The sequence below is a fragment of the Gambusia affinis genome, linkage group LG17 (assembly GCF_019740435.1).
Source record: "Gambusia affinis linkage group LG17, SWU_Gaff_1.0, whole genome shotgun sequence".
Lineage (NCBI taxonomy): Eukaryota > Metazoa > Chordata > Actinopteri > Cyprinodontiformes > Poeciliidae > Gambusia > Gambusia affinis.
The window spans coordinates 26,107,397-26,176,650 of NC_057884.1; the positions used below are offsets into that span (position 1 = coordinate 26,107,397).

Here is a 69,254-nt window from a genome sequence, read left to right on the forward strand (position 1 = left end):
TAAAAAAAAAAAATAAAAAAAAATAAAAATAAACTGTTCTGTTCAGGAGCTGACTGGAGTGAAGATGCTGCGGAGGAAACCGACCCGATTGGAGCTGAAGATCGATGACACCGAGGAATTCGAGAGCATTAAAAAGGAGCTGGAGGTTCAGTCAACCCCTTATCTGTTCCGACCCGTCTGGTTCCGACCCGGTCAGCATGTCTGTTCTCTCTTCAGGCCAGGAAACGACAGAGAGAGGAAGCGGGGCCAGGAGCTGGAGTGGGCGGGCCTTCGGTCATTGGTGTTGATATGATAGGGGGCGGAGCCTCTGCATCCTCCACAGCTGCTTCGAGGGCGGAGCTTATCAACGAGCGAATCGGCTACAAGCCCCACCCCAAGCCGGCGACGCTGCCGACCTTATTTGGAAGTTTACAGTTTTAATAAAGTTTGGACAGATTGAAGAGGCTGTTGGTGTATTTGTTAACAGATAAATGAAGTCAGCAGCTTTTAGTTCACTGAAAGACACTACAGTAAGATAGACCAATCAGAGACGGCGCTGTAGACACCTGCATCCAGGAAGTGCGATAACTCGGCCTGCCCCTGCAGTCCACCTGGCTGCAGCAAACAGGAAGGGGCGGGACGGCCTGCTGTCAGTCTCAGACCTTATATGGGAATGGGACCATTGCACTCCGAAAGTGAAGGGGGCGCTATTTCCTATATTATCTGTGGTCTCCCGTTTTTATTTTCTTTTGAAATCTGTGTTATATATTCACCTTTATGAAGGATTTTCACTCTCAGCATGTATTTGAACTTCTCTCTTATTTTCTTCAGCTCACAGTTTTTAACAAATTCTGTACATTTCTGTGAACTTCTAAATCTGCTCCTTAGTTGCATCTTTTTGGGCCTGATACTGCCTCTAGTGGCCTGGGGGTGGTAGCACAACTAATATAATTACATTACTAAATCAGAATACCACAAAGTCCCTATTTATTATTAATTCTGGCATTACATACAATACATGCTGAGAGTGAAAATCCTTCCTAAAGATATATCACAGATTTCAAAAGAAAATAAAATTCCTCCTACTATAATTCAGCTAATTAAAGATGCTACACTTTTTTTCTGCTCCTGGGGGTCTTTTTGTGGGCTCTAGTGTCCCTTATTCCAAAGGAGGCTGACAGGAAAGGGGGAAGGAGAGGGGAGAAGACAAGCGGCAAACGTCTGCCGAGTCCGGGAATCGAACCCGCGACCACAACGTCGAGGACTGAAGGCCTCCAAATGTGGGTTGTGCTATCCCCTACGCCAGTGGTCCCCAACCACCGGGCCAATTGGTACCGGGCTGCGCAAGAAATCATTAAATATGTCCGTTCTCTGTGTTGAGTCTGGAGGAGCTTTTATTTTGAAAATCCTAAATCGGATGCTGTCTGTAACATCTATGTCTTGCGCGCCAACATGCAGCAGAATGAGTAAGATACAACTGCATCGGTTCCGATCCCCCTGTAGAAAATTTACGAAGAGTTGACCGGTCCGCTGTACTATAACGGTTGGGGGCTACTGCCCTACGCCACCACAGCACGCCCAAAGATACTACACTTTAATCTGTATTTTTGACAGATCATAAAAACCCCCCGCTATCTTGGAAATACAGCAGTGTTCACTGAGCAAATAAAAAACAAATCAACTTTCAAGTGTAAAGTATCAAAATCATTTTTGTTTCTCTGAACATGTGATTACATCAAATTTTACTCTGAACCCAACTAGTCACAGGAAAATATCTGAACAGCCAAATATCTCCAGGTTAAGGTTAGGGTACCCGGGGCCAGGGCCTTCTTGGGGGCGTGGCCTACCGGGTTCTGCTCTGGGTTCTGCAGCCGGTTCTGGGTTTACTGGACCAGAAGAGTTTCTTTCCTGCTCTCAAACTAGCAGATGTTTCATTGTTGTCTTCAGGGTTAGTATTGTTTACTATTATTTTATTATTTCTCTACACCATTTATGGTTTCATGTTGCTGAGCCATACACACAGGAGGTCAAAGGTCAGAGCTCTTTCACCTTCATTAAACCAGACAAACTTATGAAGTCTTATGATTTATTTTCATTATAAATGATACAAATGTTTTATAACAAGTTTATAAAGGAAACGATTAGTGCTGAAAACAACAAAACACTGGAGTTCATTTACTGTGACAGTAGGTGGCGCTCAGTTCTCACAAAGCCCAGAAAATGATGCCAACCAATCAGGAGTCATGGTTTATTACCATGACAACTAAGCGATGCCATTTAGAGGGAAAGTTTAGTGGAAGGCAGACTGGGCGGGGCCTGAGGCGACTGACTGCTGGCTTCTGGAAATAAAAACAAATTAAAAAATAAATAAAGGAGAAAAACAGGAGTTTTAACATGGAAACTTCCGTCACCATGGTTACAGTCCAGGAAGCGTTCTGGGGGAGGGGCTAAGTGGCACATCTTCACATTGTGTCTATAAAAAATGGCTGAATTGTTTATTTAGGCACCGTTTGTTTACGTTTTGTTGTAACCCAGGCCCCGCCCCCTTTGGGCGTGGCCTCACCTCACTTCCTCTTGATGGCCACCAGGTCTCTTTGCAGCTCGGAGAACTTGGGCCGGTCCTCTGGGCTGTACTGCCAGCAGCGCTGCATCACTTTGTACACGTCGTCAGGGCAACGCTGAGGACACGACATCCTGTAGCCTGGCAACCAAAAAACATCTCTGCGGTCACCGTTAATCCTTTGATGGTGGTGACAGGCAGCGGCGCCCGTTTACCTTTCTCCACCTGCTCCCTGGCCTGCTGATTGGTCATCCCCGGGTACGGACACACCCCCAGGCTGAAGGTCTCCCACAGCAGGATGCCGTAGCTCCACACGTCGCTCTCTGAGCTGTAGCGACCTGCGGAGGACAGTCCGTCAGCAGCCAGTCACCGAAGGGTTCAAGTGTGGGCGTGGCCAGGTGTTACCGTAGTTCAGGGCTTCGGGTGCCGTCCACTTGATGGGAATCTGCTTGAGTCCAGAAGAAGAATAAACGCCGTCATCTTCCTGCCGGCTCATCCCGAAGTCGCTGATCTTCAACACGTTGCTTTCTCCGACCAGACAGTTCCTGGCGGCCAGGTCCCTGGGGGTCAAAGGTCACGGTCACACAGCGCTCCACCACGCCTACGGTGGTGGAGCGCTCGCCTGAGCCGTACTCACCTGTGGATGCAGTTTTTACTCTCCAGGTACGCCATGCCGGCAGCAGCGTCCACAGCGAAGCGAACCAGCTGCTTCGTCTTCAGCTCGTCTTTCTTCTTCCTCAGGAAGGACAGGAAGTCCCCGCCTGGTGGAGAAGAAGCATCAAAGGAACTCCTCGGTTACTGCCAATAGGAAGCCAACAGCAGATGGCTGGCCAGTAGGAAGTGGAGGCTCCACCCACCTGAAACCAGCTCCATGACGATGTAGATGGGTTGCCTCTGAGTGCAGACGCCGATCAGCTTCACGATGTTGGGATGGTCGTATTGCTTGAGGATTCTGCAGCCAATCAGGTGAGAGCTTTAGCGGTTTTCTTCTGTGATTGGTGGTTTGAACCGACCTGAGAGCTCACCTGGCCTCAGACAGGAAGCGGATCTTCAGCTCCGGAGGTAAATCCTCTTTACATGTTTTGACAGCAACAGGCACTTTGTCTCGCTGCAAAGTTCCTTTGAAGACCTCGCCAAAGTTACCCTGGCAACAGGCAAAGGCATTATGGGACACGGGAACAGATGGGTGCATCTAGGTATGGCATGAGGTGACAGATGGTGGGTGGAAACAGGAAGTGAGGTCACCTTTCCTAGTAGCTCTCCCAGCACGACGTCTTCATGGTTCAGGATCCACTTCTTGTCCTGAAGAGGAAACCAGACATTCAAGATGGCGGCTCGGGGCAGCTGCCGTGTTCGTTCCCGTTGGTTCTTCATCGCTGCCCAAAGTCCCAGATGTGTAACCAGAGTTCACGCATTGAACTCGGTCTGAAGCCGGAGTGCGGACCAATCACACGCTGGCGCAGCTGGATCTTTAAAGTTTACCTGCTGCTTTCACTCAAACTGGGCATAGACTCACCTGTATGGGTATTTATATCAACCACCTGAATTCATCGAGTTTAAAACCCACTGCATTAGCTCAGCTCACGCAGCCCAATGTGAGCCGTTACTATAGGAGAGCGTTGAGAATAATTTATCTTTGTGAACAAAGAATTATGTGCAGCATTTCCATCTCAACACGCTGCCAGCGCCCGGCTCTGTCTGTGGTTCCGGTTGGCCGAAGTGTTTTATTTCTTTTCTTTTTTCTTTTTCCCACCAGGGGGTCTTTTTGTGGGCTCTAGTTAATCAATCAAATCAATCAAATTTTATTAGCATATCATTTCAGCATCAAGGCATCTCAAAGTGCTCAAATCAAACACAGAAACACAATGCAACATAGAATCAACAATCAAAACACAACATTAAATCAGATTCCGTCAATAAATTAGCAATTGATTACATTTCAAATAAAACTAAACAAGTGGGTTTTTAGTTGAGATTTAAAGGAAGTCAGCGTTTCAGCTGTTTTACAGTTTTCTGGAAGTTTGTTCCAGATTTGTGGTGCATAGATGCTGAATGCTGCTTCTCCTCGTTTGGTTCTGGTTCTGGTTCTGGTTACCAGACTGGAAGGAGTCAAAGCAGTTGGTTATCGTTAGGAAGCTATTTGACGGTTTAAACAGCTTTTTCAATAATTTTACTGATGAATGGGAGGTCAGAGGTCAGAGGTCGGCCTGTAATTCTGCAGTAGTGATTTATCTAGATTGTTCTTTTTATCAGTGGTTTGATTACTGCTGTTTTCAAAACCTGATGAGAAACGATGAGTTACTATTTGGATCAGATCAATAGCAACAACAGGCAGAACTTTCTTAAAGAAATGTTCTAGAGTTATAGATCTAGAACATCCAGACAGCAGGAACTGGAGCTTAATTGACTTATAATTTCCTCTAGGGTTTTATAATTAACTAGTTGAAATTGGGTCATTTTTCCTGTATTTGTTTTGTTTGGGTTCAGTGTTGGTTCTGACTTTATAGTGGATGTGCAGATTAATCCTCTGATTTTTTGAATTTTCTCTGAAAAGAAACTGGAAAACTGGTTGCAGGCGGCAATAGACTGAAATTCAGGTAACGTGATAGGAGGATTTGTGAGCCTGTCAACTGTTGCTAATAAAACTGGAGCATTGTTAATGTTTTTGTTTATGACATCTGCAAAGAAAGCCTGTCTTGCATGTTTGAGTGTTAAATGATAGTAACGTAGATTTTATTTATAGATGTCATAATGAACGTGAAGTTGAGTTTTATGACATTTCGTTGTCTTGCAGATCGAACTGTTTGTGCATTTCTCCATGGAGATTTCTTCTTACCAGACACAACCTTCATTTTAATGGAATCAATGAAATCTGAAACTTTAGACTGAAAATCATTTACCAACTTATCTACATCATTACAGCTTAAGAGTGAGGAAGAAGAGTAGATTTGCTTAAATGTTTCTGCTGTGTTTTCTGTGAGAGAACGTTTTGTGATGGTTGCTGTTTGTCCAAGTGGATTAAAGGATAAAGAACTTTCAAAGATAACAGGAAGTGATGCGACAGGGCGCCATCAGTTACAGAGACATTGGAAATATTCACACCCTGACTGATAATCAGGTCCAGTGTGTGTCCTTGAGTGTGTTGCTTGTTTGACATGTTGTGTTCGACCAAAAGTCTCTAAGATATTAGAGAGATTTTTATCCCCTCTGTCTTGGGGTTTGTCAACATGAACGTTAAAATCACCAACAATTATTAAACAATCATAATTAATACATATGAGAGATAGAAGTTCATTCAACTCAGTAAAGAAATTTTCCACATATGTTGGAGTTTTGTATAAAGTTAGTGTTAAAGTCCGTTTGAGGCCTTTAATCTCAATTCCAAGATACTCAAAAGAGGTGAAGTGACCCAAAGAAATTTTACTACTATTTACGGTTTTCTTAAATATTGAAGCCACGCCTCCTCCTTTTTTATGTTTTCTATTCTCACTTAAGAAACTATAGTTAGGAGGCGCAGATTCAATTAGTACGATCGATTCATTATTGTAATTCAACCATGTTTCTGTCAGGAACATAACATCGATATTATGTTCAGTGATGAAATCATTGATTAATAGAGATTTAGCACAGAGAGATCTGGGATTTAAAAGAGTTTAAGTTTTAGTGACTTGGAGGCCAAACGTTCTTCAGTCTGAGGTTTGAATTAGGTCCAAAGTATTTTATGTTTCTGTTTTTTGTAACTTTTCTTGTAGTAATCCGGACAGGTAATGTCCTGTTTTACAGTGCCGGGGGGCCAGACACATTCTGGGGGAAGACGGGTGTAAAAATAATATCTGGACCCTCAGAAACACAGAGTGATGGATCCTCTGGGAAATCAGAGGCAGGTGGCTTAAATGAAGTGCTAAGGAGAGACGTCCCAAGTAGAACCTGTTGATTCATCCCATCTGTAAATGTAAGAAACTCCGGTCCAAAAGACATAAGTGTCCCTTATTCGAAAGTAGGCTGACAGGAAGGGGGAAGCAGAGGGGGGAAGACATGCGGCAAACATCGGCCGGGTCTGGGAATCGAACCCGCGACCGCCGTATCGAGGACTGATGGCCTCCAAATGTGGGTCGCGCTGTCCCCTAGGTCACCACAGCACGCCCGAAGTGTTTTATTTCTGTCAGTATTACTTTTTATTACTTTTTAGCTGCAATCCAATACTGAGTTTAATTTCTAGGTTTTAGCTGTTTGCTCTAAATATTTCTACTTATATCACTTATTGCTCAGACAATTAAAACACTCCCCCCTTCCAGATTTCACTAAGTCCATGTTGAAAAGCTGTTAGAGCTGCTGATGTTTTAGCAGCAAAAGGGGCCCCTAAGTCAGATTCTGCCCCAGGCCTCATGCAGCCTTGGACCGGCCCTGCAGGATCAGTTCAATCTGCTGCTCTGAGCAGAGATGAGCAACAAACTGAGATTTAATTCAATGTGGCTTCAGCAGCTCTAACATTTCTGTCTATTGAGTTTTAATAAAAGTCAGAAACTTTTGGTTGCCAGAGTTTTGCAGAGTTTTTCATGTTTTAACTCTCGACGTGAACAAAGCTCCTGATATGGTTTGATGTTTCATGTAAATGGAAAAATACTACTACTACTAATAATAAAATAATATAAAACCAGCTGAACCTGCATGAAGAGGTTAGCGCTTGTTGTTAGCCGACCAATCAGAACACAGGCATGAAGTTTACAGGGCCGACGGCGCCACACGCTGGGCAGCGAGTTGAGAGCCTTCCACCTTGTCCCCTGTGGGCTCTGGAGGTGCTGCTGCCTTTGGAGATGGAAACGACCCACATAACACTTTGTTCATGATTCACACTGAGGTACTGAAGAGATGAAGCATCTGCAGGAATAGAAAATACTCCAGATTTCAGGATTAAATCTGTGCGGCCAGAGAAACGCTCGGCGCAGCAGAGACACTTGGTGTCCGGCTTATTTAAATAAAAAAAACAAAAAAAATTAAGCAATGTTTTTTTATTTATTTAATTATTTTTCTAAAAACAAAAATAAGCAACTCCTTTAATACAGTGGCGAAAACCCTGATTTATGGCCCCTGAAGTTCTGCTGACTGAATTTGGGTTAACAGAAGAGCAAATTATTAACAATTTTAATCAGATTTTTTGTTGTTTTTAAGACTGAAGTTGTGGGTTTAAAAATTGTTCTCCAGTCACACATATCCACCCAGTAATATTTGACATTTCCTGTCATCTTAACATCTTTTGATACAACCCTATGACAGACGGCCGCGGCCCGCCGGGTTTACTGGAGGTACCGATCCTCACAGAGCCGGACCCGACCTGGGCGGGGCTAACGGTCAGTCGGGTCGGTGATTTGATTGGCTTGCTGTCAGTAAAATTTGGCCCATTTATCACACACCTGTGCAGGTGTGTGATGGCGGGTTACCTTGACGACCGGGTTGAGCAGGACGACGCCAGACTTCTTGGTGATGACCTGCTTGGAGGAGAAGTGATGCTCGATGAGCTGAGGGATGGTGGGGAAGCCCGTCCCTTCAAACCGGTACTGACTCTACCAGAGAGAGAGCGAGAGAGAGGAGCCGGCGGTGGGTTCAGTGACCTCTGACCCCACCTGCTCCGGTGGGCCCAGCGTGAGAATACGTACATCGGCGAACTGGATGATGAAGTGCCGCCTCTGGTCGTCGGAGAACACCGACAGGACGTACTCGCCCGGCTTCCCGTGGCTCTCCCTCACCAGGAAGTCCCCCTGTTGCCGTAGCAACTCCTGAGCCTCGGTGCGAGGGATGGCTCCGTGGTACCACTCCTGCTCCGCCAGGGGACGCTCCGACGTGGGAATCACATCAAAGAACTGCTGCTCAAGCGAAGGCCAGAAGAAGAAGACGTGACCAGCGAGACCAAAGGACAGACAGAAAACGCTGTGGAAGGACAACCCACCGAAGTGGAGGAGCCCAGCATGGCTTTGGGCGAGCGCATCATGCCAGCCAGCGAGTGGCGCAGCGTGTCAAAGCGAGAGCTCTTCTCCTTCTTGTCCTACAGGGCACAGAGGTCAGAGGTCAGGAGGAGAGCCGGCTGCCATCGCTGGGAAACGGCAGCTTCACCCACCGTCGACGACACCGAGCGCGTGTCGTCCTCATACTGCAGCGCTGGCGGTGGGGAGGCGACCGCGGCGGCCATCTTGGCGTCCAGCAAGGCCTTCTGGGAGAGGAGGCAGGCCTCTGAGCTGCGCAGCGATTGGACGGCCTGACGCAGCTCCAGCAGGGACAGCTTCTGGCTCAGCAGCAGGACGCAGCTGCAGGTGAGACAGACAGGTGAGGCCTGGCCTCGCCCACTTCGCCCAGCCAGGTGAGGCCTGGCCCCGCCCACTTCGCCCAGCCAGGTGAGGCCTGGCCCCGCCCCCTTCACTCACTCGCTCTTCCTGTCGGCGTTCTGCTGGCTGGTCTGGATCCGGGCCTCCAGGTCGTCTGCCAGCGTCTCCTTCTCCTGCAGGTTCTTCTGGGTCAGCGCCAACTCCTCCGTCTTCCACGATAACCTGGACAGGAGGTCAGAGCAGGCTTTTACTCTGGAAGGTCACAGGAAATGCTTTAATGCAGTAGGCGCTCACGTGTTCTGCAAGCTGTCTGCGGTCAGCGTGTTCCACAGGATCTCGTTGGCCGGGATGTTTTCCGTCTCGTCCAATAGGGAAGCGTCGAACTCCACGTTCGCCTCCGGTGGCACCGGCGACCTGACCACGGGACGAATGGGCGGTTACTACGGCGACCGGGCATCACCACAGCCACCGCCAGCCAGGGCCGGACTAACCTGTAGGCGTCGATGAAATGCTGGTACTCGGCCAGCGGGTCGATCTGCTGGACGGACGCCGAGATCTCTCGATGGACGCCGACGACTTCCTCCGTCAGCAGACTGCTGATCTCACAGTACTCCTCCAGGATACTTTTACTAGAGGACACAGAGGCACCTGACAGTACTGCAGGGTAGGGTCGGTGAGTTTTTCTATTTATAATGGTTAAACTGGTTTTATCAACCATCCAGTGTAAATTCAGAAATAGTTTTCAGCATCTAATTCAGTGCGAGGGTGCTTTATCCCAGCGGTGGGGGGCGGGGCAGTCATGTGACCCCCCCTCTCATGTGTGTGGGGGGGTCACATGAGGCTTGTTGGCTCTGCTAAAGCCCAGGTCACTTGGCCCAATTTTAAACAAATCCTAACCCTCATCCTGCCTGTGAGGTTCCTTACGTTGGAACATCGGACCGCTCACATCTAAAAATCAACATATTCAACTTGGTCTTGGCCAGATTATTGCAGCCTGTTGGATGTGACAGGCAGCCAATCAGAGCGCGGTGACCTAAGAACGGAGGGAATCCCAAACTGTTGTCATGACAACTGAGAGTCCGGTTTAGTACATAGAGCAGCAAATAGAGCTGCTGCTCCCGCCTCTTTTATCAAACGGTTTTTCTTTTTGTTTCGTCTTTTATAGATTAAAATGAACCTCTAACTTTCACTACTGCTTGATTATTCTAGATTCATGTTTGGTCTGCTGGGGGTTTTACTGGATTTTCTTTTAGAACTGGGATATTCTGAATGGACCCGGTTCTTGTGTGGTGTGTTGCTCCTGCCGTGTGTCTGGACTCTGGAACCGACCAGAACCTGTTGGACTTTTATCTGACTTTTCTAACTCAAAAACATCCATGCTTTTTTCTACGTTACACGCAGACTGGTTGGCATAGCAACTGACATCATAAAACACTCAGACATTTCCCACACAAAGAACAGAACATTCAGTCCGTCAGTTTCATGTAGTGGGTTAGCTCCCGCTGCTATCAGTTATCCCGAAACTGGCGTTGCTAGATTAGCTAATTTTAACACCTGCTGGTGTTTAGGTCACCATTTTTTATACCGTAACTGAACCCAAACGCAGCATATCTACTTGTGATGGTTGTAAAGTCAAGCTAGCAAAACTGAACTACTTTCCTCTCCCTCACTATTTTTCTCTTAATTAAAACTTTTGTCATAGTGACTATTACTAGCTTCATCATTTTTGTTTTTATACATCACTGTATATTTAAGATTTAGCTTGATGGTTGCCAGCTTTTTGCTCTGCAGCAGGGCGATGGGAACGTCGTGCTGAAAAGGTTTTATAGTTTAAAATAGCATCCGAGATTATTGAAACATATTGTGAAATGTGTCGTGTATCATGAAATATCAATAAATGTTAGAATATTAGCTGTTCCTCATATCGCCCAGCCCTCTCTGTGGGTGGGGTCATGTGACTCACAGTGCCAGCGTCATGTCCTCCTGCATCCTCTGCAGCGCATCAAGCAGTGCTGGCGCCGCCCGCTCGCGGTGGTTCTCCTGCTGCGTTCGGGCGCCGCACACCGCCAACACGTAGTTATTGTGGAGGTTATGGAGCTTCGCTGTAGCTTTGTCGTAACGTTCGCGAGCCCGCTCTGCTTCCCGGCCTGTGATTGGGAGAGTAAGGGACGTGGCGGTCAGGGCAACAGGAAGCGCAGTCCGCGGCAGGTTGCATCCGAACCAGGACCGACCTTTGGATAACGCCTCTCGGTACTTCTCCTTGGCGTTGTTGGCGTCGCGGCTCAGCTGACGGTAGGAGGCCTTCAACTTCTCCAGGTCATTTTTGGTTACCTAGCAATAACAGACAAGCTTGTGTCTGATTCGAGAGCCGAGCCGCCCCGACCTGAACGAATCCCGGGTTACCTTGTGGTTGTGGCTCTCCAGCTGCTGATGAAGACTCTGGTAGCTCTTCTTCACCTGCTGCTTGTCCCGAATCAGCGTGGCGAGGCGGTGCAGCGGGCCAGAGTTCAGGTCGTCAGCGTGGCTCCTCATGATGTGACCCAACGCCTCCGTCTGACGGATCACCTGAGACCACGACTGACAGAGCCACCGTACTGAGAGGGGCTGGCCCACAAGCCCCGCCCTCTGGGCAACAGGTGAGCACCTTACCTTGCTGACTGTGCTCACGTAGTCGGCGGCTTCCTGCTTCTCTGTTTGCTGAGTCATGCTGAGCAGCAGGGCGGCATACTCCTTATCACTCTTCACCCGCAGCGTCATGAAGCGCTTCACCGTCTCCAGCAGCTAGAGGGCGCCAGAGCACACAGGTTCAGCTACAGCTGACGGGTCAGAACCGGTCTGCTCCTCACCGATTCCTGATGCCAAAAGTCAGGTGAGACACAGACCTGTAGTGACCCGTTCCCCTACGCCACACATGGCTGACTGTGGCATTTGTCGAGGGCACACGGCACCAGTTAGCTCGTGTCCGGACCGGACTGGACCGGACTGGACCGGACCGGTCGGCCTGCATCAGGTCCGATAGCGAGGCGCCAGGCGGGTCACAGATGCCACATAAGACTGAAGGAATGTCAACACTTGTGGTTGTTTTATCACAGTGTTGAAACTAGAAATGTATTGATCGTAGTGGTCTGCCGATCGATCGGCTGATTTTCATGGAAAAGTATTTGATTGGTGATCGCTGATCACCTCAAACGTAGCGGCCTGCAGCACCAGAGATGCCATCTCTCTGGTGTGTCATCACTGGATGCACCCTGCCCTCACCAACATGGCGGACCAACACAGGAACAGCTGAGATGCTTCTTCCCACAATGCTCTGCTCTGTAGCAGTGGAAATGCTCTTCAACAGTTCTGCCTGTTCAAAGCTTTAAATTCTCTCGTGTTTATTTCCATTTCAGAGTTTTAAGGCCATTTTAATGTTCATATAAAATTAAGTTTAGGTCACACATGAAGCAGCAGACTGTTTGTATTCATTTGTTTAATAAATTATTCTTAAAAATAGGTAAATTATTTTATCCTTTGCACAACATAGGTTGCTAAAGCACCAGACAGCTAGCCATGCTATGATGAAATCAATTTTGCATTTGTCTTTGAATGTTAACTTTAGTATTTCTTTATTTTTAATGTTCAGTATTTTTTTACTTCATTTAAAGCAGGGGTCTCAAACTCCAGTCCTCCAGTCGCAGTCCTGCAGTTTTTAGATGAGCCTCAAGTACAAAACACTGGAATGAATCGACTTAATTACCTCCACCTTGTGTAGATCAGTTCTCCAGAACCTTAATTACTCTATTCAGGTGCAGCAGAGGCTCATCTAAAAGTTGCAGGACTGCGGCCCTCGAGGCCTGGAGTTTGAGACCCCTGATTTAAAGCCTTCTCATGTTCCAGCATGATGTCATCACTGGTTGCAGTACCGGCTATGGCCTGCAGGTGCTTATGATTAAAGAAGAACATTTGCAGCCAATCCATGTGATCAATATCGGCAGTAAAATACCTGATTGGATCAATGATAGATATTGATTATTGTGATTAGTAAATATGGGCTGGATAAGGTTTATCAGAGAATCGATAAAACAAACGGTTCCTGAGCGATCATCCAGTCCAAATCAGTTCAGGACCCAACCGGTTCCGACTGCTGGTTCTTATCGGGTCTGATCTGAAGACCCCAGACGTCTCGGTCCAGTTCATCGGAACAGGCTGTGGCCAGTGGGGATCCTGACCAGAACCGGCTCCATCTTACCTTCAGCTCCCAGTCCTGCAGCTTCAGCAATCCCTCGTGGGAGTTGATGAGATCCCGACCAAATCCCATCCCGGATCGGCAGTTCCGTCTCTAGAAGTGCAGCACAGAAAAACCCGAGGGCATCGTCCTGTGGAGAGGGGCACGGGTCAGAACCAGAACCACTAGGTCCAGTTGAGGTCGCAACCTCATGGTTCTGTTCACGGAATCTGGACCCACACTTCCCAAGCCTCCCACTGCTCCAGACCCACTGGTGAGCAGATCGGGTCTCACCTCCCAGTGGGACCCGATCTGCTCAACAAAGAAAGGTCCATTCCGACCGGGCGTCTGTCCATCACCGTCTCCTTTCGGTGTGGAGGAGCAGCGGGCCCCACTGATGGGCGATCTTGTGTCTCTGAGAGCCCAGGGCCCCTAAAAGGAAACTCCTTCCAGCAGGTTGTTTCTGTGACCTCCTTCTTTGGGTCGTGGTGGCCTTAATGAGGGCAGGAGGCTGATTGATGATAAATCGAGAGCTTCACGCCAATCCGCCGCGGCGGTCAATCGGTCCAGAGACATCTGAAGGTTCTGGTCTGATGAACCCAACAGAACCACTGGAAACTGCAGAGCCCAGATCCTGAGGTCACCAGAACGGATCAACACCTGCCCTATACAGGAAGGTACTGGACAGAACCAGTGTCCAACTTTCACCAGCAACAAGTTCGACTCACTTGCAGCAATGAGGACCAAATTCTGGCGCTGGTGTTTCTGGATCCCCTTGGCCCGTGCTATGGGGCCTGGTACCGGGCCCTCCTGACCCCCGAGGGCATTCCTGAGGAGGACTTGAACTTGGCCTCACCTGCTGCTTCTCTCCAGCTTTGCTAAGATGAACTGAGACCCGGTCCAATGAATAGGCTCGGTGTCGTCTCCAGGATGGGTCAGAACCCGTCCTCCTGGGATGGAGCTGATCAACCATCTCTGGGTCCAGCCTGGACTTCCAGGCCACCAGCTGGAGGGACGCCGAGGCTACGCTAGCCTTAGCTCCTGAACCCCATTCAAACTAATGGAGGATGAGCTATCATGCTACTGCTAGGAGATAGCTGCCACTGCTCCAGTTGAAGTCCGTCACCTTTGAACTCACAACACGCTCAGAACCTGAATAAATCGGGTCCATTCTAGTAGAACGTGTCCCCGCTGCTGTCCTCGATTCGGTCCCCAGAAGCCCGCAGAACGCGGAGCGAGCAGCCGGAGAAGGAATGGCAATCCGGGACCGCCACAGTTCGGGAGTGGGATCGCTGTTTTCCCTGAGCTTTCTGTTACGTTTACTGACCTGAAAACTGGATAATGCGGCGGCAGAGTCTCCGTCTGGTCACCGTGCTTCCCTCTGGTCCTCCCCGGGACTCATGTCGTCCTCTGCACCGGGTTTATCTGCTCCGTTGCCGTATTTTTGCTCTGCTGTCCGGGATGCAGAGCAAAAAGCTAACGGCTAACAGGGAGGGGCTTCCGCCGGAAACGGAAAACCGGGAAGAAGTGGGAGAGGGAGACGGGATGAAGTGGGAGGAGCCAGTAAAAAGAAAAAAAAACAGTCACGTGAGGAAAACAACAAGAGACAAAAAGAAAAAGGACATATGTTTCATTCCGCCATGTTTTATTCCCAAACCAGAAACAAATCCTCACAACCGAGAAATCAGAACCTCCGGCTCCTCCTGGTTAAGAAACACTCTGAAGTCCGGAACAACAAAGAACACCAAACACTAAACCATAGATAAAGACATAAACATTACCTGCATAAACTCTAAACAGAAATAAAATCCATCTAAACATTTAAACAGGAAGCAATTAAACAGTTTAATAAGTTAATCTTTATAAAACGACCACAGGGGGCGGTATGGAGCGCAGAATGATGGGCATTAGATAAAACCGCTTTACTGGAAAATGATTTCTATATCTTTATCACCATCATCACTAAAATCTAATTGATGGCTGTAAATTAGTTTTAATACTGCGAGTTTTATTATTGATTAAAGTTTCAATAAAGAAAAACAGATCAGATCAAGCTAGGGGGGGAGGGTTGTTAATGGAACCAGTGAGACCAGTAAGCCCCCACCCTGGGCGGAGCTCTGAGCTGGAAAGGAAAGGAATGAAGGAACAATCAAAGTTTCTGTCCAACTGGTTCCAGAAACATGAGGCGTTCACTGCCCTTCGTTCAACACAGCTTCAACACCTTTTTGTTTTACTGCTCTGGGGTCACATGACCTCCAAACAGGAAACACGCTTCGCTCGGCACAAAGGGAAACATTTATGAACAATAAATCAAAGTCAATCATTCAATTCAGAATAAAATAAAAACAATTCATTTTTTAATAACTTTGACTCTAAAAAATATAAAAGAATCAAATTGGATAAACTAATAAAATATATTAAGTGATAAAAAAAATGCCAACAGAAAATAATACCAGAGGAAATGAAAGATTCAGAAAAAATTACAAGAGGTTAGAGAAAATTCTAAAATAAGAAACAACATACTTCAATAAATATAAAATAAATTTATCAACATTGAGAGGAAATCAAACTAGAATATTTGATTATAACATATTTAAAATCAATACAAGAACATTTTATACAAAACAACAAATTAACAATATTCCAACAAACATGTAAAACAATTAATTTAAATAATTACAAATATTTACAGCTCTCTTTCACCCAGATTTCATGAGATTTGTATCCTGTTTCCATAACTTTATATCTTAATGTTTCTATATTTACTCCTTGGTGATGATATTTGTGTTGTTCTTCCATAAAATGTCTGATTTCATAAATGTGTTCATTAATGTCTGGTTCTGAACCTGGTTGCATAGCAACAAAAGGGTTAAAGTTCATTCATTCCGTCTCTGAGCTCCACCAGGTCCGTTTACCAGAACCCGACCAGAACCCCTCAGCGTAAATTACCTTGAGAAATCATGAGATTTGGTAATACAAAAAACAGGCTTTAATTCTGAAAAATGATCAAATGTTACAAGCAGTACATGTCATAGAACCGGATCAGAACCAGAGTGACATTCACCGTCCGGCGCCGGCCCACTGGGCTCAACTGATGGACGGAACCAGGTGAGGAAAAGATTAGAGTTTAGTTTTTATTCTCCTCAATCTGTTTAATCAGATTCAGTCTGACTGCCAGCAGACGCACAACATGGTTATGTAAGCTGCAGCGTGTGTGTGTGAGCAGTTAGAGGCTAAAAGAGGAAAAGACAGAATCCATAACCAAAGCAAACCTGAAATATTTATGAAATACCAACACATTAACCAAATCCTAGTGACTTTATAAACAGGAATAAAATATAAAATATTTTTCACTAATAAAAAACTGTGTTAAATTCTTTAAACAGAAATCTGAAACCAAAGGAAATCTGCATTTAGATATTCAGACATTAAGAGGTCAAACCTCCCAGAGGAGTTGTGTGGGCGAGCTACATAGAGAATGAATAGAGAGAGAGAGAGGGAGAGAGGGAGTGCCGGCAGGTAAAACAGGTTAGGGCGAGGCGATCAAGAGACTCAGCAGAGAGAGAGAGAGAGAGAGAGACGAGTCAGATTTATTGTTTCGGTCAAATAAAACTTTATTTTTTCTCCAGATACGAAGGACCTGAATCTGTTCCAGACAGAAGAAGAAGCTGCCAGAAGAGTTGGACTGTTTTTCAAGAGACAGAAGACGGCAAAGGTGGACACACCTGAGGACAGGTGAGTCGTCTCAAACTAGAAAACAAACCTGAAACTGGAAACCTTAAAACCAGAACCACAGACTGTTCAGGTAATAATCGATGGATAGATAGATAGATGTTGGCAGGTTGCCTCTGAACTGATGATTTGGGTCGGATGTTCTGGTTTCCTCCTATTGCTCCACAGCGGTTTGCTCGGTTCTGACCCATTCCTCTTAACTTGTGGTTCCTACCGTCGCTCAGATCCTTAAATGAAGAGAAATTATTGTCAAACGAGTCGTGATCCTTTAAAACCAAGGTCGTGTTTTGTGATGGATCCGGATCGTCAGAACTTGGTATCAGCAGAGTTCTGATGGATCATGAGACGTTTTAGATATGAATGTGCTGTCAGGTTTGGACTAGGCCGCAGCGTCTCATCGTTTCCTGTAGGAGAAACCATCACTTGATGATCCTGGTTTCTAAAACTGTGCTGCAGCTGATTTAAACTCCCTGCTGCAGCAACCTGTTGGTGCCGTTCTTTGTGCTGCTGCAGCATTTTCTGCTGCAGGTTCTTGGCGTTGGACAGAGAAAGAGAAGAATCTGTAGATGTTTTAGTTTGTTTAGTTTTGTGTAACCAGGTTGTTGCTGCTGCAGATTTCTGCCTCAGAGGGTTTTACCAGATTAATAAAATAAATTAAATTTGCCCAGTTCAGATTATTAAACTTTTAGTTCAGATTATTAAACTCGTTAAGGTTTAACTTGCAGAGCTGATTGGTTGTTTCTACTGGAAGCATAAACTTGACCCGATTGGTTAAAATGTGGAGGAAGTGACATCATAGATGTTTGTTATGTATTAATGAAACTTCATTCAGATCAATCTCTCTTTCTTCTAGATTGGCTGTTCCACCTCCCCTCCCCCACTGACCCCCGCTGTGACATCATCAATATGTCATCAAAAATCAACATTTCTTTGGAGAACCCGTACGGTCAGGTGACCATCCCTCGAGCTAAGCTCCGCCCCTCAGATGATGCAACAGTGATAGCCAATCCGGTGGCTCTGAACAGCGAGAACCCGTACGCCCAGAAGGGCTCGGACCCGCCCCCCTACACGGTGACGGAGGAAGAGGAGGAGGAAGAGGCGGGGCGGTGTCCAGCGTGCTGCTACCGCTGCCGCAGGAGGAAGTGATGTCACCGTGGAAAGAGGACTGTGATTGGCTCATTAGCAGATATTCTATTTCAGGGCTGACCACACGTTGATACATCTGCAAAACCAGAACCAGAACCAACAGAACCAGAACCGGGCCGCAGATCCGAAGCTTAGTGACTTCAGAGGAAACGGTTCAAACCGACTTTGGACCGTCGATCCTGGTTCTGGAAGACAGGACAGAACCCAGACAGAACCAAGACAGAACCAGGACATGAACAGCTTCAGGATATCAAAGATTGTTAAAACTCTGAGAAACAAGAGATTTAAATGTTTGGTTTTTATATTTTTTAGATTTATTTAGATTTTTTATTTCTTCAAAAAGACAAAATGGCTGCCTTTCTGCCGTTGCCATGACAACTCCACCTGAAGACAGAAGACTGTCTTACAGCTTTAAATCATTTTCACATAAACAATATAAATGAGATCCCGTTTAATGATTTGATATTTAATCCAAGTTCAGAAAAACATTTAGAATTTTATATTAAACAAAAAGATTTTGATCAGATTTTTGTTCCATCAGCAGGAAAACGAACCGAATCATGTTCAGGTCCATAACCAAGCAGAGACTATGGCTGTGAAACAAAGGGATTTTATAAATGGTAGATAATTATTTTGTTGCTGAGATGTTTTATTTCTGCATTCAGAAAAAATGTTTCTCCATAAAGTATTTCTGTTTTCTGCACCATAATTTTCAATATGAAGGATTTTTCAAAGTCTATCTGAAGCAGAATGAAGTCGCAGCAAGTTGTAGATGAAGAACAAAATAAAAACATTATTTACTTTGCTTTTTATGTCCTGTTTATATCTAACTAGAAAATTTCTGAAGAAATTTAAATGGGGCCTGCCAAAGCGCGACCGTCGGTCTGGACCAGCGTTCCGACGCCATAGAAAGCTGCAGCGCGATCGACAGCATGAGGGGAATTGCGAGAACGTCAACTGACATGGACTTGTGCCATTCAGCGTGTTAAAATGAGCGTATAAGCTAAAATTAGCCAAAATGCTAATGTTAGCATGAATGCTGTCAGTAGCATGTGGTGCATGACTTGCATGTTGTCTGTACTTTACTTACTCATTTCAGCATACTAAACATGGCAAATAAGTCAGAAATATAGCTATTAGCTTATTTAAGCCAAAAGACTAATGCTAATTGTTATTGGCCTCGCTAGATACTCGCACTAGCTATCCGAACAGCTAAACAATCTTGAACGATGAAGAAACTCCGGACAGCGATGACTGGTTAATGAAGTTTACTTCAGTGGTAGTTCAATTTGTGAAACTGTAACATACAGAAATGCAATGTATTACAATCTAGGCTTTATAGAATTATATAAATAAAATAAAGGACCAACATGGCATTGACTTTCAATGAAATGAGAATGTTAGCTAGCGATTAGCAACAAAAAATTAGCATATGAAAACGGACTCATTAGCATAATAATAACGGGCTATAAACATACAACTTTGCACAATACCATCATATCATGTAACATTACAGGTGTCTCAATGTTTTAACCAAGTAATACTCACAGACAATGCTTTAACAAACACCAAGAAAGAACAAGGAAGAGTGTGGAGCAGCCATTCGATTCTGGGCAAAGCACTTCCTGTCCATATTCTTCTTCTACTATTAACTTAAACAATAACTTAAAGTGACCACAAGGTGGCGTATTTCAACTAATAATAACACTAGCAATATTATACACAATAAACATAACACTAATGAACTGCCTAAACTTAGCTAAATAGTAGTCAATAGTGTGTGGGAAGTCACAAGCATCTTCACTAACATGGATTTATACCATTCAGTATGATAAAGTAAGTGTATCAGCTAAAAATAGCCAAAATGCTAATGTTAGCATGAATGCTGTCAGCAGCATGTGGGGCATGACTTGCATGTTTTCTGTATTTTACTTACTCCTTTCAGCATACTTAGCTTAGGTCAAAACTCGTCAGGACTACTTCCGTCTAGCTCCTCTGGTCCCGACCAAGCTCTTCCAACGTCTCCTGAATTTCCTCCTCCTCCGTACTTTTGTCCAGTTTTTAACTCCTTTGAGTGTTTTCTTAACTTCTTGTCCGCTCGTCTCACCCTCCGTTCTCTACCGTCACAGTGTGCTGTCCTTCTTCCTCCCGCCTCCTTCTCTCTCAACCAATCACGAGTCACGCACCAGACTGACTGTCTGAGCTGTGAGTGCTGATCGTTCCGTTGCTATGGTATTTAATTGTCAGTCATGAACTGGCAGCTATGATGACTCGTCCAATCTGTCCCCATACACAACAATGGCAAAAAGAGTTTTTTGCTCTTTTTGTCGCCATATTATCTCAGAATCCCACCAGAAGTAAAAGCTCCAATGCTGTGATCAAGCCGCACGTTTTGATACCACTTTTGTAGGGGTCCATTCAGCGGTTCGAGCCGCATTAACGGTAATAGGTGCATAACTAGAAAATTCCTGAAGAAATTTAACTGGGGCCTGCCAAAGTGTGCCCGTCGGTTTGGACCCAGCGTTCTGATGCTAAGAATTTGCATCAATGCGAAGCTAAGTTCAAAAATTCCAAAGAACTATGTGGAGAATCACAAGAATATTGACTAACATGGACTTGCACCATTCAGCATGATAAACTAAATGAATCAGCTAAAATTAGCCAAAATGCTAATGTTAGCATGAATGCTGTCAGTAGCATGTGGGGCATCGCTAGCATGTTTTCTATACCTGACTTACACCATTCAGTATACTAAACATGGCTAATAAGTAAGAAAAATAGCTAATAGCTTATTTAAGACAAAATGCTAATGCTAATGAACTGCCTTGCTGCGCAAGGCAGTTCCCTAACCTGAGAGAAAAAGATAATGCAGAATGATATCATTGCACCGCCTGCGGCGGTGCATTATTCACAGGGGCATATTGAGGCTTTTATTTTGAAATTTTCAGTAAGCTTAATAATAAATGCCCACACTAATCCAATGTGTAAGAGTGGTTTGGAGAAACCAGTCACATAAAGCCTAAAAGAGCAATTACATAATGTAAAAATTGTCAAGGCTTTTATTTTGAAATTCTTTTTAATCTTCATATCAAAGGGCCACACTCATCCAATGTTTAAGAGTTATTGGATTAAATCAGTAATATGCTCATGAAAGCAATTACTTGATTCAAAAATATTCAAGGTAATAGAAAAATAGGTAATAGCTTATTTAAGGTAAAAGGCTAATGCTAATGAACTGCTTTGCTGCACAAGGCAGTTCCCTAACCTGAGAGAAAAATATAAAGCATTCTAATATTATTGCATCGCCTTACGGCGATGCATTAACCTGAGGGCAATATGAAGGCTTTTATTTTGAAATTTGCAGAAAGCTTCATATTAAATGCCCACACTAATCCAATGTGTAAGAGTGCTTTGGATAAACCAGTCACATAAAGCCAAAAAGAGCAATTACATGATGTAAAAATTGCCAAAGCTTTTATTTTGAAATTTTTGTTAAGCTTCATTTGAAAGGGTCAAAGTCATCCCATGTGTAACAGTCATTGGATTAAATCAGTCATATAACGCTCAAAAAAGCAATGACCTGATGTAAAAATTTTCAAGGGCTTTTATTTTGAAATTTTCAGTAAGCTTCATTTCAAAGGGCTAGACTCATCCCATGTGTAACAGTGGCAGGGTTAAATTAGTTATATACAGCCCATAGCAGCAAGTTTTTCTAAAGGCCAGCTCAGTCCTCCTCTGTTTTAACTGAACTAGTAGTTCGAACTACAGTGATGCGTATTTGTAGTCTTCAGCAGCTCTCCCTGCTCTGGGTTCCGTTGCCATGGTAAATAATCCTCTCTGCCAGCTGTGAGTGAGACATCCAGGGGGAGACAATTCTCTGTTTGAGCCAGCCAGTTTGACTAAAAAAAGCATTGCAAAAACTGTTTCCGTTCGGGAACCGTAATACATATTCGAAAACCGTTTGAAGCATATGAGAGGGCTATTTGTCGTCTCACATAGTCCCGCCATTCATATCTCTACCTCACTCACAGTATTAACAGCGATGAGATAAAAAAAGTGTGTGCCAAGGTCTGTAATTTTCAGAAATACATGGAAGTGAATCAGTGAGATCTGTCTGCTACCCTGGCGCATGACTTTGCTCTGAAGCACCTGGAGAGAAAACTGTAAGCGCTAGATAATTTTGAAAACATTTGTCCGGAGCAGGCACGCGTATCAATGTCATGACCAAGTTTGATACCAATCATGCAATATTTGTGAGCGTGAGGGCGAGTTAAAAAATGATTTGGGGTCAAAATGTCGCTCTGACTCTCACTCTAGCAGAGCGGCCTTCACACTCTGATTTTTCCAAAAATCAAAAACTTTGGTCGCTTAGAGAAAGAAGTTGTGGACAAACCATAATACATATTGACGTGCTGTCTTCACTTTAAAAGAGATCACGGACGTATCTACAAAATGAAGTTTGAATGGCGTTTCTACATAAAGTTATGACACAGAAAATCCTCAAAAATAGGGTATTTTCAGGATTTACTGGTTGCCTCATCCCTTAATGACGAGAGAGATGCAGCTGGTGAGCTCGTTAGTGATTTTGGGGTCGTTTTTTTTGTTTTTACGTCGCCATGGTAACTCCAAATCCCACCAAAAGTAATAGCTCCAATGCCGGGTTCGAGCCGCACGTTTTGATACCACTTTTATGGGTGGGCTCGCAGCGGTACGAGCCGCATTAACGGTAACGGAAGAATAAAATATAATATATATACTAGAAAATTCCTGAAGAAATTTAACTGGGGCCTGCCAAAGTGTGCCCGTCGGTTTGGACCCAGCGTTGTGATGCTAAGAATTAGCATCAATGCTAAAGAAAGCTGCAATGTAATCAATAGCATGTGGAGAATCACAAGAATGTTAAGTAAGCTGGACATGCAACATTCAGTATGATAAAGTAAGTGTATTAGCTAAAATGAGCAAATATGCTAATATAAGCATAAATACTGTCAGTAAACATTCTAATGATACTCCACATGCTACTGTCATTTACTTACTCCATTAAGTATACTAAACATGGCTAATAAGTCTGAAAAATAGAAAATAGCTTATTTAAGCTAAAAGGCTAATGCTAATCAACTGCCTTGCTGCGCAAGGCAGTTCCCTAATCCCTAATAAACAGATAATGCAGAATGATATCATTGCACCGCCTCCGGCGGTGCACTGTCCAGAGCGGCATTTTGAGGCTTTTATTTTGAAATTTGCAGTAAGCTTCATATTAAATGCCCACACTAATCCAATGTGTAAGAGTGCTTTGGATAAACCAGTCACATAAAGCCAAAAAGAGCAATTACATGATGTAAAAATTCCCAAGGCTTTTATTTTGAAATTTTTGTTAAGCTTCATTTGAAAGGGTCAAAGTCATCCCATGTGTAACAGTCATTGGATTAAATCAGTCATATAACGCTCAAAAAAGCAATGACCTGATGTAAAAATTTTCAAGGGCTTTTATTTTGAAATTTTCAGTAAGCTTCATTTCAAAGGGCTAGACTCATCCCATGTGTAACAGTGACAGGGTTAAATGAGTTATATACAGCCCATAGCAGCAAGTTGTTCTAAAGGCCAGCTCAGTCCTCCTCTGTTTTAACTGAACTAGTAGTTAGAACTACAGTGATGCGTATTTGTAGTCCTCAGCAGCTCTCCCTGCTCTGGGTTCCGTTGCCATGGTAAATAATCCTCTCTGCCAGCTGTGAGTGAGACATCCAGGGGGAGACAATTCTCTGTTTGAGCCAGCCAGTTTGACTAAAAAAAGTATTGCAAAAAACAGTTTCCGTTAAGAACCGTAATACATATTCGAAAACCGTTTGAAGCATATGAGAGGGCTATTTAGTCTCACATAGTCCGCCATTCATATCTCTACCTCACTCACAGTATTAACAGCGATGAGATAAAAAAGTGTGTGCCAAGGTCTGAAATTTTTCAGAAATACATGGAAGTGAATCAGTGAGATCTGTCTGCTACCCTGGCGCATGACTTTGCTCTGAAGTACCTGGAGAGAAAACTGTAAGCTAGATAATTTTGAAAACATTTGACCGGAGCAGGCACGCAGCGTATCAATGTCATGACCAAGTTTGATACCAATCATGCAATATTTGTGAGCGTGAGGCGAGTTAAAAATGATTTGGGGTCAAAATGTCACTCTGACTCTCACTCTAGCGGAGCGACCTTCACCTCTGATTTTTCCAAAATCAAAAACTTTGGGTCGCTTAGAAAGAAGTTGTGGACAAACCATAATACATATTGACGTGCTGTCTTCACTTTAAAAGAGATCACGGACGTATCTACAAAATGAAGTTTGAATGGCGTTTCTACATAAAGTTATGACACAGAAAATCCTCAAAAATAGGGTATTTTCAGGATTTACTGGTTGCCTCGTCCCCTTGACGACGAGACTTGCACCTGGTGAGCTCGTTAGTGATTTTGGGGTCGTTTTTTGCTTTTTACGTCGCCATGGTAACTCCAAATCCCACCAAAAGTAATAGCTCCTTCCGGGGAGCAGCCGCATACGTTTGATACCACTTTTGTGGGTGGGCTCATAGCGTACGAGCCGCATTAACGGTAACGGAAGAATAATAAATAATACGTATTAAAGAAACATTCTATTGGGTGTAGAACAATAGGTGCCTGCCATGCAATGCATGGAGGCAGTGACTGACTTGCTTCGCAAGTCAGTCACTGCTCTCCTTATGCATTGCTATGGGCAGGCCCCAATAAATAAAGAGACATTCTATTGGGTGTAGAACAATAGGTGCCTGCCATGCAATGCATGGAGGCAGTGACTGACTTGCTTCGCAAGTCAGTCACTGCTCTCCTTATGCATTGCTATGGGCAGGCCCCAACTAGAAAATTCCTGAAGAAATTTAACTGGGGCCTGCCAAAGTGTGCCCGTCGGTTTGGACCCAGCGTTCTGATGCTAAGAATTTGCATCAATGCGAAGCTAAGTTCAAAAATTCCAAAGAACTATGTGGAGAATCACAAGAATATTGACTAACATGGACTTGCACCATTCAGCATGATAAACTAAATGAATCAGCTAAAATTAGCCAAAATGCTAATGTTAGCATGAATGCTGTCAGTAGCATGTGGGGCATCGCTAGCATGTTTTCTATACCTGACTTACACCATTCAGTATACTAAACATGGCTAATAAGTAAGAAAAATAGCTAATAGCTTATTTAAGACAAAATGCTAATGCTAATGAACTGCCTTGCTGCGCAAGGCAGTTCCCTAACCTGAGAGAAAAAGATAATGCAGAATGATATCATTGCACCGCCTGCATTATTCATTATTGAGGCTTTTATTTTGAAATTTTCAGTAAGCTTAATAATAAATGCCCACACTAATCCAATGTGTAAGAGTGGTTTGGAGAAACCAGTCACATAAAGCCTAAAAGAGCAATTACATAATGTAAAAATTGTCAAGGCTTTTATTTTGAAATTCTTTTTAATCTTCATATCAAAGGGCCACACTCATCCAATGTTTAAGAGTTATTGGATTAAATCAGTAATATGCTCATGAAAGCAATTACTTGATTCAAAAATATTCAAGGTAATAGAAAAATAGGTAATAGCTTATTTAAGGTAAAAGGCTAATGCTAATGAACTGCTTTGCTGCACAAGGCAGTTCCCTAACCTGAGAGAAAAATATAAAGCATTCTAATATTATTGCATCGCCTTACGGCGATGCATTAACCTGAGGGCAATATGAAGGCTTTTATTTTGAAATTTGCAGAAAGCTTCATATTAAATGCCCACACTAATCCAATGTGTAAGAGTGCTTTGGATAAACCAGTCACATAAAGCCAAAAAGAGCAATTACATGATGTAAAAATTGCCAAAGCTTTTATTTTGAAATTTTCGTTAAGCTTCATTTGAAAGGGTCAAAGTCATCCCATGTGTAACAGTCATTGGATTAAATCAGTCATATAACGCTCAAAAAAGCAATGACCTGATGTAAAAATTTTCAAGGGCTTTTATTTTGAAATTTTCAGTAAGCTTCATTTCAAAGGGCTAGACTCATCCCATGTGTAACAGTGGCAGGGTTAAATTAGTTATATACAGCCCATAGCAGCAAGTTTTTCTAAAGGCCAGCTCAGTCCTCCTCTGTTTTAACTGAACTAGTAGTTCGAACTACAGTGATGCGTATTTGTAGTCTTCAGCAGCTCTCCCTGCTCTGGGTTCCGTTGCCATGGTAAATAATCCTCTCTGCCAGCTGTGAGTGAGACATCCAGGGGGAGACAATTCTCTGTTTGAGCCAGCCAGTTTGACTAAAAAAAGCATTGCAAAAAACTGTTTCCCGTTCGGGAACCGTAATACATATTCGAAAACCGTTTGAAGCATATGAGAGGGCTATTTGTCGTCTCACATAGTCCCGCCATTCATATCTCTACCTCACTCACAGTATTAACAGCGATGAGATAAAAAAAAGTGTGTGCCAAGGTCTGTAATTTTTCAGAAATACATGGAAGTGAATCAGTGAGATCTGTCTGCTACCCTGGCGCATGACTTTGCTCTGAAGCACCTGGAGAGAAAACTGTAAGCGCTAGATAATTTTTGAAAACATTTGACCGGAGCAGGCACGCGTATCAATGTCATGACCAAGTTTGATACCAATCATGCAATATTTGTGAGCGTGAGGGCGAGTTAAAAAATGATTTGGGGTCAAAATGTCGCTCTGACTCTCACTCTAGCAGAGCGGCCTTCACACTCTGATTTTTCCAAAATCAAAAACTTTGGGTCGCTAAAGAAAGAAAGAAGTTGTGGACAAACCATAATACATATTGACGTGCTGTCTTCACTTTAAAAGAGATCACGGACGTATCTACAAAATGAAGTTTGAATGGCGTTTCTACATAAAGTTATGACGCGACACAGAAAATCCTCAAAATAGGGTATTTTCAGGATTTACTGGTTGCCTCATCCCTTGACGACGAGAGATGCAGCTGGTGAGCTCGTTAGTGATTTTGGGGTCGTTTTTTGCTTTTACGTCGCCATGGTAACTCCAAATCCCACCAAAAGTAATAGCTCCAATGCCGGGTTCGAGCACGCGTTTTGATACCACTTTTATGGGTGGGCTCGCAGCGGTACAGCATTAACGGTAACGGAAGAATAAAATATAATATATAAATAAAGAGACATTCTATTGGGTGTAGAACAATAGGTGCCTGCCATGCAATGCATGGAGGCAGTGACTGACTTGCTTCGCAAGTCAGTCACTGCTCTCCTTATGCATTGCTATGGGCAGGCCCCAATAAATAAAGAGACATTCTATTGGGTGTAGAACAATAGGTGCCTGCCATGCAATGCATGGAGGCAGTGACTGACTTGCTTCGCAAGTCAGTCACTGCTCTCCTTATGCATTGCTATGGGCAGGCCCCAAATATAATATATAAATAAAGAGACATTCTATTGGGTGTAGAACAATAGGTGCCTGCCATGCAATGCATGGAGGCAGTGACTGACTTGCTTCGCAAGTCAGTCACTGCTCTCCTTATGCATTGCTATGGGCAGGCCCCAACAATAGGTTCCTGCAGGTTCCAGGCCCCAATGATAAAAACAGAAAACTCCTTCAGCCCAGCAGGGGGCGCGGTTTGCCCCGATCTGAATGCATCCGCTGTGGCTCTGTGGGTGGAGCAGCCGTCTTGTGACCAGAAGGGTGTGGGTTCGATTCCAGCTTCACATTTACTCTGTGTATGAATGGATGAATGTGACTGAATGAATGTGAGTTATTATATGTGGTCATAAATATTAATTATTTAGTTCAGTTGGCATACATTCCTGCAAAAACAATGTCTGGACTGGAACCGGATTAGTAATCTGACCTAAATTGAAGTTCGCCAGGAAAGAGCACTTTCAAAATAAAACAGGAAATCAGGCTTAGAAATCAGAAGTCCAGTCTGTCTCTGAACTGAGGTTCTGGGACAACCAGAACAGAACGAGACCAGAGAAGGTTCTGATGGTTCTGATGGTCTGAACTGGGCTGGATTGTTTCTGCTTTCAGCCTACTTCATGCTGCCCGACAGGTTCTCTCAGACCGGTTCTGGTTTTGCAGATTTGATGGGAAAAGAGAAACTGAACCAAAATCAGTGGTTAATGACAATTATTATTGCTGCCTTTATTCAAGGTGTACAAACTTTCTGATTGGTTTTAATTCAATTAATCATCTAGTTTTTTATTTCCTCTGATTAACGTTAGCTTTTTATTTAAAGTCTGAAACACAAAGAAACTCGTCAGTCTATCGAACCCATTAATGCTCTGACTGGGAAAGTGACCATTAAGCCCAGCAGGTCCTGACCCGGTAACCAGTACGGTCCTCACCATCTCCATGACGACAGCGGTCTGTGCGGAGGGCAGAGCCGACACCAGAAACCTGAACCCGGATCCACTTTCTATTGGCTGATCTGGTTCCAGGAGCCAGTATTGATCAGCAGGTGATTATCAGGATAATTAGTTTTGTGTTTCTATATTGATCTGAACCTCTCTCAGGTTATTATTATTAATATTGACGAGTATTGATTGTAGTACAACAGGCTGAAGTCGATCTTGTTCAGGTGAGGATTTTGTTTCAGGTCAGGTTTCACCTGGTTGGTGAATTATTGATGAGGCAAGTCTCTCTCTCTGGGAGACGATCAAAGCCAACAGAAGACGAGTAAACAGGAGGCGGGAAGACGAAGAGACGAAATAAACCCAACAAGAAGAGAAACGCTGAGATAAAACAGAACCGGAGAGAAGAGCAGATAAACATGGAATGATGAAGACTGAGGAAGAAGAGGAGGAATACAACAAACCCAGGTGAGTTTCTATCTGACCAATCAGAACACAGGGAGGAAAATCATTTCATCCAATCGGAAAAATAAAGAAAAACTTTTGATTTTGGTTAACAAAAACCCCAAACCGATTATAATCATGGTAAAAAGACATTTTTATATCCAGCATGCTGTTCCCAGTCTGTTCCCAGTCTGATCCAGTAACAGATGTTATCATCTCTTCAAACCAGATGGAGTTACCCTAAATCAAGCTGGAAAAAGCTTGATTTAGGCTGCCCCCCAGTTCCCCCAGTTCCTCATTCAAGATGTCTACTGGAAGCCAAGGTGGCTCGTCAGAAACAGAAGTTTCTTAACTTCTCTTTAGAGGAACCAAAAAGCAGGCTATGCTTCATCAGAACCGGCCGGTTCTGGGAGCAGAACCTCAGACGGTACGAATAGAAAATTAATATAAAACAGAAAAATCTAAATTTAAATTTATGAACACTCAGTCTACTCAGCTAAAATGTCATTTAATGATCTCTGACACAGATTCTATACAAAACCCCTAAATATGTGCATTTTCTTTACCGACTCTGAGCTGATTATTTATTTTAATGTCCAAAGACAGAAACTGAGATGTTCTTAAAACCTTTGGTCTGATTCAGGATGTAGAAACATCAGTCAGGCTGTGAATGTTTCTGACGTCTGATCGATCCATCCATCCATCCATCCATCCATCCATCCATCCATCCATCCATCCATCCACCATCCATCCATCCATCCATCCATCATCCATCCATCCATCCATCCATCCATCCATCCATCCATCCATCCATCCATCCATCCATCCATCCATCCATCCATCCAGCCATCCATCCATCCATCCAGCCATCTTCTTCCTCTTGTCCTGGTCGGGTCATGGGGTCAGCAGCTTCAGAAGGGAGGTCCAGTCTTCCCTCTCCAGTCTCTTCTTCCAGCTCCTCCAGGAATCCCAAGGCATTCCCAGGAATCCCAAGGCGTTCCCAGGCCAGCAGAGAGACATCGTCCCTCCAGAGTGTCCTGGGTTTCCCCTCCTCCTGGTGGGACATGAACTCCTCACCAGGGAGGCGTCCAGGAGGCATCCTGACCAGATGCTCCTCAACTGGCTCCTCTCGATGTGAAGGAGCAGCGGCTCTACTCTGAGTCTCTCCTGGATGACTGAACTTCTCTCTCTAAGGGAGAGCCCAGACACCCTACGGCAGGGGTCTCAAACTCCAGGCCTCGAGGGTCGCAGTCCTGCAACTTTTAGATGAGCTTCTGCTGCACCACCTGAATAGAATAATTATGGCTCTGGAGAACTGATCTACACAAGGTGGAGGTAATTAAGTCATTTCATTCCAGTGTTTTGTACGGTGGCCGACAGGTGCAAATGCGCAGCAAAAGAGAAAACATGCAAACAAAAAAAAAAAGACACCCCCGAATGAAATGCAGCAAACAAAAAGTGTTGAAAACGGAAGTGCTCCAGACCACTAGGGGGAGTCAAAGAAAATAGTATTCATTTCTATGGGACCAGATGCAAGATTCAGAGAAAGAAATATGAAAGAAAGTAAAGGTACGTATTACTATATTTCTTTTCAGATACGCCGTCTTTTATAATATTATAAATATTATAAACGAAGCGATATTATATTATTAAAGAAGACATATTATATTATAATAATATTTATAATAATATCATAAATATTATAAAAGAAGAGATATAATATTATTAAGGAAGACATATTATATTATTATAATCATGGTGGAGGGTTTGAGGGCCCAATGATCCTGGGAGCTCTGCTGTCTGGGGCTTCATGCCCCTGGTGGGGTCACTAAGGCAGACAGGTCCAGGTGAGGGACCAGACAAAGTGCAGCCCGAAGACCCTATGATGGACAACAACATTGGACTTGGTGTTCCCTCGCCCGGACGTGGGTCACCGGGGCCCCACTCTGGAGCCAGGCCTGGAGGGGGGGCACAATGGCGAGCGTCTGGTGGCCGGGCTTTAACCCATGGAGCCGGGTTCAGCCTGAAGAGGAAACATGGGCCCCCCCCTCCCATGGGCCCACCACCCATAGGAGGGGCCAAAGGGGTCGGGTGCAATGTGTGATTGGTGGCAGCCGAGGGAGGGGGCCCTGGTGGTCTGATCATCTGTTGCAGAAGCTCTTGGGACGTGGAATATCACGTCTGATCATTTATTTGTTAATTTATCTGCTGCTGTCACAAAACTCTCTTTCACAGAAGTTCTGCTCTTCCTCCTCACCGTCCAGCTGTAACCATGGAGATGAGCATGTGAAGCCACTCTATGCTTCACATGTTATTGATCCCATTAAAGGTGGCGTCTGGTTGTAGGAAATCCCAGTGGAGAAATGAGGATTCCTGGAGCAGACTGAGATTCAGAACCAGAGCGCTGCAGCTGGAGTTCTGATTAGAACTAAAAGCATAGAGACATCATCCGGTTCTACATCATCTGGCTCTAAACCACCCGGTTCTGCTGCTAGTTTATAAATCACTGGACGGATTAAAGATCTGCTGCTGGATCAACCTGCTGGTTCTGGTTCTGATTCTGCTCTGCATCAGAAGCAGAACCAAACATGGGGAAGCAGCATTCAGCTTCTATGCACCACAAATCTGGAACAAACTTCCAGAAAACTGAAAAACAGCCAAAACCCTGATCTCCTTTAATCCATAAATGAATCATTCATAAGCATTTTGATATTTTTGTTGATTTGTTTTCTAGATTCATGTTGTAAAAACTTTCTGCTGAAATGTTTGAATAAATCTGATCCTGACAGGGAAGATGATTCATGAAGATGAAGAGGAGGATGATGATCCCCTGCACCCCCCTCCCTGCTCCTCTGTTGCCATGGAGACGGCGATGTCGGGCAGGAGGCCGGACCTGGTGTGCATCGTGTGTTTCGGCAGCTACGACTTGCTGACGCGGTTGCCACGGCGACTCCACTGTGGCCACGCCTTCTGCCAGGCGTGTCTGAAGAGACTCGACACGGTGATCAACGAGCAGGTGAGGTCAAGAGGTCAAGAGGTCAGCAGGAGGGCTGTTTCCTAACCCTGACAGGGTCCAGGTTCTGGTTCTGGTTTTGGTCCGGAGCTTGGGTTCTGAAGTGCTGTATCTTCACTGACGTCATGAGTTCTGTTGGGAACCTGACAGGGTCAAAGGTCACTAGAGGACCGGTCTGAACTTCCTCACAGGACGTGACATCAGCAGTCGGGTCTACCCTAAAGGCGCTCCTCTTCCTCCTCCTCTTCCTCAGGCGTGGATCCCGTGTCCTCAGTGTCGGCAGAACACGCCACGGCCGCGCGGCGGTGCCGCCGGTCTGGACCTGGACCTGGCGTCCTTCCTGGCGGTGAAGGCCCAGCAGACCTTCGTCTCCTGCTCCTCTTCCTCCCGAAACTCCGCTCCCGGGGGCGGGGCTTCATCGGGCGACGGGAAGCTTTGGCTGGGGAAGGAGGTTACCGACGACGGCTGGCGGCACGGCGGCCTGGCGGAGCCGCGCTTCCATCGCTACGGCGACTGTTGCCCAGCGCCGTCCTGCTGGCGCTGCTGCTGGTTCTGCTGCCCCGGATGAGGCTAACAGACCGGACCGGAACCGACCCGGCCCTGGAAGAGGTCCAATTCTGATGTGCATTCTTGATTTCCTGGTTCCGGATTAGTTCTGAGTCAGAACCGGGTCGGGTCCGGGTCACTGTGAACAATAATCAGAGCTTTGAAATGTTTCATGTTCAGAAACATCAAATAAAAGCTTTAAAGTTTTGGGTCTTTGATCTCACTGATCTCACCTGCAGGTTGTTTCATAAATCCTTTGTTACCATGGAGACACAAAAAAGCAGATCTGATCAAAACTGGATTCACTCTGAGGTCCAGTTGATCAGTCAGAACATCCTGGTGCTCCATCACTAGTTCATTGCCCAAACTGGACCCTGGCTGGACCCAAATTGGAACCAAACTGGACCCAGATTGGACCCACAGATTGCCTCTGTGAGCAAACATAAAAGGTTTTTCTCTTCCAGATTCAAACCCAAAGCTGCTCAAAGTAGAAATTTATTCTTTACACATAATTTACAAAATAAACAAACTGACAGTTTATGGCTCTCAGCCAATCAGGACCTCACTGATGATGTCACAGTGCTTTCTACCAATCAGAAAGCCCTGTTACGGGCGACGTCGGCAGTGTAGAGCAGACAGAGCTTAGGCACAAAGCACTCTGGAAGTTTGAGTCCGTGTCTTCTTGTCCATCCTGCACAAAGCTCTGCCCTCAGAGCCTGAAGCCAATAACACTGCGCTGCAGCCTCTGGCCTTTGGCCAATCAGAGGCTGCCGAGGGGTTCCCCCATCCTGATTCGCTGTCCTGGCTGCAGGTCAAAGGTGAAGTCTGTCGGCGCCTCGAATAGCAGGACGATGGTGGAGCCCAGGTTGAACTCACCCACAGGCTCGCCTTTACGCAAGGCCACGCCCCCTTCGGTGGCCTTCACCTGGTTGCTCGTGGCAACGTAACTGCGGTCCTGGAACGAACCTTTGCTGTAGCGAGGAGAGTTGGTCCGCAGCTCCTGAGGAAGGAAAGAGACCGGGTCAGACCAGGGGCCTCACCTCTAAAGCGGCACAAAAAATGTGTGACGCCACATTTTACACACGAATTGGCATGTAGAAAAATTTAGTTTGGTCAAAGTTTGTGAAAATATATGTACACTTTTTCTCTGGCGTGAAAATATGCATATAACCAGAGTAATTTCTTCCATTTCTGTTAGATTCCCTTTTATTAATTTAAAGATTTATTTTAAAATAAAATCCTCCTTTCCTTAAGTTCTGGTTGTAGGGTCACATGACCAGCTGAACGTCAGCGTCTTACATGGCTGTTGATCACCAGCGTAGGTAGAAGACGCCGTCCAACAACGTTTTACTGATTACACGGTTTGAGAAGTGGGAACTGCTGAGTGTTATTGTTTTGTTTGGAAGCTAGCATGCTAGCGCTAGCTCCTGGTTCTTGTTTGGGCTCAGTCGATGTAAGCTAACCTGATCTGATGTTTTACCATCTTGATGAAGCATTTAAATTGAAATAATATAAACTCAGGGATGAGAAGAAAGAACATGTACATGTATTGATAAAACCCAGGGTTGATCAACTGGGCCTGTTTACACAGGCCAGGTTCCTGTTCCAGATCCAGATCCAGATCCAGATCCAGATTCAGATCCAGATCCAGATCCAGATTCAGATCCAGATTCAGATTCAGATCCAGATCCAGATCCAGGTTCTTGTTCCAGATCCAGATTCAGATCCAGATCCAGGTTCTTGTTCCAGATCCAGATTCAGATCCAGATCCAGGTTCCTGTTCCAGATCCAGATCCAGATCCAGATTCAGATCCAGATCCAGATCCAGATTCAGATCCAGATTCAGATTCAGATCCAGATCCAGATCCAGGTTCTTGTTCCAGATTCAGATCCAGATTCAGATTCAGATCCAGATCCAGATCCAGATCCAGATCCAGGTTCTTGTTCCAGATCCAGATTCAGATCCAGATCCAGGTTCTTGTTCCAGATCCAGATCGTCTGCTGCCAAGTGGACCAGAGCTAAACCACACAGCAAATCAAGAGAAACATCACATCCTGTCGATTCCTCCCCATCTGTTAGGAGCTACTGGACTGAAAACAACTGGATCTATTATTCATCATTTATCTCACCTACATCAAGGAACTGAACTGGTTAAACTGGTTTTTCCCTTGGATAAAGGGAAAAAACAAGAACCAGTTTGAACAGCTTGTCTGTATATATTGTAAATATCAATACATTTCACTAGTTTTGCACTATTTTGTTGTCTGTGTGTTTTACTAATTACCACTCCCTCCAACAGTCGAATCCAAGAATTTTTCTGATTTCATTAATTCACTCAGTCATTTTAATATTCATGTAAAAAATATATGTTACATGCAGCAATAATGCTAACTTTTTCTGTGGACAATAACAAACTAAAAAGAGTCAAAACTCATAAATCCACTGAAATCTGATTCAGTTATTTAGAGCAGGAAGCATCAAACCCCAGGGTTTATGATTTTAATATTTTATCGTTTAAACGATGAAACTGAACCCGTTTATCCTCAGACAATAAGCCAACAGAAAATACAGAAAATAGAAATAAAGGATGTGAAAACCTCAGTCCAACGTCAACAATCATGTTGCTCAGTTTGAGTCTCATAAAGATGAAACTCCTGGTCTGAATGAATCTATTTATTGTCCCTAAAGAGAAACCAGGGCTGATCAGACAGTTTGATTATTGATCAGGTGTGGAGACAATCACAGGTCCATCAGTAGCTGCATCCAGGTGAGCCGCTACCTGAGGAGAACATGGAGCCATTGATCAGAGATCAGATTGATCAGATTGATCTGCTGGTTTATCAGCGTTTAGATTCATCCAGACTGATCATCCTGGAGCTCTGAGCAGAACTTACAGCAGGTACCAGTACCGGTACCGGTACCGGTCCAGCTGCGGCCGCCCGCTCTGTGAAATGATCTGGAATCTGTAAATGTAACTTGTGTTCATGATTTCTGTGTTTAGAATAAAGATTTATATCCCGGCAACAAGAGTACGCACGGCTTCAGACCTCTGGATTTTTTTGTGAGTTCACTAAACGCACAAAAAACGCGTTTAGTGAATTTAGTCTGTTCTGGTTTATCAGCATTCACACCTGAAACGGACCGGCCCTGGAGTTGGATTAAAGCAGATTAAACTGGGCTGGAGTGAACGCACATTTAAGATCCGAGGCACGGATAAAGTTCCTGGACTCAGCTGTTTGCTGCGGTTCTGGTTCTGATCTGACACTTTTTCCTCTTTTTGCTGTTTTACTCCTCAATCTTCTGAACTAAACATGGCGCTTGTAGCGTTCTGATTGGCCGCTGCTTGCCAAGAGCCCGCCTCCAGTAGGAAATGGTTCTTCTCTCTGATCCTTCAGTGGGACCCATCGGGGTTCCGGTGGGCCCGGACTGACCTGGTCAAAGTAGACCCTGATGGAGCCCACGTTGGTGGCACCCACCGCCGTGAGGGAGAAGAAGCCGTGCCGCCATTGGCCACTCAGCACCACGCGCTCGTTGAGGCAGAACAGTTCCTTGACCCAACGCGCCACGCCCGGATTCACCGACATCAGCGAGCCTGGCGGTGACATGGAGCAGTGAATGCCGGCACGGTGACGGCCCGCTCGTCGCCGTGCCAACACTTACCTGGGAAGTGGCGACGCAGCTCCACCCTCCAGTCGGCCGGCGAATGAAAGCAGTGGTAGTCGCCCGGTGCCAGGTAGACGACCACGTGGAACAGGGCGCGATCCGGAGACGACAGCAGCCGGTCCTGGAAGGACGCCGGGTCTGAAACGGAACCGCACAGGTCAGTACCCAAACTGGAACTGGAGTTCGGGTGGGTCGGCGCCGCTCACCCGGGCTCTGCCTGCTGGGCGGTCCCAGGAAGTTCTCCAGGCTGTAGGTCACGCCCTTCACCTGCTCCACTTGCGAGTTCTGGACCCGCCCAAAATGGAGGATCCTGCCGTCAGCCGGCGATGTCTGCAAACAGAGCCAGAACCCAGTGACCCAACAGAACTAGAACCAGCTGGTGTCCCGACGGTACCAGAGCCAAAGAGTTCTGCTGGTTCTTCCTTCCACACTGAAGCGGTTCAGATGAAAACCCAAATCAATGTGCCTGTCCCGTCAGAGAGTGGCTGTAAGGTTCTGGTTCTGGTTCCGGTGGGAGAAGCTTACCAGGCAGGAAACGGCACAGACGGGTCGGACTGCGGGTTTGAGGCGGCGGCGGAAGAACTCGCCCAGGTTCTTATAGTGATGCAGGTCCTCCACTGCTGCCTCCTGGTGGACAGACAGAGGAACAACATCGTCAGAGGAGCCAGTACCGTTCTGGTTCTGGTTCTGGTTCTTGTCAAGACCTGCATGTTGACCCCGAATGTCCAGATGTAGAGGGAGTAGATGGGTTTTCGGAGCCAGGTGGGTAGGTCCAGTCCGTTCAGCCGGCCCCAGGCCCGGGACACGAAGCGGGTCGGGAAGGTCCGGTAAAGCGCCACCTGTGGGTCCAAACAGAAACTACAGCATCACTGGGCACTGGGCCAGTTCCAGTTCCCTCGGGTCATAGAGCAGCAGGAGGAAACACAACAGGGTGTACGTATGTGGTCGCGCTCCTCCCTTTTTCTCATCATCCAATCAGAAGCCCTGTCAGAGCTGCTCTTACCCGATTGGCCAGCGGCCGCAGGGCATTGACAGACAGGAAGAAGCCGAGGAAAGCAATTGGCCGGCGGTGCCAGGGGGCAGGGCGACAGACACCACTACTGAGCGCGCTCAGACGGTGACGCAGAGCCAAACGAGGCACCCGGAGCCTGACAGGAAGGGGCGGAGCATAAAGAAAAGGGGCGGAGACACGATGGTCAGCTGACAGGAAGACAACAATCTGAAAACTAAACCAGTCAGAAACAGGTGTAGAGTGCAGGGCTTCAATGAGCGGTGGCGAGAACGAGGGGGCGGAGCATCAGGAGGGTCAAAGGTCAGCACAGGAGATTAGGCAGCTAGTTAACTAGCCCCCACCTCCAGGTCCAGCTTGGTTCTGGTTCTAGCTGGACCAGCTGAGGTTCTCTGAAGCAGGGACCCATCCAGAACCAGTAGAACTGGGCCAGTGGCTGGATAACTGGGTCAGCAGGCTTCCAGAGGATCAGAGGCCATCTCCATGGCAACCTGTAATCTGCTCTAATCTGGTTTCATCTCCTGATAATCTCTCTCTTTCTCCAGGTCGGGTCCAGAATCGCTGACGGCTCTCCCAGACTTATCGTAACAGTTCTGCTGGCAGAGCGGATCTGGTTCCTGACCCGATTCCTGATCCAGGTCGGATCAGTAGGTTTCTGGAGTAAAGAAATGATTACAGGTTCTGGTTCTGGCGCCTGAGCCAGGTTCTATGGTAGCCGGAGTGGACCTCAAGGTGCAGCTGGATTGGATCAGAGGCAGGCAGCAGCTACAGGTCAGAGGTCAGGGCCGGTCCGGTTCTGAAGGATTCCTCTCCCCCACCTGAAAGGTCCAACAGCTCCACTCCTTCCGCCCCCTCCCCCGCCGCCGCCCTCACCCCGCCGCCGCCTCACCTGCCGCAGCGGGCCGCGGTGCGGAGGCCTGCAGAACCTCACCATGAGCGCGCAGGTCGGGCCGGCGCCGGGAGCTGAGCAGGCCGGCGGCACATAGCGAGTGAGGCTGAGCCGCAGAGGCAGCAGAGGAAAAGGAGAAGAGGAGGAGGCGGTTGGGGTTAAGGCGGCTAGGCTCCGCCCACTCTGCCACGCCGCTGTTATTAATAGCACACGGGTCAGAGTCCGTGGTGTGATGGAAAAATCCGGATCGATGCCCACGATTGGTCCTTCAGACGGATGAGTCATCACTCTGCTGATCAATACGCTGATCAACTATCAGCTGGGAGCTGACCAATCACAGCCTGCTGCTGTAATGCCTGGTTACTGATTGACCAATCACAGCAGGTTATCTGACCAATCAGGAGGCAGGCTGGCTATAAGGAGAGGTAGCAGGACTGTGTGACATCACCTTCACCTTTCACCCAGAGAACCAATTAGAGTGAGGTCATCCACCTGAGTGATGTCACTGACTTGGCTCCACAGGATTGGTTAAACTTGCCCTGTTACATAAGCGGTTCTGCACGTGCTCAGAAACAAAGTTGGCTGCTGATTGGTCGGTTCTGAGGAGGCACACCTACAGGTTCACCTGCAGTCCGAAACAGGACCGGGTCCGCTGCTAGAGCAGGAAGTGAAGGTGGGGTTACCATGGTAACTGCTCCAGTGTCTGAATCAAGTGTTTACAAACACATGCTTCTGCTGCTGTGACCTTAATGTTGCCATGGTAACCTGCCCAATAATGTCTCAGGTCTCTGAATAAACCGGACCCAGCTTCAGAACTGGGTCAGAACCAATCCAACTGCGCAAGACAAAATGAAAAGACGAAGTGACATTAAAAACGTTTGAGACCTTCTGGCAGGGGATTTACCACTCCCATCATTAGGCCACGCCCTCTTTACATTTAGAAGGCATAAGCTCCACCCACTCTGCTATAGATCTCAGTGGGACAATGCAACTGAACTAGCTCCGCCCTCTAATGTGTGTCTTACCTGAGTAGGCGTGGCTAAATGGGGTGTAGCCTCTTCATCCGGTTGGACCCGCCTTTTGTACTGGTGGTAACCAAGGTAACAGCCTCCAGTAACGATGAGCAGCGTAACCGGCCGGGGTCGGTGCAGTGGGCGGAGACCTGCAAAGACAGAAGAAGCTGGTTGGCTGACAGATCTGATGTCATCATCATTTACCTCCTGCAGGGACTCACCACTGCTCAGGCTGCGGCTCTGGCTGCAGCGTGGCGACGGCGCCCTGAAACACACACAGCGCATAACGTCTCACGTGAGCTCAAAGGATGGTCACATGACCCCAAACAATGGTCACATGGTGCTACGATACAGTTTTATTACCCCTAAAACTGTATCTATACTAATCCTATTCAGGGGTACTAAAACTGTACCCCTGAATAGGATTGCCATTCATCCCGTAAAATACAGAGTCGTCCCATATTTGGAAGTTAAATGTGCCTCCCGTTAAATGATTGATTTAAAGTCAATCATTTGAATTTCTCTCTTAGACCGCAACCCACTTCCTCCATTATTATTTATGTATCGTATTGAACCGATACATAACTGTCCGATAAACACGCCTATTATACACACATCAACACAAAGTTTAACAATAACGCCCAAAATAAAACACAGGAAATATTAAGGTCAGCTAAATTGTCGTTGCAGGAGCTAAAGGACCCCAGAACGCTGCGGACCAACGCTGAACGTCACAGTTGCCTAGAGACGGACACTGCGCAGCCGCGGTCAGCTGCTATCAACCCGTCTTTTTAAAACGTCCTCGACCCGATTCCATGTCCTTAGAAGCAAAAACGCTTTTAAAAATACAGATGTGAGTGAAAAGACGCGCATTATAAGCTGAACAATTTCAGAGAGGATGGATAGTGTGTACATCGAAAGACAAAAAAAAAAAAAAATGTCCGTCGTGGCGCAGTGTACTATATATCAGACTGAATGGATGAGGAGAGGAACTGCAGACCAATCAGAACCTTCAGAACCAGAAATCATCCTCAACCATCTCCTGAGGCTGACATGGTACAGAACATTTAGTTATGATTGATTAAGTTTCTCATTGTGATTTTACTTGACTATTGTGGTTTGATTCTTTGCTTAGGATGTTTAGTTTGGATGATATATATATATATATTTTTTTATAAATTTTATTTTAAGTTTTCAAGGTTTAAAACATACAGATAAAGCCCAGACACACAGGTCATACATAAAACATTCCAGTTGACAAATGGTGTACACACACAACAAATGTATACAAAGTCATATACATAGGAATGCATACGGCCATTAAGGTGAGACAGAGGGGAGAGTCTAACTTGGTGTTCAACTTAGTCTGTTCTGTGAAAAGTGTTCCAGGAAGGGATTCCAGTGGCATGAAAAAGTGTCTTTAGAGCCTTTGCGAAGTCTTTCCATCTGTATAATGGACATCATGTCCGTCACTCAAAGGCGGAATGAGGGGGGAACAGAGGATCTCCAGTCCCTCAGGATTAGTCTCTTGGCAACAATCAGTCCCAGTTCTAACGGTTGCTGCATTGTAGCGGGTATAGTCCCTAAGTTTGGATGATATTTAATAAATAATAGCATTAGCCAAAATAAGTGGCCATTTAAAGAACAAATCATATGAATAGATTAACAGTAAATACATAAGTATTTCCTACATTATATTACTTTCTGTGTGTTTTATTCAGAAATGTTTTTATATTTTATGAATAATTGTTCAGTGGTCATTTAATGTATTATTTCACTAATATTTTATTAACGTGGTTTACCAATTTGGATAATCTGACTTCCTATCAATGAAGAAAAAACATCCATCCATCCATTCATTTTCTATTCACCCTTGTCCCTAATGGGGTCAGGAGGGTTGCTGGTTCCTCTCCAGCTAACGTTCCGGGCGAGAGGCGGGGTCACAGGGTCACCCTGGACAGGTCACCAGTCTATCGCAGGGCAACACAGAGATACACAGAACACACAACCATTCACACACACACTCAGAATTTAGAGAGACTAGGCCTGTCACGATAGCAAATTTTGCTGAACGATTAATTGTCTCAAAAAACTATTGCGATAGACGATAGTATTGTTTGAAGACCTTTTTACACTGATTTAATGGAAATGACGTAATAATGCATGTGATTTCCTGCCAAAGGTGGATGCACTTTATTTTTAAAAGAACACCCAACACTGGAACTGATAAACAAAGTAAACAAAACAACCAAAAATAAAAATAAAATTGATTCTCAGTCTCCATTAGCAAAAATGTACTTGAATAAAAAAGAAATAACATAAAGCCAAAGTATAAATAAATACTGCATTCAACCAAAAGAGTTCAGAATATAAAGTCTGTTTACCATATTGCCCTTCAGTAATCATTAGATTTAAATAGAGAAGATGGGCACATGCAAGATTTGCAAAAGGGCACCTGATGCAATAGTTCACACTACACGTTAGTTCACACCTACATTTTCCCCTTATGACAATCTCAGAACTTTGATCGTTCTAAGATTGTGGCTTGTGATCATCCTGTAGTGTGTGGTGTGTTACGGTAGATCGTTGTGGCGCTCCGATCTAAATCAGGGGTTTTCCCCACTGGGAGCTTAACGCAGCCTGTTGAATGTGACAGGTAGCCAATCAGAAAGCCGGATTCTGCTCCTGCTTTCTGAGGGGAAATTAACGAGGGGAATCCCAAACAGCTGACACGGCGCAACACGAAGTCCAGCGGACATTGGAGATGATATGTGGAAACAACATTAATGTTTATAAAACATTTCGCACAAAGAATATAGAAATGACGAGGGGAGGAGTTGGAGCGAAATCGCTACGTTGATGACCCCGGTAACTTTTCAGCTGTTCTTCGTTAACGTGACATAAATCGGTTCTAATGATTTTCATTCAGTCAGGACGTTACGCTGACACTAGAGACACATGCACTGCAGGTAGATTGTAGTAAAGCATTGATTAATGCCTGGTTTTAAAATTAGTTAGCTGGACTTGTAGCCAGCCATTGGAACCGTTCTACCTAGGATTTCTGTCGGCTAATGTGTGGTCTCAGATTTTGAAAATGGGCCGACAATTGACCGACAGCACTAAGATGGTGTAGTGTGCGCTGGGCATTACACTAAGGAAATGAGGAAGGGAGGGTCAGTGGAGAGCACCGGAGTTGAGCCTTTTTCATTTAGCGTCATCAACAGAAAGAGAAAAAGGCTGGAAGAGACGATAATGGCGATAATTAAAATGACGTAGATAGTTTTAATTTATCGATTTCTCGTTTATCGCGACAGGCCTAAGAGAGACCAATTAACCTGACAGTCATGTTTTTGGACTGTGGGAGGAAACCGGAGAACCCGGAGAGAACCCACCATGCACAGGGAGAACATGCAAACTCTATGCAGTAAGACCCCGGGCCGGGAATCGAACCCAGGACCTTCTTGCTGCAAGGCAACAGCTCTACCAACTGCGCCACTGTGCAGCCCCGAAGAAAAAACATGATAAATAAAAACACACCAGACCTGCAGGCCAGGGGCGGATCTAGACAGGGGCCAAGAGGGGCTCTTAAGAAAATATAGTAAATAAATGTCTTCTTTTAAATATTCAGTGGTAGATGTTTTTTAAACCTTCACAATTTTATTTTAACGATGAATTAAAGATTATAGTGCTAACCTTTTAGCTGCTGTATAGTGATAGGATCACACTTTCCATCTAATAAATCAGAGATCTGCAACCTGAATCTCTGGAGACACAAGTGGCTCTTTGTTCACATTATTAAATGATGAAATATTAATCTGTTTGTGTTTAATTCTTTTTTTAAGTGACTCCATAAAAACACAGTCTGCACTGGCCCCTTTGATAAATTTGGTCTAGAACCAACCTCTAAAGAAAAGAGTGAAGACCAATATATATATATATATATATATATATATATATATATATATATATATATATATATATATATATATATATATATATATATATATATATATATATATATATATATATATATATATATATATATAACCAGCTACAAGGGGTCAGATTTGTATCATCAGTGCCTTTATTCAGATGACAATTTGCAACACAGAATATTATGCTTAGTGATTTTTTGCAGTGGGCAATGCAGTAGATAATTAATTTAGAATTATTTCTATATTTATGAATGAAATTGCATACAGCATTGGCTTTATTTATTTGAGGAGTATTTTGTAGTTCAGTACAAAATGTATATGTACAAAATATTTGGATAAATAATGGGTTAGTCTGATCCCGGTCTTTAGCCTTGATAATTACTTTTATTGGTATTTTTTGAAGTTTGATTAATGACTGTTGTGTTTTGTAATTAATTTCCCAGATCTCTCTGGAGTCACTTAAATAAGGTCAAACTAAAGAACAGTACAGAATGTTAGCAGATGATGGCAGGTATGATGTAATCTAAAGATTCTGTTTCAAAATGAGTTTATACACCTCTGGAAAAAATTTAAAGTTTCTCTGATTTTACTCTATATAGGTATATGTTTGAGTAAAATTAATATTGTTCATTGTTCTTAATCTGTGAATTACTGACGACATGTCTCTTAATTTTGTTTGTGAATGTATGTAAATAAGCAGTTAAATTTAGAAAACACACCAACGAATATCTTCCCCTGGGTCTTAGCCCTGCTGGGGGCTCAGCACCCCTAAAGGTCAGATCCTAGAATCGCCCCTGGTGTGCTTAAAGAGCTCAGGTGTTCCAGCTGAATTTACCTGCATTTCTTCGATGCTCCGCTCAATAACCTCGCAGTGGCCACCGCCATCATCTTCGTAGGATGTGACGTCAGCAGATGTTGCGTCAGGCTTCTTCTTCTTCCTCTGAAGAGGGTTGCGCAGGCGCAGTGCTGTTCCTTAGCGGTATCGGAGATTTTTAGATAAAGGAGAGGAAATGGATCTCCAGATAGATCCGTCTCACAACAGATCGCGTCAGAACCCTAAATGAATCAGAACCACCTAAAAATATGTAGCAAAGTAAATGACATTAGGTCAACAGAAACTGGACCGGACTTGAGGACCAGAACCTCCAGGAAAACTGGCTGCGAGTCGTCAGAACAGGTTAGTGAACTGGACCGGAAAGGTTCTGTTCTTGCGAGGTCGGCCCAGTCTGATTGGACAATATGATTCAACCAGAACCTTTTAGAACCCCCACAACAGTTCTGACAGAACATCAGTACATCAGAACCACCTGACACCGAGTGAAAATCAGAACCAGAGTTCAAATGATTAAACGGACCTGAAGCCGTTGGGAAGCTTGATATACCAGCTGGAATAAAACCCAATCTGGCTCCGAACCCGTTCTGGTTCCAGCTTCACTTGCTGAAACATAATCTGAACAACATAATCTGAACACATAATCTGAACCCAGAACATCAGAATCACAGTTAGAACTGCAGGTAGTCGGCTGCAGAGCCCCTCCTGGACCCTCTCAGAGGTCATTGGCTCATGTGACCCCTGGGTGACATGACCTCTGAGTTGTGTAGTGTTGAGCTGGGTTTTGCTTCCTGTGGCTGGAGATTCTGGGGTCCTTCAAAGTCCTGATGGAGAAGTTGGACTGAGCCTCCACAGACCTGCCCGGTTCTGTAAGACTGACTAATCACAGCCTGAGCTGCTGGCAGACGATTGGACAGGCAGAAAATGTTTCAGAGAAGAAATTACTTTATTTGTCCAAAAATACAGTTTTCATCAGAAATAAACGTCACAGTTCACAACACTCCAGAGTACTGCAGAAACTGGCAGTCCACAGGTGCATCTGTAGAGGGCGGAGCCTCCCGGAGGGGGTGTTGCCTGATCCAAGGCTCAGCCTCTGCAGACATGTCTCCATTCACCCCCTCACACCGTTACCATTGGTGTGTCCATTTAGTCAGCTGTCAGGAAATGATGTCACACGTCCAGGCCCTGCTGAGTCAGGAAGTCATCGAGCTCGCTCAGGCGCTCCACCAGCATCACGTCCAGGTCGCTGCCATCATCTAGCCCGCCGCCATGGACATGTCGCCGCACTGCGGCTCGTTTTCTGGGCACCAAAGAAACAGGAAGACCCACCCCTGGAGGAAACAGGAAGCAGATCAGCGGCTGATGCTGATGAAGAACCAGAGGGGTTGGGTTCATGGCAGACCTTGGGGCTTCTTCCTCTTCCTGGGCTGAGTGAAGTCAGGGAAGAGAAGGAGCCGGCGACGCTTCTGCTGGCCAATCAGGAGCAGCGTTCCATCCTTCTCCCGAGGCTCCTCAAATATGGTTTCCAGGCTCCTACAGGAAACACACAAGGCATGCTGGGAAGCTGAGTTGAAGGCACGTTGTCACCTATTGGTTGTAACCCTAAATGATGTTAGCAACAGTCATTAGCCAATCAGGATCTAATGACAGACTGCCCTGATTGTCAGCACCGACTACAGAAAACATCAATATTAGAACAGATCCTGTCAGACCTCTGAGGTTCTGTACCAGTACCTACCTGATGTTGGGCGGGGCCTCGTAGTTCTTGTTGGTGTAGATCTCCTCCAGGCTGAACTCCTTCTTCTTCAACCTGAGGAACACAGGAAGCATCATCATCAGCATCATCAACCAGAACCGCCTTGAACTGCTCCTGAGGTCGAGTTTTGACAGGTTCACCAGAACATTCCACAACCAGATTTATTGGCAGTGTTCACGGAAATTCTCCAGCTGTGGGAGACAGAGTGGATGGAGACGCTGGTTAAATCCAGAAGATTCCGAGGATTCAACTGGGTCAGAACCATCATCACTCTGGAGGAAAATCTGGAAAAATCCTCAAAATTAAACTAGGATTGCGAAAAAACTGGAACACAGGTCAGATATCCAGGAAGTCCAGCTTCCTGAATGTTGGTTCTGATGGCCAGATGGGATGTGGAGGTCCAAACCGGACAGATGTGCGAAAGTTACAAAGATCAGTTCTCTAAGCCCCATTGACACTGCGCCGCTCTTCAGCTGAACCATAACCTATTTGCTGCGGTCCATCTGCTCGTTAAGAAGTGACCTTTTCCCTTTCGGCTCGTTTTGAAACCAGGTTTCAGATTGGAACGGTCCTGTGACGCCCCGGCAGATAAGCCAAGTACTGAGCGCACACATGCACAGAACCAACGGCTTATTCTGTGCTTCAACAGAAACAATGGCGGACAGCGTAATGTCTGGGACAGAAAATGTAGGAGACGGGTTACTGTTAAAATACTAGCGCCACCCAGTGGCCTGGCAAGACAACTACAGCTGACTGGAAGTGCCTTGGTGACACAGTGTAAACGGGAAACGTTTCCCCACCAACATCAGAAACACCAGCACTTTCCAGGCAGCAGAATGGCCAAAAATAACTAAATGACTTCATCATTAAACTGAATATTTCTGAGGTTTCTACGGGATACCCAAAACCCATCAGACAAATTTCTGCTGAAAGCTGGAGAAACTTTTACTGTTTTCTTACCGTTTCGCTTTGGGCAGTCCCATTGGTGTGAGAGGGGTCTCCCGCGGCGATGCACGCCGTATTCTGATCTGCGACACTCGTTTACTGACCTGGGTCACAAGAACATCATCATCGTCATCGTCATCATCATCATTATTACCATCATCAACATCATCATCACCTTCAGATTTGTGCTGTGAAACTCGGAGAGCTCTGCTGATTGGTCAGCAGGGAGGGCAGCAGACAGCCCATTGGGTGAACATAAATTTAGTGGCAAGGCTCGTCGCCTTGGCAACCACAGGCTCCAGGAACTGTGATTGGACCGCAGCTTGTGATGACCCTGCAGAGAACCTGTAGAGCTGAAACAGAGATGGGTTTACCTGTTAGAGCGCGCACACACACACACACACACACACACACACACTCACACACACACACACACACACACACACAGTGTGTTTCAGGTAATCTGTTACCTGGTCGTCGGTCTTCTTATGTAGCTGAGGATGACATATAAGTTAGTTAGTAAATAAATGGATTAATGATGTAACTTATTAATCAGCTGATTGGTAAATCAGGAGAAACGGGAAGAACCAATGAGTCCATCACCATGGTAACAGACTCTGGACGCAGACTATTCAGGAAAACCTGGAGCATGCTGTTTCCAATGGTAACGTCCGGATTAACCAAACTGCAGTCAGACCAACCTTCTGCTGGCAGCTACAGTGACCCCTAGAGGGATGATGGCGAACTGCTACCGTTCAGCCCTGAGCAATGGATCCACGTTAAAGCTTTCATGGAGCAGCGGCTGCCGCCTTGCAGCGACAGAGTCCCGGGTTCAAATTCCACCGACCCCTCTCCCTACCCCATGGCCCCGCCCCCTACCTGTGGTCACTGTCCAAACTGGGCGGTGCTGTCCAGTCCCTCAGAGGACGCAGAGGACTCCAATGGGCTCCACCCTTCACCCAGTCTAACACCGTCTCCATGGCACCGGCAGACAGGTGCAGCATGGGGGCGGGGTTCTGCAGCCATGGCTGTTGGTGGGTCCGGTTGGAGGACAGGTGATTGATGATGTCAGAAAACGTCCACTGTCCCAGCAACACAGCGAGGCCTTGTGATTGGCTGCAGGTCTGGTCAATCACAGCCGCCCGAAGAGGAAGCAGTGCATGCTGGGAGCTAAGAAAGAAGCAGAGCAGGTCAGAACCGCGTCACCTGGGAGCTCAACCTTCAGAGACCCGGACTCACCTGTAGCCGTTCTTCTTCACCAGTACGCTGAAGCCCCGCTCTGATTGGCTGACTTTTCGTCTGCGTTTCTTCTGGTTGAAGTCATGGAGGACAAGAGGCTCTGCCTCTTCGTCCTCAGGTCCTCCTCTTCCTCTGACAGAGACCGCCATCTGACCCACAAACTTCTCCTCTTCCTCCTCCTCCTCCTCCTCCTCTTCATTCCCTGGAGGAAGAAAGCCTTCATGGCTTCTCTTCCTCTTCCTCTTCCTCACCTCCTCTCCTTCACTGCCCCTCCTACTCTGCTCTGATTGGCTGAAGCTGCAGGAAGGAGTTGGGTTGATACGGTCTGATGAAGTGGAGGGTGACCACGAAGAGGAAGTGATGACATGAGGCAACGATGCCGATGAGGAAGCGAAGGAGCTGCAGGTGATACGAGGAGGACCTGGTGAGGAAGAAAGCAGGTGAGGTTAGGTGACTAACCTAGCTTCTGGACAGGCTCCTCCCCCTGCTGAGGAGGGGGAGGAGCCTGTCCAGAGGCTGTGTGTTTTCTAATAAAACAGACTGCAAGCGTCTCTTCTGCGGTGAGCATTTTACTGGCAGGGCAAAATTATTCATTAAAGAAAGATGGGTTAAGTTTTTATAGTTGATGTATTGAGCAGGGAGCGCACCAATCAGAGCGCTGGTGCCTCTGAATGTTGGCTACGTTGCACACGCTGTTGTGGCTTGATCTCTGAAGTTTACCTCTTCGCTGATAGGCTCACTTATATCAACCTCCTGTGAGGATTCATGTTTCTTTGTAGAATTTATCAAGGTAGGAGTCAAACTTAAATCCACCTCGTTTGCTCTGCTGGTGCAGCTCAATGTTCACAGTTGCACCTTTAGAGGGGTGAACAAAGCATTTTATGCAGCGTGTTCATTTACGTCTCAACATGCTGACTCTGCGATTCTGCTCTGATAAAGTTTGAGTTCCCGGTTAGCCGGTGCGTTGTGGTTCAGGTTTGTGCGTTGTGTAGGAGCTAGTGAGCTCGCCTCGTGACTAGCGCAGCACGCTGCTTTGTTTTTTACGTTATGCGGCGACACAATGCATATTAAATACTGTGTCTACTCAAGTAGAGTAGTCAGGTAGAGTTGTATTATTACTGTATTACTGTATTGTAATACAGTATTATTACAATACAGTACAGTAATAATACTGTAGTTTGTTTAGAGATCAGAACAACTCGTCCCATGAAACTCTGGCAACCGAGACATTTTCTGTGCTGCTTATTTCTCAACAGACACAAAATGGAAGAGCTACTAAAGCCCCAGAAATTAAATCTCCCGTTGGTCCATAGGGTTAGGGTTCAGATGCGCAGTGCAGCGGATTTAGCTAATCATGCAGGGCCGGTCCAATGTTGAATGAGGCCTGGAGCAGAATTAGATTTAAGAGCCCCATTAGCACCTCTAACAGCATTTCAATATAAATTTAGTGAAATCTGGGAGAGGGGGGCTAGTTTAATTGGCTGAGCAGTCAATTAAGTGAACTTGCCAGCTCCTTAAAATCCTAAATTTAAATGTTAAACAATTTAAAATCTTTTAAATGATCTATGCATCAATGTTCTCTTAGTTCATTTATGCCTTGGGCCTGTTCCACATGTGATCAGCATCACGTCTTGTTTTTAGATCCAATAACTGATGACAACTTGGATTTAACACAAATGCAAATAATTTATATTTATTTCAATTGTGTTTTGGATTTGTTGTTTTTAAGATTCTATAGTCGTTTCTTTAGGTTTTCCAGTAACATAGTTACTCTGTAATATTTTACATTTCCTGTCAACTTAACATCTTTTTGTCTAGTTGGTGTGGATGCAGAGGGTGTAAATCCAGAAACACCATCACTGCCATGCGTTCATGTGAATGCTCGGTTCTGCAGGTTCTGCTGCTCTGGGTCAGACTCTGCCTCCAATATGGACGGATGGATAGATGAGTCTTCCCTTATTCACATCTTTGATAAACATGGGGATAAGAAGTTTTTCTGCCAGTAGATAATCCTATCGCTACCCAAAGCTCATGACCATAGATGAGGGTGGGAACGTAGATCGACCGGTAAATCGAGAGCTTTGCTTTTTGGCTCAGCTCTCTCTTCACCACGACGGACCGGTACAGCGCCTGCTTGACGGCAGACGCTGCACCAATCCGCCTGTCGATCTCCCGCTCCCTTCTTCCCCCATTCGTGAACAAGATCCCGAGATACTTGAACTCCTCCACTTGGGGCAGGACACCCGCCCTGACCCGGAGAAGGCACTCTACCCTTCTCCGGCTCAAGACCATGGCCTCGGATTTGGAGGCACTGATCGCCATCCCAGCCGCTTCACAATCGGCTGCAAACCACTCCAGCGAGAGCTGCAGATCACAACCTGATGAAGCCAAAAGGACCACATCATCCGCAAAAAGCAGAGATTTGATCCTAAGGCCACTAAAACGGATCCCCTCAACACCTTGGCTGGTCCAGAGATTCTGTCCATAAAAGTAATGAACAGAATCGGTGACAAAGGGCAGCCCTGGCAGAGTCCAACTCTCACCGGAAACGAGCCCGACCTACTGCCGGCAATGTGGACCAGACTCTGACACCGGTCCTACAGGGACCTGACAGCCCGTATCAAGGAGCCCGGTGCCCCATACTCCCGGAGAACCACCCACAGGGCTCCCCGAGGGACACGGTCGAACGCCTTCTCCAAGTCCACAAAACACATGTAGACTGGTTGGGCGAACTCCCAGAACCCTCCAGGACCTGCTGAGGGTGTAGAGCTGGTCCAGTGTTCCACGACCAGAACCAGAACCACACTGCTGTTCCTGAATCCGAGGTTCAACAATCCGACGGACCCTCCTCTCCAGAACCCCTGAATAGACCTTGCCAGGGAGGCTTAAGAGTGTGACCCCCCCTGTAATTGGAGCACACCCTCCGGTCCCCCTTTTTGAACAGGGGGACCACCACCCCGGTCTGCCAATCCAGGGGAACTGCCCCCGATGTCCATGCGATATTGAAGAGTCGTGTTAACCAACACAACCCTACAACATCCAGAGCCTTGAGGAACTCCGGGCGGATCTCATCCACCCCCGGGGCCCTGCCACCGAGGAGCTTTTTGACCCCCTCGGTGACCTCGACAACAGAGATTGGAGAGCCCAACCCAGAGTCCCCAGGCTCAGCTTCCACAATAGAAGGCATGTCGGTGGGATTGAGGAGGTCTTCGAAGTATTCTGCCCACCGGCTCACAACATCCCGAGTCGAGGTCAGCAGCACACCATCCCCACTGTAAACAGTGTTGGTGCTGCACTGCTTCCCCCTCCTGAGACGCCAGATGGTGGACCAGAATCGCCTCGAAGCCGTACGGAAGTCTTTCTCCATGGCCTCTCCAAACTCTTCCCACGCCCGAGTTTTTCCCTCAGCAACCACCCGAGCCGCATGCCGCTTCACCCGCCGATACCCATCTGCTGCTTCCAGAGTCCCACAGGCCAAAAGGCCCAATAGGACTCCTTCTTCAGCCTGACGGCTTCCCTTACCGAAGGTGTCCACCAACGGGTTCAAGGGTTGCCACCATGACAGGCATCAACAATCTTGCAGCCACAGCTCAGATGAGCCGCCTCGACAATGGAGGCACAGAACACGGTCCACTCAGACTCCATGTCCCTCACCTTCCCCGGGACGTGTTCGAAGTTCTGCCAGAGATGGGAGTTAAAGCTCCGTCTCACAGGGGATTCCGCCAGACGTTCCCGGCAGACCCTCACAACACGTTTGGGCCTGCCAGGTCTACCAGGTAGTGGTCAGTGGACAGCTCCGCACCTCTCTTCACCCAAGTGTCCAAGACATACGGCCGCAGGTCCGATGAAACGATGACAAAGCCGATAATCAAACTGCGGCCTAGGGTGTCCTGGTGCCAAGTGCACATATATATGGACACCCTTATGCTTGAACATGGTGTTCGTTATGGACAATCCATGACGAGCACAGAAGTCCAATAACAGAACACCACTCGAGTTCAGATCGGGGGGGCCGTTCCTCCCAACCACGCCCCTCCAGGTCTCACTGTCGTTGCCCACGTGAGCGTTGAAGTCCCCCAGCAGAACAAGGGAGTCCCCAGGTGGAGCACTCTCCAGTACCCCCTCTAGGGACTCCAAAAAGGGTGGGTAACCTGAACTGTCATTCAGCCCGTAAGCACAAACGACAGTCAGGACCTATCATTTCTAATAGTAATATTTTTTTATCATAGCCAACAGTGCCACAGTGTGGTATTATCTAAAATGACACCAGTCAAAGACAAACAATTACTGGGGTAAAGTTAGCCTTCCTGTGTTTACTCTGTAGACTCCATTACAGAATGGACTTGATGATGTCATCAACCCATCGGTGAAAAAATGGCGACCTCCATGGGTGAAAAACATAAGATGTACCTTTTTGAAGTAATATTTTAGTTTATAAAAACAAATACAACATATTTAGACCGACATGTTCAACTAATCCTGGATCCCTTTAAAAAAAAAAAAAGTTTTTGTAAAACACCTGAGTACAGGTAAAGGAGGAATTCAGACCAAAGCAGTGCAGTTCTACTTTAGACAAACCATTTTTAACATGTGAAAAAGAAGGATTTAAAGTCATGATGGATCCATTTTAAATCATATTTTGTGCTACAATTGTGATAATGACAAGTGACAATAATTCATGATCTACTCATGACCTTTTTTCAGGTCCCTCAGAACCTACCAGAGCCAATCAGGGGCCTACAAACACCTTTAACATCTCCAGGTGTATTGAGTCCTTTGGTCAGCAGTCATATAAATGTGTGATTTGAATCAGTAAAATGTTCTCGATAACTGAATTAAATCATTTTCATATTTATCAATGCACCTATAAGGGTTAATAATCCACAGGCAATTTTAGGGTTTAAACGTCATTAATCTGCATTTATTGTAACATTAGAAGAACTTTATCACGATAAACAATAAACCCTAACCGCCAACCCCCATTAACCTCTTCAGTCGCAGGAAATGGACCCACCTCCGCTTCCTCCGTCCTTCCTCCTCTTCCTCCTCTTCCTCTCCAGAGAATCCATACGACGGCCGAGCGACGACAAAGCTCCTCGTAGGAGGCGCCGCACCTCCATGCGGTGAGCCGCCAGGAGGCGGGGCAAGAGGGAGGCACAGGAGCAGCAGGGAGAGTCCGGGGGGGCGGGGCCTCCTGCAGGTGAATAGCTGGATTTAACACCTTTACCCGAGGATGCACAAACCAACAAGGAAGAGACAAAACCACCTGCAGCAGCCTCATCTGTATCAACCAATGGGAGATCAGTGGGCAGGGCTTCTGCTGTCGGGCCACGCCCCCTGCCATGGCTCTCTGTCAGCGGGCGAGAGAGCATATCAAAGCCTGGAGAGAGAGAAAGACAGAGGTGAACTGAGAGAAAACCTGCAGCATCTTTGATTATTGATCAGTTTCCAATCAGAGGAAACTGGCTCAGAACTTGATGTTCTGGGCCGGTTCTGGACGATGGAGGAAAAAAAGAATAAAACATGATCAGATATCAGACTCAGCCAGTCAGAGGCCAGGACAAACATTGCAGTCTGATTGGTCTAAAGCAGGAGTCTCAAACTCCAGTCCTCAAGGGCCGCAGTCCAGCAGTTTTTAGATGAGCCACAGGTACAAAACACTGGAATGAAATGGCTTAATTACCTACACCTTGTGTAGACCAGTTCTCCAGAACTTTAATTATTCTATTCAGGTTTGGTTCAGCAGAGGCTCATCTAAAAGTTGCAGGACTGCGGCCCTCGAGGACTGGAGTTTGAGACCCCTGGTCTAAAGACAGAAAAAACAGCAGAACGGTCCAGAACCCTTCTGGACCAGAACCTTCCCGCCTATTCTTGTGAGTCTGCACTGGTTCTGGGTCCAGGTGTCCTGCAGGTTGGGACACTTGGACCCATCCAGGAGCAGGATGGAGCCGTCTCCATGGAAACCAGGCTGAAGGGTCATGTGGTCAGATTTAGATGGACAGCAACGTGACCCGACACCTGGTTTGATTTAAGGGGAGGAGTGTCCAGGTGTGTCCTCTCCGGCTGCAGACAGAACCAGCCTAATCCAGATATTTCCCAGCAGAACGAGCAAGTTCTGGATCTGGTCTGGACTGTTTGCGCTGATGCAGGTAGCAGATGCTAGCTCCAGTTAGCATACTGGGCGGCGTGTGGAGCTCTGAAAACGGGACGAACCGGGACATTTAGCGGGAGGTTACCTTCCCGGGGTCCGCGGGTCTCCCTGGGTCCGCTAGCTGCTCCTGTGGCTCATTTCTGAGGCTTCCCGGCCCTCTGCAGCCGGATTATCCGCACCGATCAGGGCTGCAGTTTTTGGGGCCGGTGCAACGCTAGCGGAAGTGTTTCTAACAAATTTCCGTTGGGGATTTCAAAATAATATCATTCAACAACTCAAGAGCGAACATAAAGGGAAGACTTTCAAAATAAAAGCCACAATAAAACCGATAAGACGTTTGAACCGGGCTGAACTTGGCTAAAGGTTCGGTTTGGAGATTTAGACCAAAACGAAATTTACCTCTAATTCCTGTCGTCATGTTGCGCAGAGCTGGTTTCCAGGTATTCCATCAACAGGAAGCGGTAGGTAAAACGCACATGAACTAAACCTACCGAACCTCACCGAACCTTGTTGAACCAGGCAGGCAAACATGCAGGTAGATGCTCAGAGTTCAATTGTCTTTTAATCACTTATTAAATGTTGGAAACAGACTCGACCAGAGGCCGTTGCCATGGTAATTCAGTCAACTGCTTTCAGCTTTGCGGGTATTTATATTAACATTTGCACGTGGGGACAGAGAAAAATAAGTCATACTTATAAAAGTATTATAACTTAGTGGAGTATGCAGTATAGACAAGAATATGCAGTCCGTTGCTGCAATACGTCACAGCATCCGCCATATTGAATGTGGCTTATCTGCCAGTAAAATAATACAAGTAAATGGACCGAACTTTATAAAGCGTAGTTGTATACAGTATTTTAAGGTAGTGCCGTCATTTGCACATTCTGCCACACACATTAATATATTTGGGAATTAAAGAAAGTACAAACAGCAACATTTCTAACTTTTTGATGTCTCAAGACAGCTTTACAGGCACCCCATAATATTACAGGGGAGTCTTCTCCATTGTCATTATCCTGTACATATGTCTACATTTCTTGCCTTAACTTTTCTTTAATTTTACCCTTGAATATGCTAGAGTTAAGTTTCCATAGAAACGGTATTTTGTTTTGTAACATTACTTTTATATAAAGTAGATGTTAATGGTCCGAGAGATCCATCAGCCTCGTGCGGTCAGGTGAGGCAGGTGAGACAGAGCCTCCCGTGTCATCATGGAAAAATAATATATAATGATAAAATAATTTATATTGCTACCCTGTCATTTGTACTATAAAGTATATATTTTTCATTTAGCTTAACCAATTCTGATGATTTTTTTCTTCAAAATCGCTGAATTTTCACATTTTCTCATTCAAATGCTCGGAAGCGCAGCAGGTGAGGCAGCAGCGAGCCGAGCCTCACCTGGGATTGATCAACCTCTGGCTAACTGCACTGACTGCCATTCTGTGACAACATGTTCCTCCTGTCTGTATGTCGGCAATAAAATGGTTAATAAACATTTAATGTCTGAACTGATATTCCATCATTTAGCTTATGTATATAATGTTCAGTGTTTTTTGTCACCAGCTGTGTGTGTGACGTGTTTCCTGTGCTGAGCAGCATCAGACACCAGAGAACAGATTGGAGGTGAGGCAGAGCTAGCCGTGGAGCTAGCCGTGGAGCTAGCCGTGGAGCTAGCCGTGGAGCTAGCCGTGGAGCTAGCCGTGGAGCTAGCCGTGGAGCTAGCCGTGGAGCTAGCCGTGGAGCTAGCCGTGGAGCTAGCCGTGGAGCTAGCCGTGGAGCTAGCCGTGGAGCTAGCCGTGGAGCTAGCCGTGGAGCTAGCCGTGGAGCTAGCCGTGGAGCTAGCCGTGGAGCTAGCCGTGGAGCTAGCCGTGGAGCGATTTATTTATAGTTTTCTCCTCTTACCACAGCAATCACTTAATAATCGCAAAATAAGCATTAAGCCTAAAACCAGACTAATAATAATAATACAATAATAATGTTCTGCTCTTTGTGTGGGAAATATTTCATTGCGGTTTTTTTGTTTCGTTGTCAGTTGCTATGGCAATGAGCCTTTGCGTTGCTGCGCTAATACAGAGAGCGAGAAAAAAGAGGTTTTGAGTTGTACTTTAACGGTTTTTCCCTTTGTTGTGGAGCACAGCACGAAATTAATAAGATCTACATCTCCAAGTTAGATTAGTTAACGGATTTATTATACGGCGGCAGCGCGGCTATGGATGACTTGTAGAAGAATAGAGTTTTGCCCTCCATGTTGTCCGCATGCGCGAAATTTCGTTATGTAAACAATAACATGCAGGGGGTCTATATTTGTAAATCTGATTATGATTAAGTCAGAGCCTCACCAGCTATGAACCTCACCGCACCACTGATCAGCCTGATATGGCGTTTTTAAACCCTACTCGACCTAAATCCTTGTTATACATAAAGAAGCAGTGGCGTAAAAGGTGGTTATGCAGTGTGTGCAACGCATAGGGGCGCTGCACTAGGGGGGCGCAAAAACAATGTGGGGAATTCTTTCCTAGTCAGCATTTTATGTACGTAACAGCTGTTTGTGTATGAAATGATCAATAACAGAGGAACAGCACTGATTAGGCGCCCCTCCCCTCCTATTCAAGTAGCTTGAGCAGCGGACCTTCGAGGACGCGCTGAGGCGCGTTGTTTTTTTTTTTTTCTTTTAAATTTGTAGTAATGCCTCGACAACAGGAAGCTAAAGATGGGGAGCAGAAAAAAACTCCGGGGCACAAAACAGAAAACGGAAGAGGGAGAAGAATAAAGATGTTGGAGAGACGAATAAAAGCTTTTCAAAGTGGTTGAAAGACAGAAGGTAAGTAATGTCAGTGTATCAACAAGAGAGTTGTAAATATTCAGGTTAGCTTAAGCTATGACAGCTGGTTGTTGTCCAATACGGGACGCGATTTATTCCGTATTGCTATAAATGTCTGATAGACTCACCGATCACACACTTCTCAACAATAAGTGTAATAATAATGACCAAAACAAAACACGGGGAATATTAGGGTCAGCTAAATTGTCGTTGCGGGACCTAAATAGGACCCCACGAACTGACGCTGTTGTCATGGTTACCTAGAGACGGACACTACGCAGCCGCAGTGAGCTGCTATCAACCAGTGTCTTTTTAAAATGTCCTCCCGATAAAACACCGTCCTTAAAGTAAAACCTCTGACAGAAATACAGACGGTAGTGGGAAGACACGGGAGGAAAGCAATCACAGTGAAGTTTAATAGGAGCATTAAAATAAACGTGTTGGTGACATTCAGTGGCAACCAGTGGGTTTGATATCAGACAGAATGGATCAGGAGAGGAACCGCAGAACCTAAAGAACCAGACATCAGTCTCTTCATCCCTCAGTCATTTCCTGAGACCAAAAAATAATATAGATGGCAATTTAAAGAACAAATTATACAAATAGATTAATAGTAAATAAATAAATATTGTGAAGAGAACATTAAAAACGTTTGTTAGGATTGTATAGAAAAAATGTTGATATCTTTTATAAATAGTGTTTTGTGGTCAATATTATTTCACCATTTTATTAATGTGGGTTGCCAGTTTGGATAAGGCTTCCTATCAAGCTATAAGAATGATAGAAAACATGCTCACAACAGGAGGTTCTAGACACAGGCTAACAGAACAGGCTCTTTGGCTCACTTGTACAAGTTTATGTCCTGGGATGGGGCGGGGCGCCGGTGAGATGTTTGCATCCACCTCAAAAATTTGTAGTTGCGCCCCTGTAAAGATGTCATCAATTCTCGAATATGAGTGGTGAGGTAGTGAGTAAAATGTATAGTCCCCAGCTCTTTAATCATCTTCCTAATCTTCCTACCTATGCTGCAGTTAACAGTGGATTGTTTAGAGGTAGCTTGAGAAGGATTTAATCTTGCATTGAAGTCTCCACCAGACTACTGTACCGTGTGACTTAAAATGTCAAAAATATGTTCATAAAATGTCCACTCTGAACCTGGCAGGACATACACGTTGATAAAAGTAATTTCTTGTCAAGTCTAATCACAACTTTTTATATCTACCTTCTATGTCCTTATATTCATGGATTTTCTCAAATGTGACTCTCTGGGATATTAAGGTTTCCACCCTCCTTGTACAACCTGATTTATGTGATGCACTAAAAACCCCCGAAATATGCTTTGTATTTTTGTGAATGAATAAGGTCAGAAAGCCTTAATTTTATCACTTGCTATCAATCGATCAATCAAATTTTATTAGTATAGCACATTTCAGCATCAAGGCATTTCAAAGTGCTTTACATCAAATCAAACACAGAAACACAATGCAACATAGAATCAACAATCAAAACATGACAAGGAGCCAAGTTCCATCAGTAAATTTGTAATTGATTACGTTTCAAATACAATCCTAAACAGGTTGGTTAAGAGGATTTTAGTGGTGTTGTTGGAAAAACTCTTATTTTTCCTGGCGAACGTCCATCATGAATGCTTGATTTTTATTGGTCCAAGTTTGACGCGTCTTACGCTTTTTTGGGGTGGAGCATCAGGGAGGGATTTCTCACGATGGCGGACAACAGAAATGACACCAAAGCGCAGGAGCCAAAGAAAAAGAAGAGCCAGAGAGGTGATGAAGAAAATATCTGAGCCGGCAGGATTTTTTAAACCTCATATTGGACATGGAACAGAACCACCATCCCTCTCTGCTTCTCAAAAGTTAGCCTTGCTAACAGCGGCTCTAGAGTCCACCAGAACCTGGATCTGGGTCTCAGCTGGTGCCTGAGTGTTACAGGAAGGGCAAACTTCTTCACTAGTCGTAACGATGACCACGGATAACCGGACAGTACTGACCCTGCGCTTCAGGTAAAAACTGATGGGTTAGTGTGGGCTTACTGGGCTTAATGGGCTTACTGGGCTGAACTAGAAACAGGGAGCTGTCAAATTACGGATGTTAATTTTAAAGCATCGGAAGGAACATTTTTACAGAAAACCAGATCGACTTTTCTCCAGATGGTGGCTATAAAGCCAGCTCCAAGCAGTGAGACATCCAAACAGGCCGAGTTTGGACCCAATCGGGCCCACCTGCTGTGTTTTGTAGTTTTAACCATGTAAAAGTCGGTGATGCTTTGAAACTGGTTTCCTGACAGGAAACACGCAGCAGAACGATTTAAAGAGCAAGAAAACAATGGAAGTCACAGAAAAGTAAAACAACTGCTCTGCTCATTCAATGCGAAGTTAAAAAAGCAGAACTAGCTTTAGCCTCCAGCTAGCAGCGGCGGGAGGAAATGTCCTAGTCGTATGGCAAAGGGTCAAGAGTATAAATTAGCTCAGGTGTGTCCAGTCAAAACAATCCAGTCATCACTGAGTAAAAGTTTTGACATGTTTGGCTGTCAGAGGGGAAATACTGACCCTGACTGTCTTAGCCTGGTGGAAACAAACCTGATAATTAGAAAGAAAGATAGTTGATAAAAATTGAAAGGGAGACAGATAAAGAGAAATTAATAAAAAATAAATTTAGTACATAGAGGATGAATAGTAAACATTGTCAAGTTTTTCTTCCTTAGGAATGTTCTGTTGAATAGACATGTTCAAGATGCTCAAGTATTTCTTTACTAAATACTAAATATATCTAGTTTGTAATAATGGACTTTACATTGATTACAGTAATCCATTGTTCTGCAGTCATTTAGGAAGTTTAAAAAGAAAGCAGCGCCGCACCGATTGCAATTTTCTGTTTTTTTCTGGTTACAAAAACTAACATGCTGATTGTTTTGTGTGTCTCTGTGTTGCAAAATGTAACAATAAAAGTCACTAAGTTGTCAACATGGAGAGACGACCTGGTGGGCGGGGCTGTCCATCAGCCCCTTCTGGTGGACAGTGGCTGATTTCTGTTTCTTTGTAGGTAGATAAGGTTGGTGAATCGGATCGGTTCCACAAGTATGCCACAACCAACGCCGTCCACCCAAAGGGCAGGAAATCAGGGAGCTTATACACACACACACACACACACACACACACACACACACACACACACATATATGTGTGTGTTTAATGTGCTATAACCATGATTTAGTAGGGCCCACAATCTTGGCTCAAGCCCAGGGGCCCACATCTTCCTAAGACCGGCCCTGCACTTTATAATAGACAAACACCAGAGTTCACGTGAGATGCCTGCATGCAGCCGAGTGAACACAGTTAGCTAGTTCCTCTGTGTTCCTGGTTGTCACACAGGAAGCCAACTTGATCCTTGTTGTTATGAACTAAAACCAGCATCATAACCAATAGCAGTTGTACCACGTGGGGTCTGATATACCCCCTCCGTTACACACTAGGGTTAAGTTTACTATGCTCTGTCAGAGAGGTGAGTTTCCTGGAGGAATACTACTGTCATGGTTTTAGCAATGTTCCAGACCCACATGCAGGGATGCACTCAGGAAATCTAATAGTTCAAAGGATTTATTTATAGGACAAAATGTGAAGTTGTGATGAAGGTCCGCTGATGGCCAGGCTGGTGAGGACCGACACGATCGGTGCTCTGGAGAGAGATCGGGAAGGTGAGTATAAAGAGCAAACGTTGACTGGGACTTGTGAATTGAGCTTACTAGTGCTGGGAAATTTCCACCAGGGAGAGGTAATTTGGATGGAGGAGTCCTGGAAGTGATCTGACTCGACAGGCACTACTTACAACTTTACAGGTCATCCCTTAGCTCTGATGGCTGGGGCGCAGATGAGGGCGGGTCAGGCTCGAACCCTAAGGAGGAGAGGAGATGGTTCCTGGCAGCCAGCTGAGTCTGAATAGTCCAGAATAACTCTGTAGGTATATCCAAGACTGGTTCAAAACCGTGACCTTGGTAACCTTGGGCGAAAGAACATAAATCAAGTGAAACAGATCCAAAAGATTTCTAAAGGCTTTGAGTTACCATAAGGGTCAACACTCTGGCGTGAAGTGCAGACTGCCGGCTCCTCTTATGCTCCTAGGATCAGGGTGACAACTGTTAGGTGTGTGAACACACACCTACGGCGTGGAGCACGCGGGATGAGCTGCCAGTGACCTCTGGTGGAAGACTGGCAGCAGTACAGTGACAGAAAACCTTTGCTTTTTCTTTTTTCATTTTTCCTAATATTTTTGTCCTTTTTATTGTGTTAAGAACTCCTTTTACATTTCAGGTTGTGATTCCTAGTGATGATAATGAAGCCATGGGTTACACATCGCTGCATATTCAGAACAAGTAAAATAATTGACATCCATAAGCTACTCAAACACAAACGACTGAACAATCAAACTTGATTTACTGTCGAGCTTTGTAAATCAAGGTAACACATCCATTTAAAAACGTCCTTTCCTTTGGTCTTATTAACAACCTTAATGGTGTAATAGTTTGTGAGCAATTTTGCAGGAAAACTGTGCAACTGTGTGGTTGCTAACGCCCTCCGGTGGCGTTACCTGGTTATAGCGTTCCATTTTCTAGGAGGCCTTTCTTCCTTTTTTTTTAGTTTTCCTTGGTCCCTGACTCCAAATAAAATTGAAAGAGAAAAAATAAGGACCTGCTTCACTTCAAGATGTTTGCGTCACCGTTTTAACACATCTGGGGCATAATTATGATCCACTGTTACTCTTTTCCCTGCCAGCATTAAGCCTTTCTTTTGCCAGGCTTGTTTTAGTGCTTTATCTTTTACCTTAGATGTGGTGAACTTAACTATTTTTAAACGTGGAGGAGCTTCAGGTGGAGCCCTGGGTCCCAGAGAGCAGTGAGGTCTTTCCAATTTATTTCGGAGTTGATTCTTTATAAAGATTAGCCATACCTTCTTCGTTAGTTTCTTCTTCTCTTAACATTGACTGTCAAGACAGCATAGTGCTCCTTGATTTGGACTTGGGCATTCCGACTCACTATTAAGTGTATTTTATATCCCGCATTTGCTTAAAAAAAATCAATTTTTAAGATATGTCGGGGAAACATTTGGTTAAGCTGATGCCATCTTGCTTGCTCACCTGGAAGTCTAATTGAATCTTTTTAATATTTACTAAATCTTGGTTACTCTTCATCATGGGGCTGAACCCGCTATTACACCTAGCACTATAGCTAATATTAGCTGTCATTTCGCCGGTGGACATAAATACTGTATAGTAATATTTTAATCACAAAATGTAAACAGTAATATGTCCGTTACTTTAAAAAAAAATTTTTTTTATATATATATTGATAATAAAGGGGTTTACAAACAAGCAAAATTAACAACACAAATGAGTAATAAAACAGACAAGACAGTAATGCCAGGGTGTTACATATCAAGCACAAACAAATTGAAAAGCAAATAAATAAATGAAAAATTAACTCAGAAAGATATTAAAGTAAGAGCACAAATCCATTGTCTTAATGGCTTTTCTATTTTTTGAATATTCGAGAGATCTAATATATTGTTTGAATTCCTCTCTAAAGGCTGCAAAGCGAAGTTTCTGATTTGAAAATTTAGACTTATGTGTATGATATTTGGCAATGAATAAAATTAGATTGATAATATAAAAATGTTTAGTTTTATTAGTGGGATAAGAGAAGAATCCAAACAACACATTTATATAGTTAAGAGAAAAATCATCAAGAATTATTTGGGAAATAAATGTACAAATATCTTGTCTGAAAATATATGAGAAATTACACGACCAGAATAAACGACAGAGATTTTCTTCATGAGTCGGCAGAATGAACAGTTTGTGTCAATGTCTTTTTTGTATCGTTGCAGGAAAAATTTACAGGGATAAAAACGATGGATCATCTTAAAAGATACTTCTTTGATCTTATTAATAATCTAATATTTAGATGGAAGACAACAGATTTTCCCCAGTCCAGGTTGGAGGCAAAGTTATTCCAATAAGAGAAAACATTTGGAGCAGAGAATGTCCTTCTGGAACAAGACACCAACATCACGGCTGTTCTTTCATTTTATAGTAGAAAAACAGATTTGACCAACATCAGTGTCAGCAGGTCCAGACCCGGTGGAGTCAGAACAGAAGATACAGAAGATTTAAAAAGCATTATGACACCAGACGGGACGGCATCAAAAACAAGAGCATATTCTTTAGGAGGGATGGGGAGACCAAACTTTTCTACAAGTTCACAATAAGACATTAAGACGCCATCAGGACTGAAATCTGCTGAACTAAAATGATTCCACATTCAAACCAATTTTCCAAGAACAAAGATTTATGTTTGTACAGAATATCTCCATTGTTCCAAATATGATATCGATGGGGCGAAAAATTGTGTTTGTAAATTAGAGACCAGGAAAGAAGCATTTGTTTGTGGAAATTAGAAAACTTTATAGGGAGTTTTTCAATGTTGTAGTTGCAAAGAAGAATAAAATTAAGGCCACCAAGTTTTGAGAATAAATAGTTTGGTATAAAATTCCAGATTAAAGATGAATTTTTAATAAACTGTTTAATCCATTTTATTTTGAATGTGTTGTTTAAGGTAGAAAAATCCAGAAAATTGAGGCCACCAAGTTCCAATGAGTTCATTAAAACTGATTTTCTGATATAATGAATTCTATTTTTCTATACAAATCTGTAAAGCATTTTATCAATGATGTCAGATGTTTGTTTATTTACAGAAAGAGACAAAGCTGGATAAGTTAAACGGGAGATACCTTCTGCTTTTGATAATAAAATTCTTCCTTGAATTGATAAATCTCTTTGGAGCCAAGAATTGAGTTTCTTTTGTACATTTTCTATAATAGTAATAATAATATAATAATAATTTTCCGTTACTTGTGAAGAGTTATCTCTCGGGCCTTCATGTCAACAGTTTATCGATTTGAACAAAATATCAGGCAGTGCTGTGTCTTCTTCTGCTGTTTTGGTTTAGCCAAGTCGGAGAGACGACCACTCCAAGATGGCCGCCCAAGCAGCCAATGAGGGGCCTGCTCTTTATTAAGTCTATCCTACGCCCTGCTAATGGTAGGCGGAGCTTCATAAACCATGCCCTCCACTTCCCAGGCTTTCCTCCCAGGAAGTCTTCACCAGACTGAACACTTGGTTTTCCTCTGATTCTGAATTACTGATGCCCTCAAAGCTGCAGCAGGATCAGTTTTCAGGTTTGATTGTTGTCTTTATTTTTGTGCATTTTTTCAGTTTAATTTTTATGGAACTGAATTGTACAAGATTCATAGACTTTCTGTTGTGATTTGAGTTTCTCTGTGTGTTTATTTTGAGTTCCTGTGTCTCTGAGTCTCCATGTTTTCCTGTCTCCCCTTGATTAGTTCCCAGGTTTTTTCTCGTTCCCTGATTACCTCCTGTGTATTTAGTGTCACCTGTGTCTCTGTCGGGTCCTCGTCTCATTTTGGCGTCTGTTCTGCCATGTGTCTGGTTATTCCATTCCTGTTCTCTGTTTGCTACCTGTGTTGAGCCTCAGCTTCCGCTCAGCAGTGCTGCCAGGGATTTGGACTTGTTTTAGCATCATTGTGCTCTTTTTTGTGAATTATTCCTCATTAAAAACCTTCATTATTCATCTAACTAGTTCTTCAAGCGTCTGCCTCACCACCACCAAGTTATTTTTCCTGTCACAACAATGTGCCTGACCTTTACCCTGCAGCCACACCCTTACCTGCTCAGATTTCAGACTGTGTGTGTGTGTGTGTGTGTGTGTGTGTGCTTTAGATTTTGCTCTAATCTGTCCAGCAGTTTTCTGACTCTGGTTGCTTTTGTTGTTTCTGATTGGACTCTTCGATCATCCTCATCCAGAATTAGTTAATGTGATAAAGTTAATTAATTCTGCCAACAGGAAACGAGGTTTAATTATTTTCTCCCTGACATCTGTTCTTCTGTGTTTACAGTTTTAGAGGTGATGATGATGATGCTCTGAGCTGCTGTCCAATCAGAGAACAGCTCTCAGTAACCTTTGCTCCGGTTGGACTTTGGATCTTCAGCTACAGGCAAACACAGGATCCTCGTTCTCCTGGCGTGTGATCCACAATGAAGTTCCCTTCTCCTCTTCCTCTCCTTCCTCCCATCCTGCTGCTTGGAGTCTTCTTCCCTGCAGCTGATAGTGGACACTTTCTGGCCTTTCCAGGTGAGCACAGCCACTGGCTGAACATGCGAACCATCATAGAGGAGCTTGTGAGGAGAAACCACAAGGTGACCGTCCTGGTGCCGGATGCTTCGCCGTCAGTCAACTATAACAGCAGTCGAGACGCCGCCAAGTTCAACTTCTTGGTCTTCAAGGTAACAACATCCAACCAATGACTGTCCGTCTATCAGTATCATTGTTAAACATTACCTAGAGTACTTGTAAGTGGTTCCACTCCTGACTCTTGAGCTCACTGACAGTTCATCGTCTTGATCAATAACTGATCAGCTCCTTGTGTTTCTGTTCTCAGGTTCCATTCAGTAGATCAGATATGAACAACATTATGCAGGATTTTATTCAGTTCTCCATGTACAAGGCCCATAACTCCTCCCTGCTGGATCGATTTCTGGTGCCACTGACAATCATGGGGAAGTTTTCCCAAATTGGGAAGCAGCAGTGTGAGGCCATGCTGAAAAACCAGCAGTTGATGGCGACCCTGCGTGACGCTGCCTTTGATGTGGTCATCCTGGACCCAATGGTGGTGTGTGGCGATCTGGTGGCCGATGTGCTCGGTGTGCCTCTGGTCCTTTCGCTGCGGTTCTCATTCGGCAGCACTTTGGAGCGTCACTGCGGCCAAGCGCCGATGCCAGCATCCTTCATCCCTGCATCTCCACTGCCGTACAGCGACCACATGACTTTTGGGGAACGGCTAGTCAACATGCTGACCTACACAGGGATGTCTGTGTTGAGCGAACTGTCCTGGAAAATGACACTTGATTCTTTCTACACTGAGATCAAAGGTTGGTGCTGATCATCATTTAAATCCATCATATGAAGCCCCAAAAAGAGACCATGAACCCGCCGCAGGCTAAGGACCAGGGTGGAGACATCCGCTCCATCAGAGCTCTGAGTTTTATTCTATAGTCCCACAGCTGCAATCTTCTTCACAGGTTGATCATCACTCTAATGTTGAAATATGATGTTTGTTTATCTGTTCAAGTTTGTTTGGCTGGTATACATGATATAAAGACTGAGTAAGGTGTGTCTATCACACCTCATGATCAATCAAAGTTGACTTTGGTTAAAGACCAGAAAATATATTCAGACTGTCAGGGTTTGAGTTGAATTTGTGAAGTGCTTTTCCTCAAGAAAAACATCTGAGTTGTTTTTGTGTAAACAGGAAGTCCTAGCAGCTTCTGCAGCTCCTTGGGGAGGGCTGATGTCTGGCTGATCAGAACCTTCTGGGACATTGAGACGCCACGGCCAATACCTCCAAACTTTTTCTATGTGGGCGGTCTTCACTGCAGACCAGCCAATCAGCTGCCAGAGGCATGGTTCAACTTCCTGTTTCACTTACAGCTCAAAGTGATGAAATTATATTAAGCTTGTGTCACTTCCTGCAGGACCTGGAAGCCTTCATGCAGAGCTCCGGAGATGCTGGCGTAGTGCTTGTGACCTTTGGCTCCATGGTAACCAATCTTGCACCAGACAGAGCTAATGTCATTGCCTCTGCTTTGGGACGATTACCACAGAAGGTCAGAGACTCCACCCACTCACTTCCTGTGACTGTTTCTTCTCACCACTTAACCACTTTTGTCATGTGACATCTTTCAGGTAATTTGGCGATATCGTGGCAAAACCCCGGCAACTCTGTCACCAAATACAAAGCTTTATGATTGGATCCCTCAGAATGACTTGCTTGGTACAACTTCCTGTCTCTGCTTTTCAAACTAAAAGTCTGCTCTCTTTTCATCTTCCTGTTAGAGCTTTGCAAAGTAAAACTATGAATTTGTCACCTGGTAGTAAATTAGCGGCAGCTTTTTCAAAAACAAAACCTTCACAATAAGAGCTTTGTGACCTTCAGGACACCAACTGACCCGTGCCTTTGTGACTCACGGCGGGACCAACGGTTTATACGAGGCATTGTTTCATGGTGTTCCAGTGGTCGGCATCCCGCTGTTTGGTGATCAGCCAGACAATCTGGCCCGTCTGAGTCGCCGCGGCGCTGCTGTCGTCCTCCACTTCAACTACATGACAGTGGATGAGCTGGAGCAGGCGCTGCATGCTGTCATTAATGAACCCCGGTGAGGGTAATTGTCATGAGTTGCAGTTAGAGATGGTAAGGCAGACGTGGTTGGACCCAGATTAAAATGATGGTTTTAATGAGGAAGTTTATAGAATTCCAGGCCATAGAGGGGAGCGATGACACAAGGTAAACGCAGACACTGGTAACGCTGATGGTTACTAAACAAAAGCACAACATGACAAAAATCTGACAGGGAGCAAGAAACACAGGTGGGATTAAATACACAGGGGAGGTAATCAGGAAACACGAGACACAGCTGGGAGCAATCAGGGGCAGGAGACGGCACAAGAACCAAAGTAACAGAATAAAACAAAATCCTCACAGTAAGGTCACTGGAAACAGGATTTTAGTTGGAAAGGAAGCTACTTTATGAATGTTGTCTCTGAAATAAATCTTTTGACCTGTTCTTGTTGCAGCATCTTCACAGTAAAAGTGTTGACTTGTTTTTCTTCCCATGATGCTCAGCTTCAGGTCCAACATGCAGCAGCTATCTTCCCTGCAGCATCAGCAGCCGGTGGCGCCGCTGAGCACAGCCGCCTTCTGGTTGGAGTTTGTGATGCGGAATGGAGGAGCTAAACACCTGAGGCTGGCATCACATGACCTGTACTGGTTCCAGTACTACAGCTTGGACACAGGAGTCACTATGCTGCTCATCATAGCTGCTGGCGCTGCCCTCTGCTGGACGGGGCTTTGCTGCATCCTGCGCCACTGCAAAGGGCGAGCACACAGACAGAAGAACGACTGACCAGCTGTTTTGAACATTATTGTTTTATCTGGATCTGTTCAGTCCAAGCAGAACACCAGATGCAGTTTTCAGGGTTTCTTCACATTTTCCTGACTGAGGTTCCTCCTGGATCATGGAGACTCTGTTTTGTAATATTTGTAATATATCCCTAAAGTGGTAACTATAATTCTGGATTAAAAGTGCTCAGTACAATACCTTTCAATGTTTTGATATGGGCAGAGCTCCAAATTTGTTCATGTTTACCCATGAAATGTTCGGGTTAATTTGGGTATGAAGCTTTTATGACATACGTACCCAGGATGTCTTAAATTTCTTATACCTATTTTTTAAATTGCAAAACGAATTATCTTGGAGATACAGATGTTTTTTTAACACTGTAAATTGTATTGATTTGGAGATGAAAATATAGATACCTTTAGAAGCAGCAGTCCCTGGAGATTAAAATCTGTCCAACCCAGCTTTGTTTTAATTTTCATGTTTGTTTCTTAGAAAGATGTGTTTCTTGTAACATTACTATGTTTATAGTCTATTTACTATTAAATCTATATTTGAATGAATATAGATTTTAGAGTGTATGGCTGCATTTTGGACTGTATTTATGTTCCAGGTCATTCATCTCTTTTGTAGTAATCTTGTACCAGATAAAAGTGCTAAATATGCACAGGAACTGCTCTGCATTGCTAATGTGGGAGGGAAACACAGAGGGACCTGACTGTCAGATAATCATCTAGTCAGGATGAGCTCCACACTAACTAAAGCACCAATGACAGAGTTGGGGACCTGAGGATCAGCCAAAGTGGGAATAACTGAAAAAGTTTAAGTGCTAGAGGCACAAACATGGTTTCTCCTGGGGATTTTCAGGGAGGCTGGACACGCTGGTGAAGACCCCATGTCCGTGGAGTCTTCCCATATCTTAAGATATTGAGGCACATCTTAAGACATACCAAAGTTACCCCCAGAGGATCAGTAAAAATCTTAGTTTAGTGTCACAATGACATCCCCCTGTATCAGTCCACTAACCGAAACAGTCTGGTGTTGGGAGTCAAAGGCAGGACACAGACCCATCATGTCACTCTACAGCTCAACTCCTTTTGTTTATCTGAAGTATAAAGTACAGAGACGAATATACAAAATTAATAACCATTACAATCGAACATGGTATGTATTTACAAAAATTTGGAACACTGTGCACCACATTCACAGTTAATCTTTCATTTTTTACTTAACTGCTGTACTGTGCACAGCAAGGGCGTAGCTTTGGTCTAAGTTTTGGTGGGACCTTACAACTTACTGACCTCCCGCCCCCGCCCACCCCACTGACCATTTTTGACCATGGGGGGGGGGGGGGCACCACGTTGGCTTAATAACCCCTCCCCCCAACCATAACCATAACTTGATCATACATCTTGTGTATACAACCAGATACAGTCATACTCAGCAGATCAGTTCAAGAACATTTTACTTTTCAAAATTCCTATTCTACCTCACATTCAGTGCTGACCTTACTAAACACCGAACTTTACAACAAATGTGTTGCGTGATAGATATCTAACTTATGGGTCCACTCACTGTACTGACAGCCGAGGCAGCGAAATAACTTCTAATGTCTGTCGTCCTTTTCTCTTTTGGTCTCGGAGACTCAT

General features: G+C 44.9%; 6 protein-coding genes across 11 annotated transcripts in view; 3 read left to right on the top strand and 3 right to left on the bottom strand.

Annotated features, from left to right (window-relative positions):
* The window catches only part of cdc26 (cell division cycle 26 homolog), a 2,637-nt gene extending 2,197 nt beyond the window's left edge, over positions 1-440 (top strand). The window contains exons 2-3 of the mRNA XM_044096758.1: positions 47-145; positions 217-440. Coding sequence (XP_043952693.1) covers positions 65-145; positions 217-420 — 285 coding nt within the window. The 5' untranslated portion in view covers positions 47-64 and the 3' untranslated portion in view covers positions 421-440. The remainder of the gene's footprint in view (positions 1-46; positions 146-216) is intronic.
* Positions 441-2,051: 1,611 nt separating this feature from the next.
* Positions 2,052-14,589, bottom strand: fer (fer (fps/fes related) tyrosine kinase). The gene is made up of 21 exons (XM_044096754.1): positions 14,391-14,589; positions 13,088-13,214; positions 11,506-11,637; positions 11,260-11,433; positions 11,088-11,187; positions 10,820-11,003; positions 9,348-9,485; positions 9,151-9,270; positions 8,956-9,078; positions 8,652-8,838; positions 8,484-8,579; positions 8,194-8,400; positions 7,978-8,100; positions 3,785-3,841; positions 3,565-3,683; positions 3,397-3,491; positions 3,177-3,300; positions 2,945-3,099; positions 2,755-2,877; positions 2,543-2,680; positions 2,052-2,318 (listed from the first exon to the last, which is right to left on the bottom strand). The coding sequence occupies exons 2-20, from the start codon at positions 13,154-13,156 to the stop codon at positions 2,544-2,546; spliced, it is 2,463 nt and encodes an 820-aa protein (XP_043952689.1). The 5' UTR covers positions 13,157-13,214; positions 14,391-14,589; the 3' UTR covers positions 2,052-2,318; position 2,543.
* A 15,927-nt stretch (positions 14,590-30,516) lies between these two features.
* On the top strand, positions 30,517-32,657 carry rnf224 (ring finger protein 224). The gene is made up of 2 exons (XM_044143898.1): positions 30,517-31,762; positions 32,013-32,657. The coding sequence occupies exons 1-2, from the start codon at positions 31,541-31,543 to the stop codon at positions 32,325-32,327; spliced, it is 537 nt and encodes a 178-aa protein (XP_043999833.1). The 5' UTR covers positions 30,517-31,540; the 3' UTR covers positions 32,328-32,657.
* A 127-nt stretch (positions 32,658-32,784) lies between these two features.
* pisd (phosphatidylserine decarboxylase) lies at positions 32,785-43,792 on the bottom strand. Of its 3 annotated transcripts, XM_044143896.1 has the most exons (9): positions 43,651-43,790; positions 39,102-39,145; positions 38,893-39,029; positions 36,674-36,808; positions 36,495-36,596; positions 36,176-36,299; positions 35,967-36,107; positions 35,738-35,898; positions 32,785-33,305 (listed from the first exon to the last, which is right to left on the bottom strand). In XM_044143896.1, the coding sequence occupies exons 1-9, from the start codon at positions 43,701-43,703 to the stop codon at positions 33,066-33,068; spliced, it is 1,137 nt and encodes a 378-aa protein (XP_043999831.1). In that variant the 5' UTR covers positions 43,704-43,790; the 3' UTR covers positions 32,785-33,065. The 3 variants fall into 3 exon arrangements, with proteins under 3 accessions (XP_043999831.1, XP_043999830.1, XP_043999832.1); XM_044143895.1 differs by having other exon boundaries at positions 38,893-39,145; positions 43,651-43,792; XM_044143897.1 differs by lacking the exons at positions 38,893-39,029; positions 39,102-39,145; positions 43,651-43,790 and adding exons at positions 36,973-37,117; positions 37,910-38,170.
* A 782-nt stretch (positions 43,793-44,574) lies between these two features.
* On the bottom strand, positions 44,575-54,415 carry wu:fi75a02. 2 transcript variants are annotated; one of them, XM_044143893.1, is made up of 11 exons: positions 54,138-54,415; positions 52,851-52,967; positions 52,602-52,781; positions 47,588-48,008; positions 47,228-47,518; positions 46,819-46,842; positions 46,524-46,701; positions 46,364-46,452; positions 45,386-45,457; positions 45,050-45,180; positions 44,575-44,978 (listed from the first exon to the last, which is right to left on the bottom strand). In XM_044143893.1, exons 1-11 carry the CDS (start codon positions 54,154-54,156, stop codon positions 44,818-44,820), a joined length of 1,683 nt encoding a protein of 560 aa, XP_043999828.1. In that variant the 5' UTR covers positions 54,157-54,415; the 3' UTR covers positions 44,575-44,817. The 2 variants fall into 2 exon arrangements, with proteins under 2 accessions (XP_043999828.1, XP_043999829.1); XM_044143894.1 differs by having other exon boundaries at positions 52,854-52,967; positions 54,138-54,413.
* A 7,850-nt stretch (positions 54,416-62,265) lies between these two features.
* Positions 62,266-67,803, top strand: LOC122819230 (UDP-glucuronosyltransferase 2A2-like). Of its 3 annotated transcripts, none has more exons than XM_044095790.1 (8): positions 62,266-63,809; positions 64,548-64,935; positions 65,091-65,580; positions 65,961-66,109; positions 66,184-66,315; positions 66,395-66,482; positions 66,723-66,864; positions 67,332-67,803. In XM_044095790.1, the coding sequence occupies exons 2-8, from the start codon at positions 64,687-64,689 to the stop codon at positions 67,609-67,611; spliced, it is 1,530 nt and encodes a 509-aa protein (XP_043951725.1). In that variant the 5' UTR covers positions 62,266-63,809; positions 64,548-64,686; the 3' UTR covers positions 67,612-67,803. The 3 variants fall into 3 exon arrangements, with proteins under 3 accessions (XP_043951725.1, XP_043951726.1, XP_043951724.1); XM_044095791.1 differs by having other exon boundaries at positions 62,267-63,809; positions 66,645-66,899; positions 67,332-67,380; XM_044095789.1 differs by having other exon boundaries at positions 62,269-63,809; positions 66,645-66,864.
* The last annotated feature ends 1,451 nt before the right edge of the window (positions 67,804-69,254 follow it).

Bases quoted from the DNA above. Each gene is read 5' to 3' on its own strand.
- LOC122819230 (XM_044095789.1), top strand. From the start codon at position 64,687: ATGAAGTTCCCTTCTCCTCTTCCTCTCCTTCCTCCCATCCTGCTGCTT. The intron at 65,581-65,960 runs GTTGGTGCTGAT...TTGTGTAAACAG, and splicing joins TTTCTACACTGAGATCAAAG to GAAGTCCTAGCAGCTTCTGC. The intron at 66,316-66,394 runs GTCAGAGACTCC...GACATCTTTCAG, and splicing joins TGGGACGATTACCACAGAAG to GTAATTTGGCGATATCGTGG.
- fer (XM_044096754.1), bottom strand. From the start codon at position 13,156: ATGGGATTTGGTCGGGATCTCATCAACTCCCACGAGGGATTGCTGAAG. The intron at 11,188-11,259 runs GTAACCCGGGAT...TGTTATTGCTAG, and splicing joins TGGAGAGCCACAACCACAAG to GTAACCAAAAATGACCTGGA. The intron at 8,101-8,193 runs GTACGTATTCTC...TCTCTCTGGTAG, and splicing joins TCATCATCCAGTTCGCCGAT to AGTCAGTACCGGTTTGAAGG.
- wu:fi75a02 (XM_044143893.1), bottom strand. The intron at 52,782-52,850 runs GTTTTGTCTCTT...ATTCACCTGCAG, and splicing joins AGATGAGGCTGCTGCAGGTG to GAGGCCCCGCCCCCCCGGAC. The intron at 45,181-45,385 runs GTAGGTACTGGT...TGTTTCCTGTAG, and splicing joins GAGGCCCCGCCCAACATCAG to GAGCCTGGAAACCATATTTG.
- pisd (XM_044143895.1), bottom strand. From the start codon at position 43,703: ATGATGGCGGTGGCCACTGCGAGGTTATTGAGCGGAGCATCGAAGAAA. The intron at 39,146-43,650 runs GTAAATTCAGCT...TGTGTGTTTCAG, and splicing joins GGAGCATCGAAGAAATGCAG to GGCGCCGTCGCCACGCTGCA. The intron at 33,306-35,737 runs GTCAGTCCGGGC...TTCCTTCCTCAG, and splicing joins TCAGGGTCTACTTTGACCAG to GAGCTGCGGACCAACTCTCC.
- rnf224 (XM_044143898.1), top strand. From the start codon at position 31,541: ATGATTCATGAAGATGAAGAGGAGGATGATGATCCCCTGCACCCCCCT. The intron at 31,763-32,012 runs GTGAGGTCAAGA...CCTCTTCCTCAG, and splicing joins ACACGGTGATCAACGAGCAG to GCGTGGATCCCGTGTCCTCA.